Below are 71733 nucleotides of genomic sequence, written 5' to 3' on the forward strand. Positions count from 1 at the left end.
TGTGGACGACACAAACGCCACAGATGACAGGGATTCCTCCTATTACACACACACACACACACACACACACACACACACACACACACACACACACACACACACAGACTGTCTCCCTTCATTGCGTCTGATGGATAATCCTCCGCTACATGAAGCCGTTTTCTGCTGATCAAAACAACGCTGAAAAAGTGTCGGCGTGCACAGGAAACAGCCTTTTAGCAAGGCACAGTAATATTAGGAATACTAATAATAATAATAATAATCTACATAAAGCTGCTGGTGCGTCTGAGTCCAACTCCCACTATGAAAGACAAAACGTTCAGTGCATTCGTCTTGTCCTTGGCCAATGATTCACCATGTAACTGGATATATATATATATATATATATATATATATATATATATATATATATATATATATATATATATCAAATAGGAATACCAAGTTCAACTCTCAGGAGATCAGCTCTACTCTGTCAGACATGGCAAGACTGCATTAGGCTCAACATATTAGCATTTTAGCATATGAGCATATTAGCATGTTTAAAAAACCCTCCCCCCACACACACACACACACACACACTGTCCTCAGCTGACCAGTAACAGCTAATGTACGAGTCAGTGTCCCGTGGAGGTGGGGGTGTGGTCGGGGCCGTCAGATCCTGTCCCGTGGGCCAAAACAAACGCACCCATCACCGGCGGGCTGCAGTTGGCCCGACGAGAGCAAACAAGCCGCCGGCCTGCGGCTTCCCGCCGCTCTGGGAGTCCCTGCTGTATATTTCCTCTCCGGTTGGCGGCACCTCATCGGGCTCGCTCTGGGTGCAGATCAGAGTAAAAACATCCAGTTGCTCTCACACTACACTTTGACTTTAAGGCTGATTGCGTGCATTGATGTGTAGATGCAACGCAACTCGACCGAGGCGTACCGGCAACCTGTTTGTGCATTGCATGTCTTCTTTATTTGCAAAAAGAAAAAACAATCTTTCCCACTCACTATGTGCTTCAACTGCTGCACATAAATGTCCCTTTGATGAGGTTTTATTCCATCTTATCGTATCTTAATGTGAAGTATGTGTTTGAGAAGGAGACGATGAGATTAAAAGTTGATAGCGTTGCTCTTTGTGGTGCCAGGAAACAAATCTGATAGATGGATAACATTTCTTTTGAATGCTCTGATGAAAAAAACAAGCAGAGCTGAAGCTCATTGACACCAGAAAAACACTTTTGTTGAATGAAAATCAAAGGGGAAACCTTCAGTATGTCCTGAACAGGCTCTCAAGCGTCAACAAAAACCACAGCGGAACAAAAAAGATACCACTGATTCCTGTAAAATGGAGTAATGTAGGTGGGTCATGTGGCGGACAACAAGTTGCCAAAGCCGTTGTCGGTCCAACACGGGCAAATTCTTCTGCAGTCTTCCTCAAGGGGTAATACTTTTAGTTGCTTTAGCCTAGCTAACGTAGCTCTGATCGCTCACGAGCTAGCTAGCTAACGTTAGACAGAGTGCAGTCGGTGAATCTTCAATCGCTCATATCATGACAACCAATATATTAGTTGAGACTACAGTTGACTGAGGGGTTTAATGTTTGGATTAAGTCTCTTCTCACATGTGACATGCTAGTTTTGTTTTAGTTCTTACAGAAAAAAAAGCCAAGACTCAGAAGTTATGCTTTTCCAAAGCCAAAGCATTATTTAGTCCAGTTTCTCTCCGTCTGTCGTCATGTTTTATTTTTCCTCCAGGGACTGAAGTGACCGCTTGTGTTTTTAAAGTAGAGTAAATTATTGAAATTATGTCGTAGCAACAACCATGCATATGTTTTTCCAGAGTGGTAAATGTTAGATTTTTAGAATCAAATCTGTCTCAAAATCTCTGTTGAACCCTTTTTTAAATTTTTTTTTAGCTAATCAGCTCAATAAAAGAGAGACAACTGTGTAAACTGTGAATTTGATGCCGAAAATTGTTTGTTTGCCGACCACATTGCTGAACATTAACAAGCGGCAGGTCAGATTGACTCCTTCCCACTGCAGCCGGACGGAAAACGCATCGACGTCCAGACACATTCCTGAAAAAAACAACAACACCATGTTGTGTTGGTTGCTTTCTTGTTTTGGCGAGTGCGAGTGCGATTCCAGTTTCTGATTTGCATTCCCAAAAAATGCAAGAGTGCCTCGATCTGGACCGGATCACTCACAACAAGATCGGAACGGGATTACGGATTATCTGGGAATTCCTGGCCATCGATTGCGATCTCGTCTTCGTTGGCCGTCTGCAAAGAGATGCATGTAATGTACACAAAGAGACACATGAAGCCTGCGGGAGAGAATAAATACATACGTACAGCCCCCCGGTCATAATTACACATGTACACACATGCACCTGAACGTGAACACGTGCACTGTGTGTGGTTTTAATCCGAATTAAGAGATCTCAGCCGAGATGACGGCGTAACAAGGCTGTAACGGCTAAAGACACCGCGAGGAAGGACCTTTAAGTCGAGGCCTTTAGCGCCCCGCTTCGCCCCGCGAGCCGATAATGCTCTTGATTGATGAACGCCGCGTCAGCAACGCCTGAGCTAAACGATGTCAATGAGAGTTCCCTTCAGTTCTCTGTGCACGCTGGACTCCAATGATGTGTTGGCATTCAGCGGCGTTCCTTCTGCTGACGGAGATTAAAAGCTCAGATTGCTATTTAGTGATTTTTTTCTTCTTCTTCTTCTTGCTGAATAAGCAGGGAAGCATGTATGAGCATGGGAGGATCACAAGTGAAAGCTGGAGGAACTCCTTCAGATATCTGTGACTGTCGGCTCTCACTGACACGTTAAAGCTGTGTCCAACATCATGGACCCGGATGTAGCAAAGCTACGAGCAGAAGATGAAGTGGAGTGACAGCTGAGAATGCCGTCCTGACACTCGCTGTAGTTAGCACCGTTAGCACCGTTAGCACAGTGTGTACCGTTAGCGCTGTTGGGACAGTTAGCACCGTTAGCGCTGTTGGGACAGTTAGCACCGTTAGCGCTGCAAGAATAGATAGCACTGTTTGCACTGTTAGCACTGTTAGGACAGTTTGCACCGTTAGCGCGGTTAGTGCTGTTAGCATAGTTAGCACGGTTAGCTCTGAGCCGCTCTACATGTTGCGATCAAAATGCTCCCAATCTTGGATTCAGCGCCTGTAATTCAAACAAAATCTCAAGTGTCGTTCTCTTCTTTGAACGTCTTTTTTTTCCTCGTTTTTTCCTGCAGTTAATGTATTTATGGTCCCTCTGGTGCCACCTTACGGGCAAACTTTGTGTTTCTTGTCTCTCCGGTGGTAAAAACTCATCTCTTCAGTTCCTCCCTCTTGTTTAAAGAACATGTAAAAGTACAACACTCTGAACCCTGAACGTTAACAAAAGCTTAAATTTACCAGAATAACAGAATGAATCTCTCACTTTTCACTTAATTGTGCAATGAATGTCATGTACTGGACCTAAACCTTTGTCTCTTCTGCTGACTGAAGAGCATTTGAGGGCTTTTAATGTGACGTAACATCAAATGAAGACCCTCAGTGTGATAAATGTGAAGCGACGCTGCTTCTGCCAACTCGCTCTGCTCTGCAGGACGGGACTGCGTTCTCCAGGAGAGACAAAGAGGAAATAAAAGGGAAAGCACTTTTTACTGCACCGCCTGCAGTCCCAGCCCCTGTGTGTGTGTGTGTGTGTGTGTGTGTGTGTGTGTGTGTGTGTCAGAACACTGTGTCCGAGCTGCAGTTTACACGTCACCAAACTGTCTGCAGCTGCTGCTTTGAGCTTCAGAGTTTCTTCCTGTTTTCAACTGCACGCTGTCTGACGGCATCGTTCATATTTTCCATCATTCTTGCAGCTCTTCATTGAACCGGTGTGATGTTTAAACTCACTGAGACACACAGACTGACGGTCTGTTATGGCCGCACCTTTCTTTCAGACGTCTCGTGCATCATTTAAAACACTTTTTCAGTGTCTTTGGAGACTTTAAGTTGAATAGAGAGTTCATATTCTTAACTAACTGTCAGACAGGTCACTAATAGACTTCTATACAACCAGAGGAGTCACCATCTGGTGGTCAGGAGAGAGAATGAAGCTTTAACACATGACGCATAGACTTCTATACAACCAGAGGAGTCGCCCCTTCGTGGTCAGCAGAGAGAATGCAGCTTTCCACATGAAGCATATACTTCTATACAACCAGAGGAGTCATTGCCCTTGTTGTCAGGAGAGAGAATGCAGCTTTCCACATGAAGCATAGACTTCTATACAACCAGAGGAGTCGCCCCCTGGTGGTCAGGAGAGAGAATGCAGCTTCATCACATGAAGCAAAGACTTCTATACAACCAGAAGAGTCGCCCTTCAATGAACGCTCCTCCAAAATCAGATTAAAAACACATTTAAAGGATTATTTCAATAGATGTTTTGCTTGTTTTACTGTCACAGAACTGTGTGGGTCTGTTGACCGTCAAACATCAGATACCAGATGCTGTGTATCGAGGAGGAGGAAGAGGAGGAGGAGGAGGAAGAGGAGGAGGAGGAGAAGGCCCAGTTTACTGAAGGCAAAACATCTATCAAAGTGAAGAGCCGTCCCGCTGCGTACAGTAATAATCATTTCAGGAGCCGCTGGGACTTTATAGAGGAAATAGTGGTTAAAAAAGTGTCTTTGATGTTTGTTATGGGTTTAATTAATCCGTCTCTCCTGAAGGTTTACTGCTCGTTACACAAGCAGGCGACAGGAAGGGAAGTAAAACATGACAGAATAAACTGTTTTAGATCATCAAAATATATCATCCTGCTGCAGCTCGAACCTCCAGCTAACGAGAGCAGAGGCACGTTTAACTTGATATCTATCGACCTACTCTGGTTGTATAGAAGCCTACGCCTCATGTGTTAAAGCTGCATTCTCTGGTTGTATAGAAGTCTATGCTTAAAGCTGAATCCTCTGGTTGTATAGAAGTCTATGTTTCATGTGTTAAAGCTGTATCCTGTGGTTGTACAGAATATTATGCTTAATGTGTTAAAGCTGCACCTTCTGGTTGTATAGAAGTCCATGCTTTGTGTTAAAGCTGCATTCTCTGGTTGTATAGAAGTCTATGCTTCATGTGTTAAAGCTGCATTCTCTCTCCTGACCACCAGGGCAACGACTCCTCTGGTTGTATAGAAGTCTATGCTTCATGTGTTAAAGCTGCATTCTCTCTCCTGACCACCAGGGGGCGACTCCTCTGGTTGTATAGAAGTCTATGCTTCATGTGTTAAAGCTGCATTCTCTCTCCTGACCACCATGGGGCGACTCCTCTGGTTGTATAGAAGTCCATGCTTCATGTCTTGAAGCTGTCGGCCTCCAGTCTGCTGTCTATGTGCATCACCAACATCCCGTAGCTGGAAGAAACGTTCATTTCAAGGTTTTCCTTCTGTCTCTTCTCTTCTTGAGTCTGTGATGTGGCAAAGAGAACGTTTAAAACATTTGTTTTATTATTTTTTACAGCATTTACTTTAATGACGCTGCTTTAAGTGTTGGAGACGTTTTGGCATTTCAGTCGTTCACGTCTCAACACGGCGAGAAGTCGAAGAAACATAATTGCAGCTCAGGAGACACGTTAAGTCAAACACAGAGAGACTACTGCCACGTATACAGAGAGGGAGAGAGGGAGGGAGAGAGAGAGAGAGAGAGAGGGAGAGAGAGAGAGAGAGAGAGAGAGAGAGAGAGAGAGAGGTGGAGAGGGATGTGTGTGAGAGGAGAGCGAGAGGGGAAATTAAAGAAGGGAGGCAGGAAAAAGTAAAGAAAGAAAGGGTGAATGTGGGAGGAGGAGAAGAAAGAGAGTCTCACGCTATAACAGCACCTCCTCCCCCCTCTCCTCCTCTTCCTCCCCTTCCTCCTTTCTCCTCGTCGTCGGCTGGACCGTGGCCGCTGGCAGAATGGAAAATGCCACGTTGCATCGCACCTCTCTCTCTCTCTCTCTCTCTCTCTCTCTCTCTCGCTCTCTCTCTCTCTCGCTCTCTTTCTCTCTCTTTTTCCCTCCCTCCCATCCAGCTGTTCCTCACATCAGCGCTGTGGGAACAGAGCGGGTTGGAGCTCCCGTCTCCCGGCGGACGGCAGGTGTTTGGATCATGACCCTGCAGCGATGAGCTGAATGTTCCACTGGCTGGAGGACTGAAGGGTTCTCTAGAGAACCCCTCAGTCCTCTAGAGAACCCTCAGTCCTCTGGAGAACCCTCAGTCCTTATGAGAACCCTCAGTCCTCCTGTCATGAGAACCCTCTGTCCTCTGGAGAACCCTCAGTTCTTATGAGAACCCTCAGTCCTCCTGTCGTGAGAACCCTCAGTCCTTATGAGAACCCTCAGTCCTTATGAGAACCCTCAGTCCTCCTGTCATGAGAACCCTCAGTCCTTATGAGAACCCTCAGTCCTCATGAGAACCCTCAGTCCTCCTGTCATGAGAACCCTCAGTCCTCCTGTCATGAGAACCCTCAGTCCTTATGAGAACCCTCAGTCCTCATGAGAACCCTCAGTCCTCCTGTCATGAGAACCCTCAGTCCTCTGGAGAACCCTCGGCCCTTGAGAGAACCCTCAGTCCTCCTGAGTTCTCACGAGTTCTACAATAAATACTCCAGACGTCCTGCCCCGTGTGCGGGGAACATGGATCTGCGCTCACGTTCGACATTCCACTTGAACATGAGGAATACCTGAAGAACCTCCCGCTGCGTCACAGAGACGTTCCTGTGAGGATCTTTGTTTCGGGGTCATGAACCCGTCTCCGTTCTGTTTGGTTCTCTGTGTGACCTTCACCAGCGGACCAGAACACCAGAGACCAGCGTTGGGTAGTTTAGACGCTCGTCATCGGATTCACAGCAGAAACCTGATGATGTCATCTGACCTCTGACCTCTCGGAGGAGGACGAGGGCAAAGTGTGTCGGAGCGTGCAGAACGCGAGCGTCAAAGGTTCCTTCAATCAGACCTTGAGAAACGAGGGAAAGAGGAAGGAGGGAAAGAAAAAGGAGGGAAAGAGGAAGGAGGGAAAGAAAAAGGAGGGAAAGAGGAAGGAGGGAAAGAAAAAGGAGGGAAAGAGGAAGGAGGGAAAGAAAAAGGAGGGAAAGAGGAAGGAGGGAAAGAAAAAGGAGGGAAAGGGGAAGGAGGGCGCTGAGCGGCGGGCGGAGTGTCGCAGTCAGCGTTGATCCATCCAGTATTTAACCCGGACCGCGGCCCTCCATAACATCCATAAAAATAGTTCGGCCGCTTCAAGGAAAACCATAAATACCCCGTTCATGTTTTATTTGGCTCAAAGAGCGTCGGAAAGAAACCTAAATATGTTTCATTAATATTCCACACGTGTGTTTGACCCCTGTGTGAGTGTTTAGTAGTTACTGGTGTTACTGGTGAGGGACGGCCTGAACCAGACTAAATACTGAGTATTTAATGGAGACCCTTTTATATCAGGTCACGAATCAAGAAGAAAACATGTTAAGTATCAAATTAAACATAAACATCTGGCTACAATAATATATAATCTGCATGTACAACCTCCGAACACAACAACAATAAACAGGATTAGTGTTTGGTTTTCATTCAGATAAAGAGCCTGTAAACAAAATCTAATTTAACGTACGTAATTTAAAATGTTGCAATGTATTGAAAAGTCCTCCATCAGTCATTTAAAAAAACAAAGCGTCATTTATTTTTAAAAGCCAATTTTTTTTTTAAATTGCTTCATTTAAGAAAAAAAGATTTTTTTAAGTCCTGCGTTATTTTTTAAATCCACCATTTTTTAAAAAGTCAGTCATTTTTTAAAACAAAGCGGCATTTAAAAAAAAAAAAAAAACGCCTTTTTTTTAAAAAGTTTTTAATTTTTTTAAGTCCGACATTTTAAAAAAGTCGGCAATTTTTTAAAAAAGTTTTTTTTTAAGTCCGCCATTTTTTTAAAAAGTCTGCATTTTTTTAAAAAGATTGTCATTTTTAAAAAAAAGTCCGTAATTTTTTTTTTAAAGTCATTTGATTTGAAAGTTCACCATTTTTTTAAAAAAAGTCCGGCATGACGGTTCGTCAGACGAAAGGCCTTTGATTAAAACTGATTTAAAGTTAATAAATTATAGTGTAAGACTTCTCTGCGGGTCTTTTAACATCAACATGAAATTATATAATGAACCGTATGCAGTTAAAACATTAAACTATTTAAAGTAGATGAGTTAGATGTTGAATCAACACTTTTAATGAGCAGACGTTTCTTCTCAGGGGTCTTTTATGAGACAGAACTCACTCAAAACACATTTTCTCTTCACATTCATCCAGTTTATAAGATTAAAAGTTGTTCATGAACAAATCAGAAGGTTTTCACCTGAAAGATCTTTTGTGTTTTCTGTATTTTCCACAGTGCAGCTCCTGAGTTTTGCCACAGAAGCAGCAGAAGGGGAGCGATGGGAGGTTGTTGAGAGAATGGGAGGCGGGGCCTAAGCGAACGGGAGGCGGGGCCTGTGAGAACGGGAGGCGGGGCCTGTGGGTCCGGACTGGGACGTCCCACTGGAAACGTCTCCCGTGTGAACCTCTGCTGGGCTGTTAGATCGTCGCGGTCCCGCTCACAGCTGACTGCTCTCCTCTTGGTGTCTCTGCTCTGCAAAAGCTCATAAAAAGGTAAGAGCGCTCACTCTGACTCTTTATCGTGTGTGAGAAGTTAGAGGCAGACTTTTGTTTTAGGTATTTTTTGGGGGGTAATCCTGCTGGAAAAAGTTCATTTTTGTGTTCTCTGCTGAAGTTTACCTTTTAAAATAGTTTTTTTTTGGCACATTTATTTGTCAGTAAAATCTTTTTTTTTCTGCAAAAGTGAACCTTGAAGTTCTTGCAAACTACAAAACAATGCACTATGGGAGAAAACAGAAACGACCTCACACAACAGATCGTCCTGCAGCTTCACAGGATTTAAACCAGAGAACAAGTCGGCAGGTAGACGCTGTGATTGTGAGGAGCTGAGCTTCAGGTATTGTGTGCCACATCGGCAACAGGAGGAAGAGGAGGAGGAGGAGGGGGAGGAAGAGGAGGAGGAGAAAGAGGGTTAAAGCTTGGGGGAGGAAGGAGACGTTACAGTTACATTTTTAAAACTTTCTTTTCTTCTGAAGGTAACGAACGTTTTGACAAAAGTGAAGTCTTTTGTCTCCCAATTCTGTTTGACTGAGCACAGAAGTGAAGAAAGAAGGAAAAGAGGAGGAAGACGAGGAGGAGGAGGAAGAGGAGGAGGAGGAGGAGGAGGAGGAGGAAGGGTGGATGGGATTACAACAAAGCCCTCATGATAGAGCAAAGGGAGTCTTTCTCCGACAAATCTCTCTACTTCCCCTCCCTTCATCCCCTCTCTCTCTCTCTCTCTCTCTCTCTCTCTCTCTCTCTCTCTCTCTCTCTCTCTCCCGTGTAAAGGAATGCGGGTTGCCATGGTGAACGGTCACCAGCTGTTTAAACGTTCTGACGCCTTCAAGTGTCGAGACGCTCAGAGAGGAGCTTCAATCTCTTCTTCTTCTTCTTCTTCTTCTTCTTCTTCTTCTTCTTCTTCTTCTTCTTCTTCTTCTTCTTCTTCTTCCTCGGTTCCTGTCGGTACATCGTGTTCCTGCTGAAGGAACACGATGTTTGTGTCTTTACGTCAAAGAGCAGATCCATCCAGAGCCGAGGTGCAACATCTGGAGGAGAGTCTCTCTCTCCATCAGAGGGAGCCGGGGCGAGTTTCTCCCTCCAGATGAACGACAAAAGATGCACGAAAAGAGGAATGAAAAGAGGAAACAACACATTTAAAGTCCCCTAAAGAACACACATCGTACATGATGTTCCCTCAGTGGAGTTTGAACATCGAGCGCCAACAAGAGCGACGAGCTCAGCGGCCAATCACAGCCCTCGATACAAACGACACAAGTTTAGTTGCCGTATTTTCTCTCTATATTTATATATTTGAGAGCAAACATCCTGCATCTGTGGTCGTCTCAGACCTCAGACCTCGTGATCTTCTTCTTCTTCTTCTTCTTCTTCTTCTTCTTCTTCTTCTTCTTCTTCTTCTTCTTCTTCTTCTTCTTCTTCTTCTTCTTCGTGGCGTTCGTTGTGTCTCAGTCTGCGTCAGCGTGAGACGGGAGCAGACAGAGCGACTCCGGCCGCTTGATTGTTGAGGTGGCAGGTCTGGGGGAGGAGGAGGAGGAGGGGGAGGAGAAGTGAGGGATGCTGGGAAAATAGCAGGCCAGCTCGGCAGTGAAGCTGTAATCCAGACAGGAAGTGAGGGCTGCGCTTCAGTCTGAGGGAAATAATCTGGAGTTTGACATCAGCGGAGAGGAAGAAAGAGATGGAGGAGAGAGAGAAACACGAGATACGAGAGAGGCGTGAGCCGACAGAAAAGGTGAAAAGAGAGAGGGAGAGAGAGAGAGAGAGAGAGAGAGAGAGAGAGAGAGAGAGAGAGAAACAAATCTACATTTCTACATTTATTCATTTATTTTACACACTGACTTGCTGATTGTCCACAGAGCGATGACCTCCGACCTCTGACCTCTGACCTCTCACGATGTGCTTGCAACAAAAAAGAAGAGAGAGCAAAGTGCAATTTAAACGATCAGTTTAGGCTTTTATTTTGAAAAGACAATGTAATATTTCTGCAAAGCAGAGGGAAACGGTTTCTTGACCTAAAGTGAAAATTCTGCGACAGCAAACGAGTCCTGGAGGGGAAGGAGAGAGGTCAAGAGGTCAAGTGACTCAGGTTGCAGATATCCTGACGCTCCTCCTCTCAGAAAACTGCTCTTTGTCCGGCCAGCGTAAACGGGGTTTCCCCCCGAACTCTCCAGGGGGATTAAACATGTCAGGTGTCTCGGCTCGGATTCGTAGATTAAACTTTCCCCCCGAGCTCGAGGAGGACGACGGCGTCGTAGTGAGGACGCCTCGTCTCCTTTAGGGTCTTTTTTTAAGCTCCTGAACTCACCAGAGGGGCGTTCAGGGACACATGAATCTTAAACGTTAAATCTCTTAAACACACACCTGATTTCACACATTACAAATAGTATTTGTGTATTTCACACAAAACAAAAAGTGTAAAACAAATAATATATTTCAGGGTTTTAGGATTTATTCATGCAACTCTCTATTGTAAGTTTTTGCAAAATAAATCGCTAAATGGATGTTTTTTTTAAAGTTTTGACCCTTTTTTACTTCAGTTTTCTGAGTCAAAAGTTTGTTTTCTCCTCCGGTATTGGAGGTGAACACAAGCTGAGTCGTTAGTTTACTCAACACGCGACAAGTATGTGAAGTATTCTGGAGCCGATAAGCTTCTTGGGTCATAACTTCACGTCTTCACGTCTCTTCCTGGACGTTCTTCATCGCTTCAAATGATGAAGAATTCAAGTTTTCCATCAGATTTTGGACGAGTTGCATTCAGATGGAGATAAAAGGTTAAAGTCATCTCCAACTGTTTCTAAAAACACTTCATACAGCAAAGAGAGGAAGGCTTATGCAAATGTAAAGACCCAGCATGCTCCAATGAGACAATGTTTTCCCATAATTCTTCTTTTTTTAACCGAATGAAACAGTTTTTTGACTAAAAATCTTTTATAACAGGACAATATTTTCCATTTTATTGTGATTTTTGTTGTAGATTTTGATTCTTTACGTCCTAATCTTTCCAAAAAAGTGCAGATAAAGTAATAAAACTCATTTGGGGAACTTTTTCTCTTTTTTTGCATAAGCAGCTTTCCGAAAAGTTACGGTTAAAATATGCAGATGAGGTCGTGATATCCTCCAACATAATAAATAGCACAGCTGTGTTATGTTTATGGAGGTGAAGCCCCGCCCCCTTCCTGTGTGTTTCATTGGAAGTTATTTGGAGAAAAACGTTCCTTTTTTAAATGTAACATGAATTACACACATGATGTGTGTCAATTTAAACATTTTTTGCATTTTTAACATGAAGAAAGTCTCAGTTTTCGTCATGCAATGTTTTTTTTTTTTTGCACATCAATATGTTATATTCACGTTTTCATATTGTTTCATCGCCGCTGTGTGAAAGATTCATACTGGAACTTAATTCACGTGCAAAAATGATCTTTTCAAATGAAAAAAACTCTATTTTATGGTCCAATTCTCTGCAGATTTTGACTCTTTAGGTCCTAATCTTTCAAAAAAAGGCCGCTCCAAAAGACAGATTGGGGAAATCTTGCTTGGATCGTGCTGGATATGATTAAAATATGTTCTAAAAAGTGCTTTTATTTTGAAAATATATATATTTTTCACAAAGAAAGTTTGAAATTCATATAAAATCACACATGTAGTCGCACGACTACTTGAACACGGTGACCTTTGAGAACCGCGCCTCACATCTGGAGGGTGTTTCAATAACTTCAAGCATCCTCTCATAATAATAATAATAATAATAATAATAATATCATGAAAACATCTGAGTGCAGACAGAGGAAATCACTGTTTCTTCTCCTGCATAAAATCGCGTGCCGGTGTTGTTTGTCTGTTTGCTGGCAGGCGGCCGGCTGCAGGTTGTTGTTCCAGCTTTTCAAACCCGCCGTTATGTCACCGAGGAGCAGGAGGAAGAATTCCTCTAACCCCTCCTCCTCCTCCTCCTCCTCGTCCTCCTCTTCCTCCTCCTTCCCTACACCCCTCTTTAAAGGGCATCAGCGAGAGGCAGCAGCCGCTTGTTGTTCCTCCTTCCACCGAACTCACCTCCCAGATTAAATACGCGTCAGAGGAGGAAAAAAGGAGCTCCTTCATGAGCGCGAAGTTTCCCTTTTAGCCTCGGCGTCCATGTTTGATTACGAGAGCAGCGTTCCAAGTCAAATAATGAGTTGTTTTTTTCGCCGTCCGGCCTCAAACAGGAACACGGTGGACGTGACACGCTACTCACACGCGTGTGCGTCAGACGTTTTTCTCACCAAACGTCCCGCCGGCAGAACACCTCGTTCCCCTTTTTTCTTTCTGGAGTACAGAGCCGGGTCCTTGTGCCGCACAGGCTGTTTGTCTGGAGACGTCAGCGTCAGACGTCAGCGTCCTCTTGCCAGCGGTTTCTGTGATTTTCCATATCTCTTCTCCGGAGACCTTTCGGAGGAGAACAGTGGTCACCTTTGTGAAAGTCCTCTCGCTCTGTGGGACAAAACGAAGCGACAGGAACTCCTGTTGTGCGTCCGAACTCTGCCGATCCGGGACGGGATTCATTGTCGAGATCGTCAACAGAAATACGTAAAAAAACATAATGAAATCAAATAAAATACAAATGAGAAAGGTGGAAGTGTGACAACAGAACCTGTGCCCTTCAAAATAAAAGGCATTGACGGGAATGCGTCTATTGTGTCTTTGTTGGGAATCTTGACACAAAAGAGCAAATTGTGATTTTGACATGAAGAAGAATTCTATGATCCAAAGTTATTATACAATATTATTGTTTAACACAATCTGACATTAGAAATATTATCTTTAAAAGGTGAAATAGTAAAGTAGAGTCTAAAAGAAAAGTTTTTAAAATTTGCAACGGGGTCCTCAGAGGGTTCCCTGAGGAACTCCCAGGTGCTAAATAAAGGTTGTTTTTTTAATCTGTGTGGGATTGTAAGTGTATCTGACCTCTGATTTACTTGCTTTTAAATTTGTACTTTACAACGTAACCTTTTTGAAACCGTGCGCGAAAATCCTCTCTTTTTAAGTCCCAGCATGCCCCATTCAGACAATCCTTTGTCTTAAAATACGTAATTTTTCATTTTTGCACCGAACAACATAGTTTTTTGACTGAAACTCCTTCCTAACAGACCAAGACTTTGTTTTATTGTGATTTTTGTTGCAGATTCTGATTCCTTAGGTCCTAATCTTTCCAAAAAAGTGTCTTATTGACGCTCCAGGAGGCATTTTGGGGGAATCTGTCTCATATCTCGCTGGATGTTCATAGTTACGATTAACATATCTTTTAAACGTGATTTTATTTTGCAGATATACATTTTTTTTCCCAAGACAGTGCTGAACAAATACATACAATAAAATTAATTTGGCGTTCCTACAACGACTCAAACGCAGGGAAAAAGACTCAAAAACAGAAAAAGAAACAGTAAAACATAAAGATGGAAACAGGAATACTCCACATGAGCTTCAAGCGTTCATAAAACCCATCTCAGAGACATAAGAGAAGTCTGGATTCAAAAACAATGAAACTCATATTCATGTAAAGACACGTGCATGAAGGATTCAAAGCTGCCGCGTCAGGCGTCTCGCTGTGTGAGGACGAGATGATGACAAACCACACCTGTCGCTCTGTTTTCTGTGGTTGTTTTGTCACATTTTCATTCACGACGTCGGATGAAGACGTGCGGCAACTCGCTCATCTGTTCTTGTTATCAAGACGCACTTTCCCTGTTTGGAGGTCGACAGCAGGAGAAGAAAACTTCGCCCGCGGGTTTTAAAATCGGTCGACGGCACGTCAAGAACGTGTCGACACTCGTGGGCCGAATGCAAACGTTTTACCCTTTTTACTCCGCATCTGTCCGAACACGCCGCTCGTTCAGGCGCCTCTCCGACGTCTTCAAGGACGCCGAGCGACACGCCCAACCTCAAAAACCCCCAAAAGGTTCCCTTAAGGCGTGAAACTCTTCTTCCTCCTGCGTCTGAGCGTCTAACGGCTGCGCAGGTTGCCAGACGCTTCGCGTTCATCGAGAAGACGCGTCGATTCTTTGTCGCCGTCATCCGAGGTGCAACAATTCCAACTATTCCCGGCTCTGTTTTTATGAATCGTGCTTTCCCCCGCTGGTCCTCCTCGCCGGAGGAGAAGCTCGACATCAACAAGAAGATGCAGACTTCTTGATATCGAATGCAAAACAGCGTGAAGGAAAGGAAGTGAACGCCGCGCCGGTTGGACCTTTTGATGTTCTCGATGGAGACACTTTGACTTCAACCTCCGATCAGACAAAACGTGCTTTGATGTCGGGGAGGACGGAGATCCTCCTCTGGATGTCTGGGGGTTCAAAGAAGCTGACTTTCATGGAGATAAAGCGATGGAGGAAGAGCGAGCGACGTCATGCTCCATTATGGAACAAAGAAGCCCTCATTTAGTCCTGCAGACGAGACGAGATGGAGGAGGACGAGACCCGAGATGGACGAGCAGACTATGTGACGATGAGATGGAGAGGCCGATACAGGACTCGTCTCTTTTATCATGAAACCAAAGGAGTGTTTCCCGTGTGACAAGATGAAGAAGTGTGTAAACTTAACAAAAGATGAGCTTTTGTGTGAAACAGGACGATTACATTGTTTAAAACTTCCCATTTCTACCTTTTTGGTGAAAGGTGTAAAAGACCATGTTTCCACAAAAGGAAGCCATCATAATAAATTTAGTTTTAGACATTTATTTACATGTATCTCATATTTTATTCATATATTTCACTGGTTTTGCGAACCTAAGACTTTTGGTAAACCAATTTCCATCACCCAAACCTCGATACCACATGAGTAAAGTTCAGTTTTCACCAGAAATATGAAGAATTATATAACAAAAATTAAGATTCAAATTTTCAGCATTAAAGTCTTATTTTCTCTTCACACTTCTGCTTTATGACAATGTTGCCTCGTTTCATAGAGAGCTAAGATTGCTCTGCAATTCATGATGTAACACACAGATATGTATCTTATATGAAAGTGAATTTAAGAAATTATGTCAAATCAAGATAATCGACTGAAAAGGTAAAAGTTGGGAGAGTTAAGACTGTGTTTGCTGCATTGTCTCATAAAACCTCCCAAACTGAGGCTGAATCATATAAAAACATAGATTATGAAGAACATTTGTTCTTGTACACAAACAATCTTGGTCATGAGACATAAACGACCATATTTATATTGGTTTCACAAACACACTGCTTCCCTATTGATCCCAATATGATCAATTAACATATTTTGTGTGCTTGTTTTCATGAATGACACAAAGGAAAGGACAATACAGCAGCAGGTAGAGGCCCTACATCACTATAAGTACCATCCAGACAGGCCTTAGTGCGAGTTGTGCCTGGCTCCGCCCCTTTTCCACCGCCCATATTCACACATCAGGTTGCATAACTGTGAACATGTGTGTTTGTTGAAGCGTGTGCGGTCGGCTCCTGTGCTCTCGCTCTGGTTTACACTCCAGAAAATATGTAGGATGAGATTTTTTTTTCTCCTTCCAAACCCACAAACAGCCGGAGGGGAGACGTTCAACCCGAGCCGCCGGAAACAAAGAGGACAGAGAGGCTTTTTGTTTTCAGAGACCTGGAAAGAGTCCACGAGTCTGAGAGAGGATTGTGTTACCCGTTGTGTTACACGTTGTGTGCAGACGCTTCGCTCGTCTACGGAAAGATTGAAAGGATTCATGAGCGGGAAGCTGGTTGTTACTGCAGATTCTGATTAGCTGTTATTATCAATAAGGGATTATTCTCTTTTAATCAGAGTACATAAAGAGGTATTGTGATATTGTATTTTCAGCAGATTGGCGTAGACAGAGATTGTTGTTTGAGGTTTTTTTGTGTTCTTTGTTGGTGCCAAAACTTTAAATTAAATGCTTTTTTTTTATTTTTGTCAAAACTTCATGCACTCTTATGCCATGTAAATAAAACTACTTTGACCAATTCAGTTTGTTTCTACGTTTAAGTTGCACAGAACAAATGTAAAAGCAAGAAAATCAGAAGTTAGATACACTTACAATCTCACAAAGTTAACAAAAAATAAAATATTTCGCATCTCGGAGTTCCTCAGGGAACCCTCTGAGGACCCCGGTGCAAATTCAAACTTTTTTTTTCATTGCCGTTTTTAGACTAAACTCAACTATTTCACCTTTTAAAGATAAAATATTTATCATTTCAGATTGTGTGAAACGTGCCGCACACAAAGAATATTGTGTAGTTGAATAAAAAGTTTGTAATAGTTTGTATGAACGAGACAAAATTTAAATAACGAGACACTTTGTCCGTCTGGTCGTCCCCACAGACTTTGAAGATGAGGATGTGGATCGTCTTCCTCCTGTGCCTGGCTGGCCACGCCATGGCTGCTCCTGTGAGTAACTCTGTGTGTGTGTGTGTGTGTGTGTGTGTGTGTGTCTTTATGAGCTTGTTCCTCTCTTTGTTGACTTTCCTGAGCGTCGTCTCCTTTCTCCGTTCCCTCTGTGATTATCAGTTCACGTGTGAGTTTCCCTGCGTGTTTTCCTTTCCACATGCACTTCCTGTGTGTGTGTGTGTGTGTGTGTGTGTGTGTGTGTGTGCTGGCTTCCCTGAGTGTTTATGTGGACGACCATTCAAAGTGTGTTTGTGTGGGTGAGGTCATTGTCTGCTTTTGACTCTTTGCATCATCCGAGTGTTTTATTTTTTGCTCACGTGCAAAAGTAATAATGTTTAACGTGTGTGTGTGTGTGTGTGTGTGTGTGTGTGTGTGTGTCCTCCAGACTGAGGAGGTGCCCATCGAGGAAGAGCTGGTAACCGAGGAGATGGTTGTTGAGGTCAGTCCAGATGTTTTTAACTTTCTCCTCAGAAGCTGAAATTATACAAACTATATGTTGTACGTTATGTTCATGGAGGTGAAGCCCCGCCCCCTTCCGGTGTGTCTCATCTGAAGTTATTTGAAGAAAATAAATACGTTCCCTTTTGAAATATGCCATGAATTGCAGACAAGATGTGTGTCAATTTAAACATTTTTGGCATTTTTGCATGTGAAGAAAGTCTCAGTTTTCGTCGTGCAATGTATTTTTTTGTGCACATCAATATGTTATATTTACATGTTCATATTGTTTTATCCTCAAAGTGTGAAAGATTCAGACAAAAATTGCAAAAAAAAAACAACTTTTGAAATGAAAAGAAACTCTAATTTATGGCACAAAAAGTCCCATGTCGTTGCACCAGAAAAGGGGCGGGGCTCCGCCTGTTTTGAGGAAACTCGACCCAAATACTTTGGCTCCCGTCTGAGTCGGACTTGGCAGCTGAGACGCGACTTCCTGAGCAGCTGCTGGGAGAGACGATCGCATGGAGCTCTGCTGGTTTCTGGTCTTTCGTCGGCCTGAGAGACGACTAGTGGAAAGAAAACAATAAAATGGAATCAAAGATGATGCATTGTTTGTTAGAGGCGTTTCGTTAGCCATCATTCCAGGAGACGCGACGCCTCCATGTTTGATGGGTTGAAAAGTAACTTCTTTAGTAACTTGTAAAGTAGACAAGTCAAGAAACTCGTCTTGTTTCATTCAAAGAATATTCACGGGCCTGAAGAAGTGAAAATACCGTAAAAGTTGGGTTATAAGCCGCTACTACCTCCGGTGGCTGTCCCTGCTGTAGCCAGCTAGCGCCGCTATTAGCTCCCCGCTGCTGTTGCTAGCTCCCCGCTCCCCACATCGGACGTATAGCCGGGGATGGTCCCGCTACGTTTGGTGGTTGTCTGGAAGCTAGTGGGGACCTAGCCGCTGCGCTAGCTGGCTAAAGCAGGAAGCTAGCAGCAGTGCTAGCTGGATACAGCGGGGGAGCTACCGGAGATCTATTAGTAGTGCTAGCAGCAGCTGTAGCAACAGCAGTAGCAGCAGCGCTAGCTGAGGTAGTAATCGTTTTAAAAGAAAAACACACTTTTTATTGATTATTCATATTGTGACCTTTCATATTTCTATTAGGACTCTTTTTTTGGGTTCCCACGTCGAGATTGAAACAATCTGAACAGTTCTAAAGTTGAACAAAGATCTTGTTTGGACTAAATCTGTGACTGCTGGAAGCCTTTTCCCTAAACTCTCAACACTAAACTCATCAGTTACACCTCTGGAGGCTTCTGACAAATCTTTCCCAACAAACAAAGATGGAGGAAAACACAAAATCCCTCCTGGATGTTTTTTTTTCCTTATAAACAGGAGAAGCAAAACCAATGCATTTTAAAAAGAGACCCAACGCAACACTAAACCTCGAAAATGTTCCAAACCGTCTGCGTGTGAATGTTTTATCCGCTCCCTGCTCCAGATGTCCAGCGCTCCCACAGCTCCCACAGCTCCCACAGCTCCCACAGCTGGTAATTTTAGTGACAGGAAGCCGTTACGTTCCCCATGTGGACCCAGCTGCTTGTTGTTGTTGGACGTAGACTCTGTTTGGCCTTCGGGAGGAGGAGGAGGAACCTCCCTTCAGCGGTGACGTTTGAGGAACTTTGAGGAAAACCAGGCTGGTTTTGACTTTAAGTGGTCGCCGTGCAGAAAGAAACCCGCAGAGCGAACGCCCTGAAATCACGCGAAAGAACGAATTCAGGGAATTCTCGCGTCAGGAAGCCGCTCCGCGTTAGAATTCCTCTGCATGTGACTCGTAAAGCTTTAAGCGGCTCACGGCTCGACCTTTGACCTGCGCCGTTCCCCCAGGAGGCCGAGGTGGGGGCCAACCCGGTGCAGATCGAGATCGGAGAGTTCGACGAGGCCATCGACATCGTCGAGGAGGAAGAGGAAGTTTTCACTGAGAGTAAGTTCCCAAAAAAAAGCACACAGGGATACTTTGCGTGACGCTCCATTGACTTCCATTAAATCTGAGCAGTTGACATATGTTGATTTTAAAGTCACGTGACCAACGGATCCCTGAGACTGAGACGCTCTCCGTGTCCGGCTGCGTTTAGCGAAGACCTCAGGATGGCAAATCAAACATCCCATAATAACAGAGCGGCTGTAATTACAGGTTCCAGCTGCTTTAAGTAGCAGGAAGCCGCCGAGGTTTAGCCCCGCCTCCTTCACTGCTTTAAATACCACAGTGTAAACGTATCGCATTTATACAGTGGAAGGGGATGGAAATAAATGTATGATGCAAACATTGTGAAATACATATTTATTAACAAATAAAGTCCTTAAATCTGCTAACTTTTAAAAAAAAAAAAAGCTTTTGTTTTTGTAAAACTGAGCTAACTAACAGCCCAACATGTTACAAAATACAAAAAAGTCAGAGAAATGCAATAAGATAAAACGGATATGACAAAGTATTTAGTATTTTCTTTCTGTGAACAAGGTACAAATATACAAAATACATTAGTTTTTAACTAATTAAGGCTCAAATACTGTAACTTCAAGCTTGTTGCTTAATCAATTATTATAATTATTGTTAATAAATGTCATATTTTGGGACTAAGATGCCCACTTTTGAAGAGGTTTAGGGTTGAGGTCTGTGGGCCCAACAATATAATATGTTAGGTCAAATGTAAAATGTATTTAAATACAATATAAAGTACCGCAGTGGCTTTACTCAACGTGTTGGTACAGAAACTAAACCACTAAACACTTTCATTTGCATTTTTTGAGCATTTCCAGGGTTGTAATTATCTTTTTATCCCCCCAAAAAAGGCACAAACTTACTTTTAATAATCCTCCCACACATGAACGACCTCATCGAAGCGTTCTTCTGGCAGAAGCGCCGTCCAGAAGGACCAGACAGTGAAGTCACTTCCTGAGAAACGAGCATCTGTGACGTTTGGTTTCCCCTCCAGGTCCCTGCCTGAACCACCACTGCAAGAAGGGCAAAGTGTGCGAGGTGGACGAGGACAACACCCCCATGTGTGTGTGCCAGGACCCGTCCACCTGCCCGGCCGCCGAGGGAGAGTTCGAGCACGTGAGTTTATTCTTTAAATTGTGAAATCGGCCTCCACGTTAACGTCTCGCAGAACCTCGAGTTCGACTCACCCGTCTGCGTTTCCTCCCCCTCCTCCCTCCTTTCAGGTTTGCGGCACCGACAACAAGACCTTCGACACCTCCTGCCACTTCTTCGCCACCAAGTGCGCCCTGGAGGGAACCAAGAAGGGCCACAAGCTGCACCTGGACTACATCGGACCCTGCAAACGTGAGCGCCCCCCCTCTCTGATCCAAAGAAGTCACAGCCAGAGCGGAATGTGTTGAAGCTGCATTCTCTCTGCTCACCAGCAGGGGGCGACTGCTCCGGTTGTATAGAAGTCTATGCTTCATGTGTTAAAGCTGCATTGTCTCTCCTGACCACCAGGGGGCGACTCCTCTGGTTGTATAGAAGTATATGCTTAATGTGGTAAATTAGCATTCTCTCAACTTACCAGCAGGGACTGACTCGTCTGGTTGTATAGAAGTCTATGCTTCATGTGTTAAAGCTGCATTCTCTCTCCTAACCACCATGTCGTGACTCCTCTGGTTGTATAGAAGTCTATACTTCATGTGTTAAAGCTTAAGTCTCTCTACTCACCAGCAGAGACTGACTCCTCTGGTTGTGTAGAAGTCTATGCTTCATGTGTTAAAGCTGTATTTTCTTTACTGACCACCATGTCGTGACTCCTCTGGTTGTATAGAAGTCTATACTTCATGTGTTAAAGCTTAAGTCTCTCTACTCACCAGCAGAGACTGACTCCTCTGGTTGTATAGAAGTCTATGCTTCATGTGTTAAAGCTGTATTTTCTCTACTGACCACCATGAGGTGACTCCTCTGGTTGTATAGAAGTATAAGCTTCATGTGCTAAAGCTGCATTCTCTCTTATTACCACCAGAGGGCAACTCCTCTGGTTGTATAGAAGTCTATATAAATGACTCTCCTTCTCTCTTGATGTATTCCCTGAGTAAACATTTCACCTTCAACACAGCATGATGTTGAAGAGTCTGCTCCACCTTTTCGTGCCACGATTGCAAAAAGAAAATTGAGGACATTTCTGGCTGTTATGAGTCATTGAGTAAATTACTGCTCGGAGACACACCCGACTCACAGCTGTGGGGGAAAAATACCTCTTTAAATCCACTGAGACAGAAAAATATGCTTCTCAGATTTAAACAAGTTTGGGTTTGTTGGAGAATGTGACCGCCACAAAAATTAAACAACGATTAAAATAAATATAAGGACAGACCCTCTGCTACTCAAAGCTTCACAATACAGATTAAGTGCTACTCCACCAATATACAAATAAAGTTGTTCAAGAAGAAAGACGTTTTTGAAGGTGGAAACTTGCAAAAAAATAACATAAAAGCTATCATTCGTTACCAGTATTGAGGATAAAAATATGTCAACCTTTCATTGCTCTATTTCAACCCCCTTAGCTGAAAGTTTATCTCATTATCTCCAGTTGCAGTTCATGGATGTTTATGTCCTGTTTGATTTTCTTTGACTTCATGCGGTCGCGGTCGTTTCTCTGCATCTGTTTGTTCACCTTCAAGGCTTCAGGTGTGTTTGGCTTGTTTATGTCGTCTGTGTGCTAAGCTAAAAGGCTTCGGGTCAGCGCTCAGCGCTCTGAAGGCTCAGATTGTGTCATGTCTGGGCCTGAAGGCTGCATTTCTTCCACTGTTTAAACACACACATGCACACACTCCTACACAGACACACAAACACACACACAAGCTCAGTTTGAGGAAATGAGTCACGGCTGAAAGGCTCAAATGGAGTTCAAGGTGCTGTTCAGTACACCAGAATAACAATATATTGTACATATTATTGTATTTAATAATATATACAATATATTGTATATATTATTCTATTTAATAATATCATCATTCAGTCACAGTCGCCCTCTGGCAGTCAGAAGAGAGAATGAAGCTTTAACACATGAAGAGTAGACTTCTATACCACCGGAGAAGTCGCCCCCTGGTGGTTAGTAGAGAGAATGCAGCTTCAACACATGAAGTATATACTTCTATACAACCGGAGAAGTCGCCACTGGTGGTTAGTAGAGAGAATTAAACTTTAACACATGAAGCAGAGACTTCTATACAACCAGAGAAGTCGCCCCTGGTGGTCAGTAGAGAGAATGCAGCTTCAACACATGAAGCATCGGCTTCACTCGGCCTCCAATGACCTTTTCAAAGTGAACCTCGGTTATTAACCACGCGTCGTGTTTCCTGCCCGCAGACATCGAGGCCTGCCTGGACAGCGAGCTGATCGAGTTCCCTCTCCGCATGAGGGACTGGCTGAAGAACGTCCTGGTGACGCTGTACGAGCGCGACGAGGACAACAACCTGCTGAACGAGAAGCAGAAGCTCAGGGTGAGAAGTCAAATCGTTGTTTCATTTGTTTTCTTCTTCCTTCACGAGCTCAAAGTGCAGCAACAATGTAAAATGTGCTTTTTAAACATCAAATGCGAGTTTACAAACAAGCAGAAAAGACAATACAATCCAGAGAAAAACATCTTCTAAACTATCTAATGCAGAAAACTTGACATTTTCTAGTCCTTGTGGCACTTTAAATGGACCTTAATGTACATTATTTTCTGCTGTCAGAGGATATTTTGGGTGAAAGGCTCGCCATCAACCGGTCGTGTCTGTCTGTGGCGTTTCAGGTGAAGAAGATCTTTGAGAACGAGAAGAGGCTGCAGGCCGGCGAGCACTCTCTGGACCTGCTGGCTCACGACTTCGAGAAGAACTACAACATGTACATCTTCCCCGTGCACTGGCAGTTCGGCCAGCTGGACCAGCACCCCGTCGACGGGTACGTATACTGGGGGGCGGGGCTATCAATCAGATCTCTTCAGTTGCGAATAGCTTATTTATAAGGAATTTATGAACATATTTCTGGAAAAAACAAACGATTCTGCAAGTCAGCGCACTGTGGAAAGTGTAATATTGGAGTTTGAGGCCGGCTGGGAGCCGCAGACTGGGAGCCGCTTGGTTTTCCTGTCATCTCCCACCACAGCTGCACTGATGGATCCCACAGCCGGCGGCCGCTCGCTCTGAAGGACGACAATGCCGCCGCAGGACACTTAATGCAGCAACAGGAAAAGAGGGTTTTAGGGAGAGCGACGCCCGGCTGGCCATTGAAACATATTGTATGTGAAAAGCAGACAGTTTGTGGATGATGGTGACCTTTTTGCACACAAATAAAAGTACCTTCCCGCTCCTCCTGCGATCTTGTCGAAGCATTTTTTATTGTGCGGTTGGAGAAAGTTTGACTTTTTTTTTGTGCGGACAGAGAACTCCCAACGGCCAATCAGGAATCAGTCCTGTAAATGTAAATTGTAAAAGTGGATTTCTATTAAATCCATGACACATCTTTTGCTTGTTATATCATGATTAGGTACCTGACCCACACGGAGATCTCCCCCCTGCGCGCCCCCCTCATTCCCATGGAGCATTGCACCAACCGCTTCTTCGAGCAGTGCGACGCCGACAACGACAAATACATCGCCCTGGACGAGTGGGCCAACTGCTTCGGCATCAAGGAGCGTAAGTATCCACCTGAGTATCCACCTAGGTATCCACCTAAGTATGTACCTGAGTATCCACCTAAGAATAAACCTGAGTATGTACCTGAGTATCCACCTGAGTATATACCTGAGTAGCATACAACATTATTGTTAATGTCATCTACTTTATCCAACTTCTGCACTTCTTTGAAGCTTTTCTGCTCCTGACTTCATCCCTAAATATTGTTCACCGCATGCTTTAGTTAAAAGGCTGAAACACGAGTGAGCTTTAAACGTGCTAATGTGTGTGTGTGTGTGTGTGTGTGTGTGTGTGTGTGTGTGTGTGTGTGTTCTGTGTTTGCAGAGGACGTGGACAACGACCTCATCATCTAAGCCGCCCGGCGTCCGACTCCTGGTCGCTTCTAACGGGACGAGGTGCTGATCCCTAAGTTAATGAAATTAAAAAAAAGAAATCACAGTAACGGTGCTAATTGCAAATTATTTTTTATTTTGAATTAATAACCTTTTTCCTGCCTATACCACTAAAAAAAAAACTATATATTAGAAAAGAGAAATGTACACAGTCTGTACTAACATCTCTGAATTCTCTTGTTTGTTGAACAAAACCCAGTAAAGAAAACTAAAGACCTCTGATGTAAATGTATGTTGTTGACAATATTATATGATGTGTTGTGGATTTGTTCAGGGCTTCAATTAAAATTGGAGATCCCCAAAAAAATTTGAGACAAAACTGTAACGTGGAAAATAAAGTTTCTAAATAAATGCTCCCTCTGCTTGCTTTCTACAAAACAAACTACTCGTTTGTGCACTCTTATTGGTGGCGGACCCTTTTTATGCTTTTATTTTGTGTGTGTTGTTTTTTTTTGTTGCTTTAAAGAGTTGTTCATTTTTATTTTCCATACAGATCCCGTGTCCCAGACGAGGACACGCGTGTACTGACATTTGAACCAATAAAGAGGATATATTGTGGGGATCTTTTGCCCAGGGGAAAGTCTCGCAGGCTGAGAGTTTTTTTCCTCCTCGTCGACATGTTTCAGCGCCTCAACTCTTTCCATGAATAAAAGACTCTGAAAAGATCTCTGCATGCATTCATATCTTTCTCTCGTTGACCGCTTCTCACTCGAGTGTCGCCTTCTTATCTCTTCTGGAGAAGCTAATCTTCTCCCGGTCACATGATGGGCTTCATTTGTCAGGATTCCAACTTAATCTCAAGTCTAAATTCTTGTTCAGTGTTGTGCTTTGAGTTTAAATAGGTTTATATATAAATATGGGAAATGCACAACGGCCTCCATACGTAGGCGTCGAAATCGTGCTGAGATCTCGCTAATTTGGATTACAGCTGGAGACGCCTTGAGTAGAGACCTGTCAATCACCTTGTAGCCCCGCCTCTAAAGCGTCTGTCTGACTCTAAATGACCATAATTTACTAAATGAACATCATGCTGTATAGAAGAAGACTTGAAACTAGAAATTGAGACATAAACTCGTGTTCACAATGTTTACTGAGGGAATACATCAAGAGAGAAGTAGTCACTTATATAGACTTCTATACAACCAGAGGAGTCGCCCCCTGGTGGTCAGGAGAGAGAATGCAGCTTTAACACATGAAGCATAGACTTCTATACAACCAGAGGAGTCACCCCCTGGTGGTTAGTAGAGAGAATGTCGCTTAAACACATGAAGTTATACTTCTATACAACCATAGGAGTTGCTAACTGGCGGTCAGTAGAGAGATTGCAGCTTTTAACACATGAAGCATATACTTCTATACAACCAGAGAAGTCGCCCCCTGGTGGTCAGGAGAGAAAATGGAGCTTCAACACATGAAGCATGTACTTCTATACAACCAGAGAAGTCGCCCCAGGTGGTCAGGAGATAAAATGGAGCTTCAACGCATGAAGCATGTACTTCTATACAACCAGAGCAATCTTCAAAACAACCATACAAACTTAACTCACCAAATTAAATTATTTTAAGGCTTGAATATAGACCTTGTTTTGGGGGCGTGGCCTTTTTGATTGACAGGCGGGTGTGGTCTCAAAATCACTCGCTGTCTCCAACATTAATCCCCGCTTGTTATTGACAAATCATTAGTGAGCTTTTGTGTTTCTTTCCTGTGAGGAAAGTGTGTAATCAGTCAGTAGGTGAAAGCGTGTGTGTAAGACGTACACGGGTCATTTCAACACAATAAAACTCCCTCTGTGGAGTTAAACCTAAAGTTCACACATGTATTTATTTTTACTTTGTGGCTTTAAATCAGTGAAAAGCTGGAAATCAAACATGTTGAAAAACGAGTTTTCCTCTGCAACAAACAACAATATGAATGTTTTTCTTCTTAATCTAAAGAAAGCCACGTCTTAAAGCCCAAACAACGAGGCCATAAGACAACATTTGGTTCAAAGAAGCACTGAAGAGTAGATTTCACTACAAGCCCTCATGGCCGATCAGAGTGTTACATAAAGTGTGGAGACGCCGAGCTGCTCGCGGTCCCCTGGGAGACGAGCGAGACGGAGCACCCTGTTACCATCCCCACCCGCTCATCCAGACTCCGGTGTCAGGAATGTGAAACAACAGGCGGGGCCCTCGTCCACAGAGGCTCCTCCCCCCCCACAGAGGCCCCGCCTCCTCTCGGTCCCTCCCACCCACCCTGAGGCTCAGAGGGCTTTGAGGCCGGTGCCGAGTCTTTTTTCTGCTTCTTTTCTGTGTAACGTCTGTTAACACACACACACACACACACACACACACACACACTCTGGGACTTTACTACAGCTTGTAACACCTGCGCATCTAAAAAAAAAGTGCATAAATAGTGCGTTAAATATATATTCATGTATATATATATTTTTAAAAAAAAATTTCCTGAGTGGAAAAAGCCGCAAGATATTTCACACCTCTTGAAAAAGCAAACATCATACAAACTTGAATACGTTTTATTGTTTTGCATTTGTGCTGCATTAAAAACACAATTTAGCATCTTTGGCATCTATAAATAGTGTTTATTCACAAGTCTCATGGCCGTATCAGAACAATGGCTTTTAAGAAGACGTGAGCAGTGAACATGTTGTAAACAAAGTACCGATTATTGTAATACGTGTTCAGTGTACAGTCCCTCAGAAGTTGGCCTTCATTGTTGTACACATCAGCAAACCTGAATCCTATTTAAAGGAGTTCACATTTACTAGAAGGTTGCAGGTGTTTTTACAGGTGCATTCTGGGTGCAGGTGATTGCTAATGGAGTGTGGCATTTCAATGCACACACAACCTTTTAGTTGTCTGTGTATCAACTGCGTGCATGTATTTGCAAAAAGTATATTTTAGGATTTAGGATCCAAACACTATTCATGCATCAGATGCTCTCGGGTCATGTATTCATTTTTTGGAAACATGCAATATAAAAAGCTCCATATTGGGTAACATATATTTTGAGGATTGAGGTTTTGAGAACGTGCAGGTGTGTGTAATGCATGACTAATCAGGGAAATGGGGAGCAGGTGAGCAGGTGGTCATGTGATTTGAATGGCAGGAAAAAGGGTAACAGCAAGTAGGACCTGCAATGACGTGGAGAGAGGAAAACAAAGCAGGTAACTGAATGCATGTTTAGGAGCTGTTTGAGGTGAATTGTGACCAAAACAACCCCTGAGATGCGGAGTTTGACCTCTTTCATACGTCACACCAGTAAAACAGCACGATATTTGATGAGTCATCCGCTGTAATTAAATAATAAAGTTGTGTCGCCCCTACGCGGAGAAGAGACTCCGGTGCACCGCCTTAGCTGCTCGCAATGCTCCAGCAGAAATCGGTACGCCCAGGTCGACTAAACCATCGCACCTCCCGGCCGCTACTGTGACGCGATTGGCCCTGTGGAGAAACGCAAGGCGCCGACAAAGTGTATCGGGATTGGCCGAGATTTTAAGAAGCCCCTCCCCTGTCCCTTCGTAGCGCTAAAATGATTGGCGGAAGGGTCGCGCGGCTTCGATCTGATTGGTCGGACGTCTCGTAAGAGGCGGGATATCACGTTCGGTTGCGGAGCTGAAACCGGTAACCGAGCACTCAAGCACGTTGCGAAGCCGCCGAGGTGATTCAAAGAAATCACTCCGTTTTCTAAATCGACGATTTTATTTTTGATAGTCGACCCACAGGTAAGTTGATACTTATTTCACAAACAGTCACGTGTTTCGATTTAAAAAGAACAACAATTCGCAAACGGGGTTTCCCTGTGTCGTGGTCGGTAGATTAACTGGGGGTCGCGTTTTTTTTCACGGCTCCGTCTACATCCTGGCGAGGACGTGATGGCCGGTTAGCGCGGCGGTTATGTTGTAAATTAAACGATACGTGTGTTGGCGGTGATGCACTTTTAAAGTGCCGGCAGGGGATGAAGCAGTCGCTGCTGTGTTAAAAATGTCCGGGTATAACGATCGACATCCCGGCTCGGGTTTTCACTTTGGGCCTTTCCAGGATGTACCCACCGCCCATGTGGAGCCCACTCCAAGCTCCCATCCAGTCGTGACTCCCTCCCTTCCGTGTCCCCTCTCTCCTTCACAATCTTACTTATTTTGTTTCTTTGTTCTCCACAATCTTTCCAACGGTTCCCCGATAGGCATCCCCCCGTGATATGAGTCCATTAACCGGGTTAACTTGCCCATCACCAGCTGCTCAGAGTAGCCGGTAAGACACGTGTTGGGGCCTTTTGTCTGCCATGCTTTGCACTTTTCTACACAAGCTGCTCCCTGCGGATGCAGCCATGCCCTTATATGCACTTCATATCTTCAAATAAACTTGGATGCATTCTGGCTCCTAACCCCACCCACCCACCGACCACCACTCCTTCCTATCTCTATCTCTATCTCTGACCTGAGGAGCCCAGCACACCTGCAGCTCTTTGGGGCTACTCCTCACAGGTGATTGGCTTAATCCTGGTGGATCAGTGTGCGTGTGTGTGTGTGTGTGTGTGTGTGTGTGCTGCTGGGGCCGTTTGCCAAAACAGATGGCTTGGTTGTGTGGACAGGTGTGGCAGACAGTCTGGTGGCTGTTTTTTTTCGCCTCCTTATCATTGATTGCGCTCTACTTTTAGACCATTTACTGTTTGTTCTGCGGTGTTTTTGGCGCTAAATCTGGTGCCATTTGATCACTAAAGCCCTAAAATCTACTGCGTGTGACACTTATTCACATGGTGAAGTTCTCCAGGTTGCAGAATACAACATCCATGTTGCACCCATTATTCACAAAGCGAGATTTTAGCTTTCATCTTATCGTTGACGTAGATCATCACCATCCTTTTATGTTTTTAGTTGTACGTCTCAGTAGTACGACGATCAGCTAGCAGGGACTTAAAAACTTGCTTTTTAAATGTGCAATCCATCAAACCCGACAGGCGCACCGGCCCCATGTGCAAACACTCACGAAGGTGGAGGTTCGCCTTTTAATGCCACAGTCGCCTTATCACAAACAAATGCAAAATGTACAGGAAACGGAAGAATGTGGGCGTGTAGAAGGAGGCTTCAATGTGAAAATCGCCCTAAACCGTCCGTCTCCGATCGAGGCATTGCAACTGAAAAACAGATATATTCATAGTGTTTTTAGATGAGTCCTCATAGGAGGGTGGGGGTCAGTGGGAGGAACAAAATGTCCTCATAAGGATGCGTCTTCTAGGACACTTTGAGGTCAGGAACGTGCGTGTCCAGTGCGCGGTTGTCTGCAAAAATGATTAATCGTGCGGTCGTCTACCGGCTCGCGTCGCCATCTTTAGTGTGAGGACTCTCTGCAGTGACTGACTCTGGATCAGCAAACTGCCCCTGCAATGAAACCGCATCCTGAGTCCATGTTCGAAGGTCAAAAAGTTATTTTTGTCTTCAATTTTAAACAGACCAAAAAAATCACTTTTTTAATCACCGTGTGTGACGTCTGGCAGCAAAGACAACATGGCCGCCCTCCCTGAGCCTCTGGACGTCCAGACTAATGTTGACAAATAAGCGATCGGTTAAATATTTTGGTCTAATATCAGAAAATAGTAAATGCGAATTTACAATATACCACAACGTTAACATTTCAGTAGCTGGAAGCTGATTTCTTCCTTTTATAAATGACTCAAACTATCAAGTTTTTCTGTTTTTAAGAAGCCACATCTAACTCTTCCTCGTCTTTTTCCTCTTCCTCCTCGCAGAGACTTCCAGCTGACCAAAGAAATGGTGATGGAGAAGCCAAGTGCCCAGCTGGTCGGGCGAGAGTTTGTCCGACAGTATTACACGCTGCTGAACCAGGCGCCCGACTACCTGCACAGGTCAGAGCCTCGCCGGCAGACGTTTTTATGAATGGAAAGGTGTGTAAAAAAAACTCCTGCGTGGAACTAACATACCTCCTCCTCCTCTTCCTCTTCTTCTTCTCTTCAGGTTCTATGGAAAGAACTCGTCCTACGTGCACGGCGGCCTGGACAACAACGGCAAGCCGGTGGAGGCCGTCTACGGACAATCTGTGAGTGGGATAAAAAGCTCTCGTCTCGCTTCCACGCGCGACCTCTGAGAGGAAGGTCGAGGTCGTCGGTCTGCGAGCAGCAGCCTTAAAAATGAAAAACCCGTTATGAATGAGAATATTTATTAATTTACAAAGCTGTCGCATTTCTGTTGCGGTTTCCTCTTTGAAACTTTAAATGAGAAACACTTTGAGTGAGAATGTAGAACTGAAAGTGTGCGTACTGTCTATTTATACAACATAATATGTTTATATAATATCCTCGATGTGGGACTAGAGAGGTTTTTAATATTATTAAAGCACATCAGTGTCCTCTGTCTGCATTACAGCGATGACCTCATCAGATTGCTCTAATATTAGTCATTAAATCCACATTACGGATGGTTGTTTGGTCCAATATGTTGTGTTTTTTTATGTTTTCGCCACATCGCCCAGCCCATAAATATATTAAACTGTTTTTGTAACGATATAAATCTACAAAAAGTACATTTTTTAAACAAATTAAAAACCAATCCCTGCCTCTAGGGTTGTGCAGACTGAAAGATTGTTGTATAAAACTGTAAATTATAGCTTGTTTTATGAAATAAAAAGCCCCAAACTGCTGTATTAAACACCATAAGTAAAATATACGGTTTGGTACATAAGAAAATATTAAAGTCCTCGCCTGAATGTTCTCTGTACCAAACCCTTTTTTAGTCAGAAACTTAAAAAACTTTAATTATTACGTGTTGGGAAGAAAAACACTCGTATGAATTTAATCCCAGCAGCTAGAAGAAGAAAAAAGCCACAATTTCATATTCCAACATCACGCTGTGCAGAACAAAGTCTGGACTGCAGTTATGTTACTAAAATATAAAATATTTATTTCTTAGAGGTCAAAGCAGCAAGTTTCCTTAAAGTCTGGAGACAAAAGAGTCCCAAACACTCAGAATGAAGGCAGATTAAACTGAGCAGAAACATTAAAGTTAATAATTGATCAATAATCTCTTGCAGGAGATCCATAAGCGCGTGATGGCGTTGAGTTTCCGCGACTGTCACACGAAGATCCGGCACGTGGACGCGCACGCCACCCTGACGGAGGGCGTGGTGGTGCAGGTGATGGGCGAGCTGTCCAACAACATGCAGCCCATGAGGAAGTTCATGCAGACCTTCGTGCTGGCGCCCGAGGTCCGTAGCCCCGCCCCCTTTCTTCTGCAGCCCCTCCCCCTCCCGTCTCCGATGGCGTTTTTGTGATGATTCGTGTCTTTCCTCCTTCAGGGCACCGTCGCAAACAAATTCTACGTCCACAACGACGTCTTCCGCTACCAGGACGAGGTGTTCGGGGACTCCGACTCGGAGCCTCCAGAAGGTGAGGCCCGGCGCCGGCGCACGACTCTGAACCCTCTGACATCGTGTTTCTAAACAGCCGCGGGATTCTCCTTCATTCTTTAGAGCAGCGGCACATTTTCTAACTTCATGTCGCTTTTCCTCCTCTGGAAGGGGAACAAAGTGGGATCTTTTTTAATTTAGTTTTTGTTGTTTTTCCAGAGTCCGAGGACGAGGTGGAGGAGATCGAGGAGAGGATCCCGTCCCCTGACGTCGCCCCGGAAGAGTCGGCCTCCTTCTACGACCCGACGCCCTGGTACGCTGCCACCGCTTCCACTGCTTTCATGTGCTCTTCTGCCTCGTGTCTGTGACTCTGAAGCACAAAAACATCCACGTCCGGTCCTCTGTGGAAAAAACACCACGATGACGAGAAGTAGAGGGAACTCAAACAAGTCTGTGTGCAAAGTGGCGGTTCAAATGCCGTGAAATCATCTGGAAGTTGACTTTGTTTCAAAATGAATTGGAAAACACTGAACTTTAAATATTTAAATATGTTTTCATGGTCCTAAAAATGACTTCATCGCTGCGAAAAATTATTTATTTTTCCTTTTATAATGTGGTTATTAAACTATTTGTGGTGATTTTAAACGCGGCCGTCCGAGGTTTAACGTCTCGTACCGCCTTTTTTTATTTTTAGTTCAGAGCCGACGGTTCCTGGTGACGATGATGACGAAGAGGAGGAGGAAGAGGTGGCGAGTCCGGAGGCGGAGTCTGAGAAGGAGCTCGACGTCGTGGAGCTGAAGCCGGAGACGACGCCGACGCCGACTGCAGCGGCATCGACGCCGACGGAGGCGGACACAAACGCCTCCGACGACCAGAAAGAGAAGAGCGCCGCCGCCGCCCCCACCGCCGCTGAGCCCGCCTCCTCCACCGCCACGCCCGCAGAGCCCACGCCCGCCGCCCCAGAAGAAAACAGGGTAGGTCTTCGCCGCCGCCTCGGCCTCGCCGCCGTGTTTTTAAAGACGGGATCTTTGTCCGTCCGCCGGCACTAAACGTCTCCTCCCCGCAGCCGTTCTCCTGGGCGTCCGTCACCAGTAAGAACCTCCCCCCCAGCGGCGCCGTCCCGGTGTCAGGAATCCCCCCCCACGTCGTCAAAGCCGCTCCCGCGGCACCGGTAAGCGTTGAGCAACAGACGAGCGGAAGCTGCGTGAAGCCGCTCGGTCGCTGACGTGTGCGTCGCCTCTTTCAGCCCAGAGCCGACGTGAAGGCAGAGTCTCAGACGGCGACGCAGAGACCGCAGAGAGACCAGAGGCCGAGGGAGCCGAGGCCTGGAGGCCCGCCCCCTGTGCACCGAGGACCCAGACCAGGTACACACACACACACACACACACACACACACACACACACACACACACACACACACTACCATATACACTCTAACACACATAACATACACACACTCGCGCAAACTCTCTAACACGCAAACTCTAACGCATACGCACTCTTACACACATTCTAACACACAATAACACACACTCTCTTACACACAATAACACACTTTATTACACACAATAACATACACTCTCTAACACACAGTAACACACTTTATTACACACTTTATTACACACAATAACATGGACTCTCTAACACACAATAACACACGCATTGTTACACACAATAACACACGCATTGTTACACACAATAACACACGCATTGTTACACACAATAACACACGCATTGTTACACACAATAACACACGCATTGTTACACACAATAACACACGCATTGTTACACACAATAACACACGCATTGTTACACACAATAACACACGCATTGTTACACACAATCACACACACATTGTTACACACAATAACACACACATTGTTACACACAATAACACACACATTGTTACACACAATAACACACACATTGTTACACACAATAACACACACATTCTTACACACAATAACACACACATTCTTACACACAATAACACACACATTCTTACACACAATAACACACACATTCTTACACATATCGACACACTCTAACACACAATAACACACTTTATTACACACAATAACACACCATAACATACACTCTCTAACACAATAACATACACATTCTAACATACAATAACACACACTCTAACAGACACACTCTCTAACACACACTCTAACACACAGTAACATACATTCTCTTACACACAATAACATACATTCTCTTACACACAATAACACACTTTATTACACACAATAACACACACGATGATGATCATAATTAACATGCTTTTAAAGAAAGAGGCTCAACATATCAGCAGCATACAAACAGGCATCTTTATTAATGTTTATTCTTTTAATAAACTATTGTCTCTCATTCATTTGAGTCCTTTAAGGTTTACTGTATGCTTTGAATCCTCATTGTTAGTTTAAATACTACATTTTATCACTTTGTACTGTTCACACACACATTTCACACAATGTTTGCTCATGGGAAGTTGGTCAAAATGTTTGAACTCTGGCGTTAATAAAAGCCAAATGAGTTGTGAGGTTTTCTGACTCATGAACTCAAAATCCAAACATCAAAGAGTTCAGAGCCTCTAAACATGACGTCACTCGTAGATTTTAAGACTCTTCTTCGTCTTCTCCTCCTCCTCGTTGTCCTTCAGTCCGTGAGGGCGAGCAGGGCGAGACCGAGGGTCGCCGGGTGGTCCGGTACCCCGACGCCCAGCAGCTCTTCGTGGGGAACGTCCCGCACGACGTGGACAAGACGGAGCTCAAGGAGTTCTTTGAGCGTGAGTAGACTTTTAAAAAAATGTAATCTAATTATTATTTGGCGCTTCCCTCATGGCTCCGTCTCGTCCTCAGAGTACGGCACCGTCCTGGAGCTCAGGATCAACAGCGGGGGGAAGCTGCCCAACTTCGGCTTCGTGGTGTTCGACGACTCCGAGCCGGTGCAGAAGATCCTCAGCAACCGGGTGAGCCGCCGCCGCCGCCGCTTTTTACACTGGAGAAGAAGAAATGAAACGCGTTTTGGCAAACTAAAAAGACTTTTCTCTCGTCTCTTCAGCCCATCAAGTTCCGAGGCGACGTCCGGCTGAACGTGGAGGAGAAGAAGACCCGGTCGGCCCGCGAGGGCGACAGGCGGGACATCAGGCCCCGCGGCCCGGGAGGACCCGGAGGGCCCCGAGAGAGAATAGGAGGAGGAAGTGGAGGAGGAGGAGGAGGACCCAGAGGCCCCCCCACCCGCGGAGGCATGGCACAGAAGCCCAGCTTCGGCTCCGGGCGCGGCACCGGGCCCAGCGAGGGCCGCTACGCCACCCAGCAGCGCCAGTGAGGAAGACGAAAAAACCCCAACACACACACACACACACACAAACACACACAAACACCAACACACACACACACACCAGTTAGATTATCGATTTGGATTCAACAGTTTCTTTTGTTAGTTCTTTTCCTTTTTGTTTTTTACCTCCAGCAGCAATTAGACCCAAACATAAAATGTAACAAACTCTATCTTTACACTGCAGAACAAGCAGGAATTAATACACACACACACTCTCACACACACACACACACATTCTCACACACACTCGTCCTGATTCTGACCCGGTTCCTCCTCGTTCTCTCTCCTAAAACGTGAGCGTTCAAGTATTTCTGTGAGTAACTGACGCAGGTTTTCGGTTGAGAGCTCACCACCATGCATCTCATCAAGATGGCCGCCTCCTCTTCCTCCTCCTCTTCCTCCACCTGCTGCTTTTTGTTTCCCTCTGAGGAATCCAGAATGTCACTCCTCCTCCTCTTTTTTTATTTGTTTTTTAAACCCATCTTTCTCCACCACCACATGTATTATTTTTGATTATTTTTCACGCTGAACTTTGAATTTATTAAAGAAACAAAAGTCAAAAACACGCAAACACACGAAAAAGAAAAAAGGGGTAAATACTACTTGAATTGGGGACTGAAAAACCCAGAGGTTTGGTTATTTTTTTCGCGTTCTCTCTCCCTGTTTCTTAAAGGAACGTGTACTTTACTGCTTGGGCAATCCTGTGTATTGCTGCCACCGTTGTGTCCGGCGATGGTCTGTCTTATCTTTTTATTCTACCAGGTCAAGAGCTGAACCGTAGAGGTTTTTATTTGTGAAGGTGTGGGTCCACGGACGCGTCTGAACGGAGCATGTTTCAAATCCTGTCGGGCTTCTGCTGCCAGCGCACTTCATTCGTCATCATGTTTAAAGAAATGAGCTCACCTGCCGACGAGAGAACTAAATTAAAAAGTGATTTACTGTTTTAAAGCTGCTGTGTGTGTTTGCTCTTGTTTTACTGACCTTGTGAGGACCACGACGCACACGCGTTGAGGGGAGTTGATTTCTAACTTTAAACACTTAAAATATAATTAACTTTGATTTAGATTAGCTTTCCTGCCTTATTGATTTCATATGGATTTTTAATTTTTAAAAAAAATTGACATTTTTTAGGATATTTACACTTTTCCCCATTTTGTACATTTTTAAATATATATATTTTTTTTTTATTTAAAAAAGATATTTTGGCAAATGACATTCATAAAAATTTTAAGCAGTCGTTCAAATTTTCTGGATTTAATTTATTTTTTTTGCATTTGACAGTTTAGTCAGTTTTTAACCATTAACATAAAAGCATGATTATTATTTTTTTAGGCAGTGGGAGACTGGAAACCGAGTTTTAATGTTTCCTACAAATAAATACTTTTTGCTTGTGACGTTACAGGTAAACTACTCATAAATCATTTAACAGGTAATGTTTTACATGGATTTCTAGTTTATTTGTATTTATGTGCCGCTCTTTCTTTACTGAAGTCACCTGACCCTCGGCGCTGCTGATCTCTACAGGTTTGTTGCTGCAGAGAACAGAAGAATCATGTAAATGCTGCAAAAAATGACCCTTAAACTTGTAAAATACACTTTAAAAAAATGCAGAAAATGAAGATTAGCAAGAAAAACAACCATATAAAACATTGTAGCTCTTTAGCACAACCGTAAATATAAGTTTATGGTCTCAATCTGGACTTTAATATATTCAATACGCCATGATGAATAAAACCTTTTAACTCAAGTGCAAAACAGGAAACCAGTGGAGGTGAAGACGTTAAAGTTAAAAGCTCGACAGCGGCGCTCGTATCAAATACATATCAAGTGCACTACAGGAGATAAAAACATTAATCTCTCTCTCTCTCTCTCTCTCTCTCTCTCTCTCTCTCTCTCTCTCTCTCTCTCTCTGAGAAGTTTCATCTGACCTCGACTTCTTAAATTTCACACAAAGTCATCGGATGATTTGTAGAAACCTGAAGCTAGAGTCAGAGGTCATGTGACCGGTGAACATGAGAGGACCCAGTATGGACCCCTGGGGGACGCCGCGGAAAGACAGGAGCAGAGGAAGAGGAGAACGTACACCTTCATCCTCAAGTCTTCAAACCCACAAACCGTTTCATCTGAGCTCGACCTCTTTTTTTTTATTTCACACAATATTTATTTCACATCGGATGATTTATAGAAACACTGAAGCTGGAGTCTCCTGTTTTTTCTTCTCTTTTCCTGTTGTTGTTCCATTATTAAGTTTGCAGCTGTGAGCTTGACGTGTGCATTCAGGTGTGTGTGTGTGTGTGTGTGTGTGTGTGTGTGTGTGTGTGTGTGTGTGTGTGTGTGTGTGTGTGTGTGTGTGTGTGACAGGAGTCTTTTGACTTCTTCCACTCCGCTGGTTTCACTTGAACTCAGGATGAACTGAGGAGTGTGTCTTAAAGGAACAGTACGCGTCCTCCGGCCACACGAGAGGTTCGGGGACACCCGGGCCCTTCAGGGCCTCGTCAACGCCGCCGGGCTCGGGTCGGTCACGGCGCCGTATGGCTCGTCGGTGCTGGAGCATCAGCATGCAGCGAGAGCGCCGGCCCTCCTGCTGCAGACACACACACACACACACACACACACACACACACACACACACACGCTGTTATTGTACGCAGCTTCCAGCTTGTTCTGGTGTTCTGATCCAGCTGGCGGGCAGAGCCCGAGAGCACACACACACACACACACACACACAGACACACACACACACACACAGACACACACACACACACACACAGACACACACAGACTATGTTCACACACACAAACAGACTGTCTTCACACAAACACAGACACACACAGACTGTGTTCACACTCGTGCGTACACACTCGCACGCGCACACACTCGCCCACTCACACGCACACACACACACTCACGCACAGACACTCACACACTCACACGCAGACACACACACGCAGACGCATACACACACTCTCAGACACACACACACACTCGTAAAGAGCCTCATTAAATATGTCATTTCTTACTCGCTAACCTTGAACACGAAGAGAATCTCCACACGTCTGTTACCCCGAGGCCTTGAACCCAGAACCTAAGGCCTTGAACCCAGAACCTAAAACCTTGAACCCAGAACATGAGGCCTTGAACCCAGGACCTTAGGCCTTGAACCCAGAACCTAAGGCCTTGAACCCAGAACCTTGAACCCAGAACCTAAGGCCTTGAACCCAGAACCTAAAGCCTTGAACCCAGAACATGAGGCCTTGAACCCAGAACCTGAGGCCTTGAACCCAGAACCTGACACCTTGAACCCAGAACCTGAGGCCTTGAACCCAGAACCTGACACCTTGAACCCAGAACCTGACACCTTAAACCCAGAACCTGAGGCCTTGAACCCAGAACCTAAAGTCTTGAACCCAGAACCTGAGGCCTTGAACCCAGAACCTAAAGCCTTGAACCCAGAACCTGAGGCCTTGAACCCAGAACCTAAAGCCTTGAACCCAGAACCTGAGGCCTTGAACCCAGAACCTAAAGCCTTGAACCCAGAACCTAAAGCCTTGAACCCAGAACCTAAGGCCTTGAACCCAGAACCTAAAGCCTTAAACCCAGAACCTGAGGCCTTGAACCCAGAACCTGAGGCCTTGAACCCAGAACCTTAGGTCTTGAACCCAGAACCTGAGGCCTTGAACCCAGAACCTAAAGCCTTGAACCCAGAACCTGAGGCCTTGAACCCAGAACCTAAGACCTTGAACCCAGAACCTGACACCTTGAACCCAGAACCTAAAGCCTTGAACCCAGAACCTGAGGCCTTGAACTCAGAACCTGAGGCCTTGAACCCAGAACCTAAAGCTTGAACCCAGAACCTGAAGCCTTGAACCCAGAACCTGACACCTTGAACCCAGAACCTAAAGCCTTGAACCCAGAACCTAAGACCTTGAACCCAGAACCTGAGGCCTTGAACCCAGAACCTAAAGCCTTGAACCCAGAACCTAAAGCCTTGAACCCAGAACCTGAAGCCTTGAACCCAGAACCTAAAGCCTTGAACCCAGAACCTGACACCTTGAACCTAGAACCTGAGGCCTTGAACCCAGAACCTGAGGCCTTGAACCCGCAGCAGCGGCGTCCATCTTGTTTGCTGCTCATCAGGCAATAAAGACTCCCGACAGCGAGGATATATTTGCAATTTTTAATACGTTTTTCTTGAATGATTACACAGATCCTTGAGTCGAGTAACAGAAAGCAGAAGATTCCAACTCCAACAACCTTGACAATGTTCAAAAACAGGTAAAGAGATTTTTGTTCAGAAAACCTTTAATCGTTAATAGAATTAGTAGTATGACATATTTCAATAAATATTTAGATATATACAGATACAGCAGAAACGGTACATTCTTTTTTTTATCTCTTCAAATTGCTTCACTTTTTTTTTTTTTGTACAAGCCAAAATATCTGCCATTTGTATTTATATTCATGCAAAATATTGTTTCTCAGATTAATGAAAAATAAAAAGGATTTGCTGAACTTTTTTTTTTTTGTAATTTTTTTTTTTTTTTTTTTGTAGTTTCATCCTGCTTTGATGTGCACTCTCAGATTATAAAGCATCGCAATGAGCTCCGTAAAAGTTTCCCGCAAAAAATTAACCAGGGGTGCACTTTGTGCCGATACACAATAGAAGCGAGTAAAGCAAAAAAAAAATTAAGGCCATTCCAACTTGTGCAAAGGAAAATAAATAAATATAATAATCATATTAATAATAACAATGTTTTCCTTTAGTTCACAGCAGTTCAGAAGTCACTGTATTCCTCCTTCTCCCTCAGGGCATCGGATTGTACAATACCTACAATAAAATACGAGAGAATCGAATCGAAAAAAAGAGTCATTATTAATCATCGAACAAATCAAACCATGCTACTTTAAAATCCAGTTTCGGAAACCTAAGGATTTATAAACGTCTTCTTTCTTTGTTCAGTCCCGTCTGCATCGCGTCGCTCCGTGACGCAATATAAACCCGGTTATATATCGCTCGCGCTAAGAACCCCTCCCTCCCCCAACCCGCACAGTATAACAATGTTTAATACAATGGTGTGAGGCCTATGACGAAGCTCTAAAAATGACTATGACGCACACACACACACACACACACGCACACACACACACACGACACCCACGCCTGAGGAAAAAGGGGTACGAATCATGTAAAAATGGCAGTTGGATGGATGCATGATATGCTTGTTAGGTCCTCGTTTTTTGTTTTTTTTTCTGTCTTTTTTTTTTTTCCAGTTGCATATTCAACCCCCAAATATGGCACGAGAAGATATATCTAGAAAAATGGACGTTGGCAAAGAGGCTGATGGACAGAAGTGATTTGATCCAGCGGGTCTGTGGACGTTTGGGCCGCGATCAGAGAGGCTTTCAGTCACCGCGAAGGGACTCGACGCGCCGCCCGCTCTACGTCTGCAACTCCAAATGTCAACTGAATCGATATTTGCGTCTTGTTCAGCAGCCATTTATTTTGGCATTTCAATTTGACATTTTACATTTTTTCTTACTCTTGTTGTTTTTTAACGGAGTCCGTAAACACATAAAATAAGGATCTCAAGGGGAAAAAAAACAACCTTTTGGGATTTTGTTGGCTTTTGTAGGTTCAAGCATCATGAATTCTGCATGAAGAACACGTTTGGTGCTCCATAAAGTAAATTAATCGTCTTTGCTTTTCAACAAAGTGCAGCAGAATAAATAAATAAATAAATAAAGATGAAGCGGATGCTGCTTTCCGGACACGACGTGTCCCAGAGGTCACGTGTGTCTGGAAAACAGGAGGGGATCCAGTATAGAGCCCTGGGGGACGCCACAAAAAAATAAAGACAAAGCAAATGCTGCTTTCCAGACATGACGTGTCCCAGAGGTCACATGTGTCTGGAAAACAGGAGGGGACCCAGTATAGCGCCCTGGGGGACGCCAGAGAAGATAAAGAGAAAGCGAATGCTGCTTTCCGGACAACTCGGAGGACTAAATTTAAAACTTCCGGCGTGTTCGGGTCCAATAACTACAAAATAAAGCATTCTGGGTCATCATGACCTTGAAAGCTTTTCCATCACAATAACCTGTTGAATGACTGACTGAATCAAATGCATATTTTTTGCATTGTTCTGTACGTGCGCGGCATAGCCCTTCGGATCCGTCTAACACACTCCGGAATAACTCAATTCATGAAAAGTTGATATTAAACGTTGGATTTCATTTTGTCCCATCAGATCCAAGAAGTCTCAATGTGCAAGTTTTACTTGTAAAAAAAAGTAAAAACTTTGGAAGTAGAAATGGGATATGGATGAATTATGAAATGAAAATAACTTTCTTGAGGAAAAAAAAGGGAAATACAAGGATGTAGAGGGGAAAAGTATGGATGTTTCATTATTAAAATATGCCTTTATATATATATTATAATTGTATTTATATATCTGAAGTTAATCTGGCAAACCTGCATCTGGCAATCATTTTAAAATAGACAAACTGAATACATCACATCCTGCAACAAATCTTGAACTTTTGCCCCAAAACAGCAGAAGGCAACGATAATAACAACAAACACAAGGAATATTGAAAAAATAAATAAAAATAAATAAAAAAACATCTTTGGTTTTGCCTTAAAAACCAAGTTGGACCGGGGCTTAAATATTTTGACAAAAGGAGGAATTCTCCGCGTTGTTTCTGCGTGACGTACCTTTATTGTGAAATTCGATTTTAATTTCACAATAAAAGTCCAGCAGATTGGTATACTTTGACCTCTGGACTCGCCCGGTTGCAGTGAAGTGGCTCATTACACACTGATGGGTGAAGGAAAAAGGTCCACGGCTTTGTGAAAAATACAATGACTCGCTTGCTTTCAGGAGGTCAGTCCAGCGCGTTGATGACGATGGGGACGATCGACAAAACACACATTGAAACTCTGGTCATTTGGAGTGTTTTTGCCACAAAATGCATCTTTCTGCCCCCTTTTTTTTTAGTAAAAATAATAATAAATAAATTAAAACGATGCAAGAGTGTCAACATGAACCAGGAAACCAACCGTTGGTGCAGAAAAATGACTTTTATCCACTTTCTGTCCCCGTTCTGAGCGGCTCAATCTGTCCGCTACTGATTTAATAAGCAGATTTATGAAGCAGATTTAATTAACAGTAATCTGCACGCATTGGGTTCCAGTCCCCGCTCAAGTTGCCACTTCACCACCGTGTTTTCATCACTTCATCTTCATCCATTCTGTCCATGTTCACGAGGACTGTTTAGCGGTTAGCGGTGGGCTGAACGGTCTGGATGGCGTGGCTTCAAAAGGAAAGGTGGAAAAAAAACAAAACATAATTGCATATACTAATTATTGCATAGAAAAGCCTGGCGCAAAGAAAAAAAACAACAACCCCAAAATGATCAAATCCCGTCCAACATGGCTACCGGCAAAAATTAAATCCAGTTCAACACTCGATGTGGATGCAACTTTTACACAAACGATGATGCTCAGCGACAGTTGGTGCGCGTGTGAATGAGATGGAAATACAGTTAATTAAGGTATAACAGGTGCTATAATCTGTATAATTTACTACATATGTCCTCTCAGCTGGGGGGGGGGTGAGGGTGAGGGGGGGGGGGGGGGTGTCACATTAAGGCGGGGTCAAAGCAAGGAAGCACTAATAAGATGTAAACGTATATATCTGTGGTCCAGCCGCTCCAGCAAACTGACCCGGGGTTACAAAAAAATAACCCCCCGGTGTGAGGAGACGCCGCTCGACTGCGGCGAGAAACCGGGTCCGGAGGTCGCGGAGAGCCGCACAGCCACAAGCGACATGTTTACTTGGCACGTATTTAAAGATCCGAAAGCAAAAAAAAACAACAACAAAAAACGCAAACATGAAGTAAAAGAAAAGGACAGGAAGAGGAACACGACGACCACAAGTAAACGACATGTTCTGTCTCCAAAAAATCTTCAGCACTGTTCGCTCAGTGTTCTTCTTCTTCTTTTTTTTGTTATTCGTATTTTCTTTTGTATTCTTAGTCCAGCGGCAGCAGCGAAGCCCTCGAGTGTCTCCGCAGGTCGAGGGGCTCGTGGCGTTGTCGGCGGCGGCGGCGGCGGTGGCGGCATCGGCGTCGGCGGGGGAGGAAAAGCGTCGAGGAGTGCTCGCGATACACGTTTGAAGCAAATCTAGATATATAGAATGCATGATCCTTGCATCGCTTTATTTAATGGAAGCACCAATCCGCCTTCCTTCCTTTTTTTTGGTGGGTGGGCGGGGTTTGGGGGGAGGGAGGGAGGGGTGTGGGCGGGGCCCGGGGGGAGGAAACCCCTCATTCCAAGATGGCCGCCTTTCAAACAAAGTTCTTTTCTCCCCTCCGTTTGTGATAAATATATGAATATAATACAACGCCGTATGCTTCTCGCGCATCCCCCACCACCCCGTCCCGTCACTTATTTTTTTCTCGTATATATATAATTATATATCTGTCTCCACGCAAAAATAAATAAATAATCAAACCCTAAAATCAAACGCCCCTTTGCGAGACTCTCTTCTTCTTCTTCTTCTTGCAGTCCGTCCACAAAGTTGTTTTTTTTGTCCGGGGGCGTCTGCAAAAAGTCTGCGTTTACTTTTGGCGTTTTTTTCATCTTTTTCATTAATATATTGCCACATTCATATATCATGCATTTTACTGCATCGCTATTGCACTGGTCCGGATTATTCAGGGGGGTGTCAAGAGCCAGAATGATTTTTTTGGGGGAGTGGGGTGGGTTAGGAAAGGAGAATAAAGGGGACAAGGAAGCAATAAATATCTCAAATACTGTCTAGTGGGTGTCAAGTAGGGAGGTGAGGGAGCAACTTAACCTCCAGAAGAGGAAGAAGACCAAGGAAAGGAGGCGTGGTTAGCGTGAAAAAAGGAGGGCGGGGGGGCAATGATATCTCTGGTTTCCTTCTTTCGTTCTGTTATCTGCATTCTCCTCCTCCTCCTCCTCCTCCTCCGCTCCTCTCGACTACTGCTTGTGGATGTCCTCGCTGCGGATGATCTTGTAAGTGATCCAGTAGAAAATGTTAAAAAAGAGGAAGACGAGCGGGAAGGCCACGCGGGACACCGTGTCGATGCGCTTGGCCCGGCCGATGAACAGCTTCTTCATCTCGTCGATGGTCCTCTCGGGCGCGGCCGACGAGGCCGGGGCGTTGTTGTTGTTGCCCTTGATGGCCATGCCGTCCTTGGCCTGCAGGCAGGCCGGGCCCATGCCGTAGCCGGGGAAGCTGAAGCGGCCCTCGCCTGTCTCGTCCTCCTGCAACACAGGACACGAGGACGGGCTGTTAGGAACCAGCTAATAACAGTTACCAACATCTAAACTACTAGTTAGGTTCAGACAACTAAACTACTAGTTAGGTTAAGACAACTAAACTACTTAGTTAGGTTTATACAACTAAACTACTCAGTTAGGTTAAGACAACTAAACTACTAGTTAGATTAAGACAAATAAACTACTTAGTTAGGTTTACACAACTAAACTACTAGTTAGGTTAAGACAACTAAACTATTTAGTTAGGTTTAAACAACTAAACTATTTAGTTAGGTTAAGACAACTAAAGTACTTAGTTAGATTAAGACAAATAAACTACTTAGTTAGGTTTACACAACTAAACTACTTAGTTAGGTTAAGACAACTAAACTACTAGTTAGGTTTATACAACTAAATTATTAGTTAGGTTTATACAACTAAACTACTTAGTTAAATTTAAACAACTCAACTATTTAGTTAGGTTAAGACAACTAAACTACTTAGTTAGATTAAGACAAATAAACTACTAGTTAGGTTTAAACAACTCAACTATTTAGTTATGTTAAGACAACTAAACTACTTAGTTAGTTTAAGACAAATAAACTACTTAGTTAGATTTAAACAACTAAACTATTTAGTTTAGTTCCCCCCCAAAAAGAGACAAGATACACAAACATTTCTAACGTTGCATAGTCGTGAGGTTTCATATCTTTATCGTTCAGTTCTTCAGACAGAATCTCACAGCCCTGATTTAGATAATTCTGTCCTGTGATCGTATATCTTCGTCCAGAAAAACAAACACACACATCATGTGACATTTACAGTGTGTCACACCACCAGGACATGAATATTAACATCCTGACATTTATGATGCAGAACCAGAGCACGGCTTTCCAACGGCCCGGTGATTGATTTGTGTTTGGAGGGTTTGGCTCAAAGCAGCGATGATGAAGCTCACATGCAGCTGTTTGTTTAGTGTTAGCATAAGTAACCCCGCCATAGAAGAAGAAGAAGAAGAAGAAGAAGAAGAAGAAGAAGAAGAAGAAGAAGAAGAAGTGAAATCGAATCTGTAGCTCTCACAGCTAACGGCGCTAACAGCGCCGCTAGCTAGCGCCGCTAGCACCGTACAAGGGGCGCAGTTCGGATAGAGCTAACGGCGTTTCGGTTGATGCTCGCCGTGGTGAAGCAGCGTGACGGTCTGACATCTTGTTGCAACGTTCGGAGCTCACGGCGCCATTTTGGAGAAACTTTACATTCAGAAAACATTCAGAATATTAATGTACGTATCACCCAAGGATGAACGGATATCAATGTCATCGAAGAAAAGAGAACAAATGAGTAAAAACATCCTATAAATCAATGAGAAATAACCAAATAGAAAACAAGTTGTGCAAATGAACAAAACAAAGTAACTTTGTTCTGATCTCGTTTTAATGGATGAGACCCGTTGAACTGATGTGCTTCTTTCATGGTTGATTTGAGAAAAATCCATTCATTCTTAATCTGATCCTGCTCATGACATCCATTTACATCCACCGGCAGTTTAAAGTCACCAACTCGACTCCACCCAGGAAGCGTGTTCATGAATCACGAGCTGCACATTGATCACGCGGCTCGCCGCCGTAAGAAGTCATCAATACGAGACGACGGCGAACACAGAGCGTGTTTATCTCACCCGTCATGGAGACCGAGAGGAGAGGGGACGGGATTGATTGGCATGCGCTGCACTGAAGGTTATGGTGTGTGTGTGTGTGTGTGTGTGTGTGTGTGGTTCATTTGTGCCCGTGCACGGTGAGATATTGAAAGTCCTATCTGCACTGTCACCCTGCCTTTTCATTACGGGAGACACAATGACTTCCTTATCTGCTTCAGAGACTCCAACACAAACACTGTGATGGGCTGAGAGACACTGACGGTGTGTGTGTGTGTGTGTGTGTGTGTGTGTCTGTGCGTGTGTGTGAAACTAAACGAGGAAAATAACCAGCGCTCCAAAGTGCCCTTCAAAGTCAAAAACAACACCCATGAAATTAAAATATTTGCAGACTGGAAAAGGTTTCCGATGAACCGTCTTTGTGTGAGATTTTGATAAAAGACGATGTCGAGAAATTCATGCATGAATGCGGCTCGTGTCCCCCGTGGGGGAAGTCTATCAGCGGGGAATCTTTCCAGTGCATTGTGGGTAAAGGTTTTTTTTTTATGATAACGAAAGAAGGAGAAAAAAGAGAGAGAAGTGAGCAGGAAGCGCCGCCCCGAGCGGGAGGAACTGTTGGCAGCAGGAGAACTTAACGACTGACGCAAAGCCTCTGCAGCGGCAACAAATCAAGCAGCCGGCTCAACTCTGCTCCGTTTCACCAGCCTCCGGTTTGCAGCGGGCAGAACAAACGCACTAAAATGACAAAAAGACACACATATGTGAGTGTGCGTGTGTCTCGATGCATCTCTACATGTGTGTGTCTGTGCTGGACCACCAGCGAAGCATCCACTTATAGCGCCCCGCGTCCCCGTTCTGTCCTTGTGTCCTCACCAAGCCATCTATTACCGTTAACACACACACACATGCACACACGCACACACACACACCGGGTGTCTGACACGTTAGCCGCGATGCTAGCCGACCTCTGCCCGTCCTTCAGTGACGCTGCTAAACTATTACAGATGCTCCGCTTTATTCCCTCTGCCATGTGATTAATGTGGAGGGGAGGAGGAGACGTGAGGAGGAGGCGCAATGAGGAGAGGGGGAGGGGGGGGGGGCCGTGAGGAGGGAAAGAAAGAGAGGAGGAGGAGGAGGAGGAAGAGGAGGCCCTGCAGCCAGTCAGAAGAACCCTGACTGAAACCAAAACCTCCGCCCTCGGAGGATCGATTCATTATATTCACGACTAATTAGACATCGAGTCCATTAACGACTGAGCTGTTCGGTCAGAAGATGGATGGATGAATGGATGGATGGATGATAGATGGATGATGGATGGATTGATAGAGAAATGGAGGAATGGATGGATGGTGAATGAATAGATGGATAATGAATGGAGGGAGGAATAGATGGATGGCTGACGCATGGATAAATGGAGGAATGAATGAATGGATGGATGGATGGATGAATGGAGGAACGAATCGATGGATGTATGGATGATGGACGGAGGACATTTTCTTGAAGACATCACACACCTGAAGATTTAAAGTGAAGGAGCTTTTTGAAGGAGCAACATACTGCGACACTTTAACAAACTCATTTCAATAAATAACGAAATTATCCACAATTATTTGCATTAAATTCAATAAAGAACAATTATTACAGAGCTTTCCCCACACGAACACAATCTCACGTAAAAGCGCTCTCGAGTGGGCGGAGCCGGCCGTGACCTCCGCGCCGCTCGCATCGCGGCTGACAGCGGGTCGGCGGGTCGCCGCCCCGTCACGGACACGTCGTTCATCTTCCTGCCACAACGGGCAGAAGATGACATCAGAGGAGCTCCTCGTCACTTTTCATCTCGTGTGCGACGCATCCCGATCAAGTGAAGGACGCGTGTGTTAAACGTTGCATCGGGTGAATATTAATGCTGACGATGACGACTGCAGCTGCACGAACTGTTTGCACCTTCACTGTGCTTCATGTCGCTGATTCAGGGAAATAAAAGAAAAAAACTGAAAGTAGGAAGCAGAGAAAAAGTAGAGAATGAAAAAGACAGAGGGGAATAACTAAAAACCACAGAAGAAGAACAAGAAAAACGTCGAGAGGCCGAGAAAAGTCTTCTGTTAAAAGGCGTCCGAGTGATGGAGGGATGGAAAGAGAGCGAAAGAGAGCAAGAGGACCTCTTAGCTCGCTCATCCATCATGCTTTCCTCTCCCGATTGAAGCACTTATACGTCTGCCGCTGATTAATCGAGCAGATTAGCAGCGAGCAGAGAAGCAAACTGCGTCAGGCGGCGGCGGCGGCGGCGGCGGCGCTATCCTCCACCATCTCCTCTGCAAACATTACCCTTGGATCCTTGTTTTAAGGGACCCGCATTTACATAAAACACGATTTCGGGAAGGTGTCAGGCCCAACTAGCGCCGGCATCAGTCTCTCCCGAACGAGGCCGGAGGAGGAATTCCTCGCTTTATGATCCCCCCTCCTCCCTTCCCTTCCTCCTCCCCTTCTCCCAGAAGCAATTCCAGCCGAATGAAGGGGAAGGAAATAAATGATAAATTCGCCTTTGCTGATCCATTTTGCGGTGGATTCATTTCAGAAGCGTCCCCCAAGCCTGTTCCCCCTCGATTAGGGTCGGTCGAGGCTTTTTTTTTTTTCACGGCGTTTCGGTATCGATGTGTCGGCGGCGGCGAAGTGGATTCTGTGGAGCTGAGAGGAACGTCTGAGTGGATGCTCCACGGGTCGACCTATCATCCAAACAGATTCCTATGTTGGTTTTTTAGCTGGAGCTTCTCTCGGTGTCGTGTGGTGACGTTTCATTTAATTCAGGCGACTCATTTTTGAGATTTTTTTTCAATTTTTCTTCCTTAACATGTCTTCTCTTTAGACTCGTGAAAAGAAAACACCCTACATATACATTTCTATTGTTTGTTTTTACTTATTTGTCTGTTTGCGTCTGTATATTTTGTCTAAATTCACCAAAAGTTACTACCTCATTTGCATATTTAAACATAGCATTTCATAAAACTTGCAATACAATAAATCCTCCTCTCAATATCAATGATGAAGTGGTGAAGTTTCATGGCGACATCTATGAGTTAATGTTTTTACCCTCTTCACCTGTACTGTGACTTAACGGATTTTATTTGCCATATCTTCCAGTGCAAACTGTAACATTTGCCTCATTTGCATATTTAAACATAACATTTCATAAAACTTGCAATACAATAAATTCTCCTCTTAATATCAATGATGAAGTGGTGAAGTTTCATGGCGATATCTATGAGTTAAGGTTTTGACCCTAATCACCTGTACTGTAAATAACCAGGTTTAATTTGCCATATCTTCCAGTGCAAACTGTAACATTTGCCTCATTTGCATATTTAAACATAACAGTTCCTAAAACTTGCAATACAATAAATTCTCCCCTTAATATCAATGATGAAGTGGTGAAGTTTCATAGCAATATCTATGAGTTAAAGTTTTGACCCTAATCACCTGTACTGTGACTTAACTGGTTTAATTTGCCATATCTTCCAGTGCAAACTGTAACATGTAACTTTTGATTCATGAGCTCGGACTGACGTTACATCAAACCACAGAACGGGGCCAAAGGATCCGTCCCTCGGGGATCACTCGTGATCGGATTCAGCATCCTGGCGTCCAGTTGGCCTTCGACTGAGAGATACCAGTGTGTGTGTGTGTGTGTGTGTGTGTGACCAGTGATCCAGCGAAGAGGAGTTTAAAACCAAATCAAGCGTAGCTGCACAATTAAAAATGAGGTGGTTGATAGAAAGAAAAAAAAAGTCTTCAAAGGTCAACGTGAATCACCCTCCTCGGTCTGAGGAACGTTTCATGTGTTAGTTGGAACGTCTTCAAAGTAAAATCACAGCAAAAGACTTTGCTGTGAAACAACATTGTGTTAATTGTGTGTGTTCTCTTTCTGAGGCCGGCTGGTCTCCAGCAATCGTAGCAATACCAAAACATTTAAGAAAGTAATTCGCCGATAGAGCGACCTTGGTTCCCTCGTTGGTGACGGCACCTCTGTGGTTATTTCAACCCAAACCGACATTTCTTTTTCAACCCAACTACTTTGCTAGTTAGCCTTTTGTAGCATTTGTGTCAACGAGTCACAGCTTTGGGTTTTCGAGCTAACAAACGGCAACAACTCTGCACAAACAGACGTATTTTACATGAAAAGGTAAGACTATCGGCTCGTCATCTTTGCATACAGTAATGTTTCTGATTCTCTGTCATCCAACCCTGATTCTCTCTCTCTCTCTCTCTCTCTCTCTCTCTCTCTCTCTCTCTCTCTCTCTCTCTCTCTCTCTCCCTCTGGAGTCCCTGGTTACATTATAACATGGTGTGTTAATGTCTCTCGCTCATCAAGCCGCTGACCTGGAATGATTATTCACATGATCTGCTTCAGCGTTTCCTCTCTCTCTCTCTCTCTCTCTCTCTCTCTCTCTCTCTCTCTCTCTCTCTCTCTCTCTGAATAACATTTCAGGAAATACACGACACCTTTAGCTTCATGCATTAAACGTGATATTTAAATCGGGTCACTTCTGGTTCACTGGGGCCTAACGACGGGTTAGACGTGGCCTTTAGTGTCAGGCGGACGTAATGAAAACAGTTTTCATGCTGAAGCGCCACATCAACACGCTTCAATCAAGAAGTTTGTCATTTCACAAATTATTTAAAACACTAGAGTTCAGCCTGGTGATATTTTCATGTGTTTATTACTGACGCCCACATCATTTAAAACCTTTTATTAATTTACTTTACTCTTTTTAATATTCTATTCTATTTTGCAAAAGTGCCAGTGTGACTTTTTTACACTTCATAATTTATTACATTGTTTAAATGTGTTTATATATTTGTGTTTTTGTTATTCTTTGATCAAATTCACAAGAATTTCTTTTGGGTTTATGAAAGTTTTATCTTATCTTTCATATCTTATAGTCACAGTTTGAACAAAGGTTCAGTCATTTCCAAAAAAACAGCCCTATGGTACATCCGTTTGGGACTATTTTCAGCGGCGGATTAATCCACATTTGGACCTCCGGTGAGTGTTTGTGGCAGCAGGACGATGTTTGTGTGGGATTGAGTCAGAATAAAGAGAAGAGACATCGGATTTTTGAGTTATTAATCTGATGGTTTCAATGCGCGGGGTCCAAAAGGTCAGATCATCTCAGTCTGAGAACACGAGAAAGAACGTTTGAACTAATCCAGCTGACTTCTAACAGTCACGAGGGCAAGAGGTCGACGCAGCAGTTATATATATATATACATACACCAGTAAAAATATATAAATATGCAGGTATAATACATGTGCATATGAGGCTTCAGTGACTTGTATTCCAGAGGAAACGTCAGTGAAACTTCTTCTTCTCTACATTCATCAGCGGGGCGTGTGTTCACTTCTCAGCCGTCAATTCGGGAGGTTGAGTTCAGCCGTGGGGAGCGATCGCTGATCGCCTCTTAATCCCGGCGCTCTCTTATCTCCTTTGTTCTCAAAGCTGCCGAACAGCCTGCGAGATCAAGGCTTTTAGAGCACCGGCATGTAGACTGCCCCCCCCCCCCCCTTCACCTACACACACACACACACACACACACACGCAATGAAAAACCACCTAATCACAGCTTAACGAGCTGATCATAGCCGATCAATCAGCGAGCCGGTTTGACCTAATAAGGCGCCGTCATGCCGACACAGTGGGAGGTCCCTCGAGGCCAAAAAACAAAATGTACATCCTCTTTTCTTTTTTTTTTCCCAGAAGGCCGAGTGTGCAAAAAAACAGAGCCAGCTGCACGGGGAGGGAGCCTTTTAAAAATATATATACGTATATATTTCCTCCTCGTGTTGCTGAGGTGAAGGAGAAGAGGAAGAGGACGGTCTCTTCCTACATGCAGGATAAATGTAATGTGTTTTTTTTGCCTTCACCATGATACCGGATGGGATTAGTCGCGTCGGCCGGTTTATTCCTGACGCGTCCGACGGAAGCGATCGCGCTCCAGAACACACACACTTCCTCACAAATAATTAATTTCAATGAAAGCCTTTTTTCCCTCCGCCACTAAACACTGATTTGCATTCTGCGCCCCCGAACTTCAGTCGCTTCTTGATTCAAGTGGAGGCGAGAGGCACTAATGTTCCACTTTGACTTTGATTTCTCTCTCCCTCTCTCTCTCTCTCTCTCTCTCTCCCTCTCTCTCTCTCTCTCCATCCATCCCTCTCTCGCTCTCTCAGTCTGGAGAGCTCGTCTGTGTTAAACAAGCGAGCCGCTGCCAGGCGGGCCTATCCTTCAAGGATGAGTGGCGCTATTGATCTGATCCCCCTGCAGTTGCTCGCCTGGCCCAGCAGGGGGGGCTGTCACTCCGCCTTCCTCCCTCTCTCTTCCTCTCTCTTCCTCCCTCTTCCTCCCTCTTCCTCCCTCTCTCAGGTCTGCGGCATCCGTCCGTTCCAGCCGCTCCGTCTTTCTAATTAGACAGCCTTCTGGAGCGGGCAGCCTCGGCCCGATCGCTCTCGTCGTTTCTCTCTCTCTCTCTCTCCGGACCGTCGGTGTCAGCGGCCGAATCGATAAAACGCTGCAAACCACAGAAATCAGCACAACGAGGGACTCAAACCAATCTGCTCTCCGACTCTCGCGGCCTCGAAAAAAGCTCCGCCGCGTCGCTCTCTCTCTCTCCGGGAAAGCGCAGAACTCGTCGGACCGTCCTCGTGTAGTTTCCTCTCCCCGGTTTCGTTCACGCGTGAGCGCCGCTCGGCCGCTTCGAAAGAAGTCTTTGAAGGCGGCACGCGAGCGTCTAACGGTTGCACTAACGCCCTCGAGGACATTCCCGCGCTTTCGGATATCAGAGACTTCCGACCGCACTCGTATAAGCCGCTGGACGGATCCCTGCGGGAGGAAGCGGCTCCCTAATCCAACGCATGCTAACGCAATTAGCATGCGGGAGTGAAGATGTGCGCTAAGCATGCTGGTTAATTCCCTGCCGGGCGCGACTAACTGAGCTGCACGCCGCGATCGGTTCTCCATGTTTGCGTTCCACGACGGCATTCAGCGTGTTATTGCTGGAAAAAAAATAATGAAATGCATTCATGCATCTGATTAATGCTAGCAGGAAGAGGCCGAGCTCAAAGTTTTTAAAGAAAAACACGGAGGTGCGTAGTTTCAATAATTATACAATATTTTTTAGCATGAGCGCATGTAGCGCCACGTTTCGCCGCTTGACTTTTAAATGACAATTTTGGGGGGGAAATGACAACGCAGTGCTTACACAGCACTAACTGTTATTGACAGATGTGTTGGGTCAAAAACTCACCCAAAAAAAATACTTAAAATTATACAATAGCAACGCCAGATGGTGCATTATTGTTTTTATTGTACTCAGCCTTTTTTTTTTTTAATTTAAGCAGGATACGTCCCATTAAAATTATATTCCTGGACAAAACAGGCAGCAACACAACATAACTAGTGACTGTAACACACAATCAGACAATCAGACGAGTTCCCGCCTCCAAAAATATCAGTTTTGTACCCAAAGATTTTGTCTTCAGGTCTTTGAAGATGGATTTAAAAGTCAGTCTGGACCCACATGTGGGTCACACCACAGTCCTGTGTGAACATTAATAATGATACATGATAATATAGCACATTACTCTTCACCCTAATATGCTCTCTCTCTTTATTTCTGGTGAGTTTTGGACAGCTGGAACTCTTGCTTCAGGTTCAGCTAAAGATTTACAGTAAAGAACAAAACATCTGAAAGATTTGATGCGACGCAAACTCCCGCTTCCTGCGTTGACGTCGCCACCGGATGTAAACGGTGCAAATACGAGTCGTAATTTAAATTGGGATTCGTTTGTTTCAATAAGCTGCAATACAGCTGGAACCCGACTGATAGCCTCTAAGAGCCGTAATGGAGGTCCGTGGATCACATTAGAGTAAAATTAGAAGGACCGGACAGAGAGGTTAATTAAGAACGTGAGGCGCCTAAAGGCTCTCTCTCTCTCTCTCTCTCTCTCTCTCTCTCTCTCTCTCTCTCTCTCTCTCTCTCTCTCTCTCTCTCTCTCTCTCTGTGTCAGTGGGGTTTCATCACAGCTGGATTTATTTCGCAGCCGAGCCGTTGGGATTAGCGGTGACGTTCTCATCGAGGGGGGTTTGGAATTTTTATTCTCCAGGTTTATTCATCGTGCTTGAATTAAAGTGTAAAAAAAAAAAAAAAAAAAAAGAAAAGAAAAAGAGACCCGAGGAGCTGAATTTAAAACTCTTTTTTTCTTTTTCACACTTTTGAATAATTCCTACATTTGGAGCACATTATACGAAAACCTCTCGGCGAAATCCTGTTTCAAATGCAAATACCCTCAATTCCTCTGTTTCCTCGCCGTCCTCAGAAGTTCGTTTGTCGCTTTCAAGGATCCTGATGAGTGGAGGTGCTGCACTCATTGCGCGTACATGCAGGATACGACTGAAGCACCAGGTTTGAGGTACTTGTACTTTGTTCAAGTACCTCCATTTAATGCCACTTCGTACTTCTTTCATCCGCGACTCTCCAGAGGGAAATATTTTGACTTTTGAGTCTTTGATTTGACGGCTGAAGTTTCAACACGTTCTCACTTCTGACTGTCTGAAAGTGACTCTTCAGACGACACATTAAATAGATTTTTATTATCAAGGGGACATTTTGCACGTGTTATAACATGCATTCACGTGCTGTATGATGTTGCGCTACGTTGTCGCGCTAGGATGTCGCGCTACAATGCACGTTGTCGCGCTACAATGCCACGCTACAATGCCACGCTACAATGTTGCATTACAATTTTGCGCTACAATGTTACTACATTGTGTTACTATATTGCATTACTATGTTGCATTACTATGTTGCATTACTATGTTGCATTACTACTTTGCGTTACTACGTTGCGATACTACGTTGCGATACTACGTTGCGACACGACGTTGCGACACGACGTTGCGACACGACGTTGCGACACGACGTTGCGACACTACGTTGCGACACTACGTTGCGACACTACGTTGCGATACGACGTTGCGATACTACGTTGCATTTGCACGAGCTGTTAGCATAGGGCATTAGTCACTTTACTACATTGCGTTAGCACTTTGCGACGATAGCAAGACAATTGACCACATTGCGTTAGCATGTTGTGTTACGTTACACAACCTTCTTCATACTTATTTGATCGTCTCAAGTACTTTCCTGTACATTTTTAAAGGCGGTGTTGAAGTAACTGCCGCCTAAGTCGAACATAAAGCGTCATAGTTTGAGGCGTAGGGCCCATTATTTAAAAAATATTGATATATTTGTCCTCTCTGTGTTCTTCTCATTCTGTGGAGCGTCATCTGTTTTCATCAAATTTTCATCTAATATTAATTCCCATTCGGTTGCTGCTCTCATCAGAATCGCCTGCCAGTCGCCACAAAACCGCATTCATTTTTCAACACGTGTGTGAAAAGGCGGAAGTAACGGCTTAAGTGTGAACTCACATACAATCGCCTGCTGCTACATGCGAAGGGTAAAGACGCCCTCATGAATTAACCACCGCCGGGGGAAAACAGCCCTGAGTCACCTGAACTCACCTCGAGACAGGGAAAGCCCGTCAGTCACATGTCGAGAGCGACAGTAAACATGAAGCTCAGCTTCAGCAACGCGACATGACAGACAAACAACAGAATAAACGGTAAGAAGAAGAAGAAAAAAGAAGAAGAAGAACGTCTCAGCTGTGAAAATGTCGACGTCAGCTGAGCAGACGAGCTCCTTTTAACCAAAACTGGAATGACGTAACCGACCGCCGGCCTAATTTCACCTCCTGCTTTTCCTCGTGTGGAGCAAAAAAAGAGAAAAAGAAAATATGCAAAAGGTTTCGGCGTGCCGGATGTGGGTCAACGCTGAGCCCACGACCGGAGTCTGATTCACCTGGAAGTGCAGCGGCAGCCGGACCGCTAATCTACCTTCTTCACCCGCCTTCACCGCTCGGAGGGGATTACAACAATAGGATTTAGGGTTTATACTTTTCCATATATCTTTTTTTTTCCCGCTCCGTGACTCCGTTTCCCTCCTGCGCTTTTATCAACCTCATGTGGAACAAACGGCAGGCTGCGATTTGTTTCGTTCCAAACTCTCCCGTCTCCTCCTTTTAATTCGGATTTGACCAAGTGGGCAAATTTAATTTGGTCCCATACAATCGCAGGTTCCCAACATGAGGGGCGGGATCCTCCAAAATGGTCGCGAGATTAGTTTCAGGGGGACGAAGATGAAGAAAGTTATAAAAAAAGCCACACAAAAAATCCACCATTTAAAATTATTTCGTTAGAGTTAGCTTTAGTTAGCTTATAAGAAGATGTTAAGTAAAAAAAGTCAACTATAATCAGCTTAAGCTATAGTAAGCATTTCATTTAATACCTTATTGCTATTTATTCTTATTATTAAGTGGACAGTTTTTAGGATGTAAGGAAGGAAATACATTACTAATACTTGTTTTTATTTCTTCTCTGCAATATTACATTTCTTCTCAAAAACCATCTTAGCTACGAGTTCTGTTTAGTTCCGGAGTTTCTGGTCATAAAATATTATCTTCACGAGCATTAATATTTGATAGTTTTCGTGCGTAATTGAGCATCTTTGCTTTAGGATTGCCCTAAAAGATTTGAGGACATCCCCTTCACTGTTTTCAGACGTTTTACAGACGAGAAAGAATCAGTTGAAAGTGAAAATAACTCAAAAGAAAACAGGGCATTGACCCCATAACTCCATCCAATCCCGAGCTGGACCCTCTGGCACCGGGTCCTCACTTCACCGGATCCCCGTCACCTCACCGCGTCCCCGAGAGGACACACGGTCCTCATAAAGATGGTAACACGGGAATGGTTCACACAGACACACACACACACACACACACACACACACACACACACACACACACACTAAAAAACGTGTCAAACTCAATCAAGCAGCTCCGGACGCGGCAGGCACGAACACATGCCCGACAACGGCGAAATGCACGACAGCACTCGCGGATGCACTCATGCATGACCACCGGCTGTATGGATACGATCTCTTCATTTCTCACACACGCACACACACACCTTCACTTACACACACCACACACACACACACACACACACACACACACACACACACACACACACACACCCAGGACTGTATGTATTGTTTACTGCAAGCTTCATTGTTGCGTTGTTGTGGGTGTTTTCTTGCCCTCTACCTAGCGACACACACACACACACACACGTACACACACACACACACACACACACACACACACACACACACACACACACACACACACACACACACACACACACAACTGTACGGATTGTTTACTGCAGGCTCATTGTTGCATTGTTGTGGGTGTTTTCTTGCCCTCTACCAAGCTACACACACACACACACACACACACACACACACACACACATGTACACGCGCAGCACCAGTTTCACAATCAAACAGCTCTTCAACATTCCCCGCAGGCCCGACAGCTTTACTCCTTATTCAACGCAGCAGCCTCGGGCTGATGAATCCGAGCGGACGCGTAGAATTGATTGATTAAACGCTTCAAAGGCAAAAGCAGTGAAAGAAAGTCGAGGGAGGAAAAAATAAATAAAAAGAAGCGCTGATACATCTCAACACTCTTGACGTTGCGCTTTGTCACTTTTACTAAATATACCCAAATTAGATAAAGTGACAGGTTTCCAGGTCTCCACTTCATCGTCGTCGCATCAAAAGAAGATGAATGTGTTTCATGACTTCCCGCCGACGTCGAAACAAAGAGACAAAGGTCGTTGAAGTCGTCATCGTGTGTAAATGTTTCCCATCAACAGTGGATGAAGCAGCACAAACACACCTGTGCACACAATAAAATGTTCGTTTTTAGACATTCGCTGCCACTCGGCTCAACTAAAACTCCCCCAACACGGTCCAGATGGAGCTTCAGTCATGTGATCCGCATCAGCGGGACTTCCTGTCCGCGTGGACTTAGAACCGAACATTTAAACATCTACGTTTTCATAATTATTAGACAAGTTTTCATCGTGATGAGACTCTGAGGTTCATGTCTGTTCTCACTGGCTCAACAACACCGGCTGCTCGCAAACAGCAAACATAAAAAGCAAAATACTGCGTTGCGTTACTGCTTTGTGTTATTGCGTTGTGTTACAACGTAGCAACATTCCGTTCCGATATTGCGTTACTATGTTGTGTTACTGTGTTGCGTTACTATTTTGCATTGCGAAGTTGCGTTTACGAAGTTGCGTTTACGATGTTGCGTTTACGAAGTTGCGTTTACGATGTTGCGTTTACAATATTGCGTTACTATGTTGCGTTACTATGTTGCGTTACTATGTTGCGTTACTATGTTGCGTTACAATGTTGCGTTACTATGTTGCGTTACTATGTTGCGTTACTATGTTGCGTTACGATGTTGAGTTACGATGTTGAGTTACGATGTTGCGTTACTATGTTGCGTTACTATGTCGCATTACAAAGTTGCGTTTACGAAGTCGCGTTTACGAAGTCGCGTTTACGAAGTCGCGTTTACGAAGTCGCGTTTACGAAGTCGCGTTTACGAAGTTGCGTTTACGACGTTGCGTTACGATGTCGCGTTACGATGTCGCATTACGACGTTGCGCTACAACGTTGCGTTAATACATTGCGTTAAAACGAAGCGTTCCCTTATTGCGTTAGTCGCGTCATAAACAAAAACCAAACCGACCACGATACGACGTTGTGTTAATACGTTGCGTTAAAACAAAGCGTAATCATGTTGCGTTACAATGTTGCGTTACTATGTTGCGTTACTATGTTGCGTTACCATGTTGCGTTAGTTGCGTCAAAAACAAAGGACAAACCGACCACGTTACGAGGACTAAAGACCCGGAGACTCTGACGGACTCGGGTCACAACAAAAATCACGGCAGCGCTCCCGTCTCGCTCTCTCGTAAATGATGCATCTCCATAAACAAAAGTTTTGGCGCTGAGGGGAAGAGTTCAATTCTTCTTTTTTCCTTCTCTTCTACATCGTGAATCCATTATGAGCCTCGTCTCTGTTTGCCGCACGGCTCGGCTCTTTCTCGTGCTCCACGCCACCGCCATGAAACATTGATGCGCCGTCTTTCTGCCCGGTGACGAGCCGTGAATCTTTCAGGAGCCGAGCCGGGATTTTCAAAACCCGAACGGCATCCTTCGTGTTTACACCGCCGGCGACCACCTGACAGACTCAAAATGTTTTACTTTCCGATAAAAGCACGAGGAGTTCCACCTTTTCATGCCTTAAAAACACAACCCGTTTGGGGTTTTTTTTAAACAATTTGTCTGGTGTGTTGTTTGGGTGTTTAGAGACAAAGAAAAAACAAGTGTGGGCCCGATGAGGCTCCAGGGGGGACTACACGCTGCTCGTGTTCGACTGTTGGAAAATAGAGCTTCTTTTTCTTAAAGATCTGTCCTGTTTGGATGCTTTCCTCGAATGCAACTAAAGGTTGAAGGATTCAACATTTAGGGCAGATACGCAGGATCAGCCAAATTGAAGAATTCGACTCATAAACCATCTTTGTCGAATCCCCAAGCCGCATATTATTCTTCTGAAAGCAGTACAAGCTTAAGTCATTTAGTGTCGCCTCATTCATACATATATATCTTCAATTCAGCTGATATCTCTGTCGAGGAACCAGGACACGGGGAAAAAAAAACCTCAAATGTGAATGTTTGACGGTATCTCGGCTGTGACGGATGTGCTCACCTTCTCGTGTCGTCGCCTCCGTCTGAAGCGCAGCAGCTCCTTGTGTTGGCGGGCGATGAAGTTGACGGCGGCGTACTCCAGCAGGGCCGAGAACACGAACAGCAGACACACGGCCATCCAGATGTCGATGGCTTTTACGTAGGACACCTGTGGAGAGGGCGGGAGGGGAGGAGTTAGAGGCGTGGGGAAACAGGAAGTAGTGCCAGAACCAGGAAGTAGTGGCAGAACCAGGAAGTAGTGGCAGAACCAGGAAGTAGTGGCAAAACCAGGAAGTAGTGGCATAACCAGGAAGTAGTGCCAAAATGAAAAGCAGCGCTGCCTTCGAGTTTTCAAAAGTTCCTCTTGTGGTCTTTCTCCACTTTATAAGAGCACAGTTCAGTACGCTGAATATCATATTTTTACTCAAATGAATAATTTGCGCTCTGATCATGAAACTTGAAAAGTATAATGCATCTTTTTAGTCCTTGATTAAGATCAAATCGAATTAGATCAAAGTGCTCCAAAGTGAGCGTGCTGGAAAAATATTTTTAGTCTAAAAATTACATTTGAGGAAACTTTTATATTGAGCGTGCGCATTAGTCATTATCGTATAAATATATATTTGTGGATGGCTCTACCGTCTCGTCTGTCAGGACGGTATTTCTGCCGTCGCCATCTTGTTTTTGTTTAACCAGAAGTCACCCGAGGGGGCGGAGTTAATAAGTACAACCAAACACTGAATCTTCAGGCGACCAAAAAGAGCAAGAAATGAAAACATGGTGCCGTGGTGGTGACCTGTCAATCACCTTGTAGCCCCGCCCCTAAAGCGTCCCCTGCTTTATGGTCTGTTTGACTCTAACAGACCATAATTTACTAAATGAACATCATGCTGTATAGAAGAAGACTTGAAACTAGAGATTGAGACATAAACTCATGTTTACTATGTTTACCGAGGGAATACATCAAGAGAGAAGTAGAGTCATTTATATAGACTTCTATACAACCAGAGGAGTCACCCCCTGGTGGTCATGAGAGAGAATGCAGCTTTAACACATGAAGCATAGACTTCTATACAACCAGAGGAGTCACCCCCTGGTGGCCAGGAGAGAGAATGCAGCTTTAACACATGAAGCATAGACTTCTATACAACCAGAGGAGTCGCCCCCTGGTGGTCAGGAGAGAGAATGCAGTTTTAACACATGAAGCATAGACTTCTATACAACCAGAGGAGTCGCCCCCTGGTGGTCAGGACAGAGAAAGCAGGTTTAAGACCTGAAGCATAGACTTCTATACAACCAGAGGAGTCGCCCCCTGGTGGTCAGGACAGAGAATGCAGCTTTAAGGCATATTAAGGCCTTGAGTCAGACATTAAACTCCTGTTGGAGTGAGAGACCTTGTGGCCTGTAAGAGCTACTACATGAACACATGGAGGTGAGCTGGTTGCATCTAGTTAAAGTCGACTAAACAGACAAAATCTACACGACAGCGATACAATCGGCACATGAAACCCGTCGAGTGTCAGCAGCCTCCCCGTACCAAGACGGACCGGGTAATGGCCGTCCAGATAATAAGTGCTAAATGGAGTCTGGTTGGATCATTGTCTGATCGCTATCTGCCCGCCAAGTGCCATTATTCAAGTGCATTCACCCCGGGAACTGTCATAACAGCTCCGAGAGGGAGATCCCCCCGGCTCCGACTCGCCGAGAGAGAGAGAGAGAGAGAGAGAGAGAGAGAGAGAGAGAGAGAGAGAGAGAGAGAGAGAGAGAGAGAGAGAGAGAGCGGAGAAAACCCACAATCAGCCGTTTAAGATCCAATTAAACTCTGACTCTGGGATCACTTTCACAAACACACAGCGGCGGTGCTTATCTTCACCGCCGCTGTGTGATTCATGCCCGTTCACGCCGAGGCTGATGCGCGGTTTATCTTCCAAAGCTCGACGGATCCCACCACCACCAACACCACCACCACCACCACCACCAACACCACCACCACCACCACCACTACCACCACCACCACTACCACTACTACCAACACCACCACCACCAACACCACCACCACCACCAACACCACTACCACTACTACCAACACCACCACCACCAACACCACCACCACCACCACCACCACCACCACCACTACCACTACTACCATCACCACCAACACCAACACCACCACCACCACTACCACCAACACCACCAACACCACCACCACCACCACCATCACCACCACCACTACCACCACCACCACCACCATCACCACCACCACCACCACCACCACCATCACCACCACCACCACCACCACCACCACTACCACCACTCCCACCACTACCAACACCACCACCACTACCAACACCACCAACACCACCACCATCACCACCAACACCACCACCACCACCACCACTACCACCACTCCCACCACTACCAACACCAGCACCACTACCAACACCACCCCCACCACCACCAGCACCACCACCACTACCACCACCACCACCACCAACACCACTACCACCAACACCACCACCATCACTACCACCACTACCACCACCACTACCACCACCACCACCACCACCACTACCACCGCCACCACCAACACCCCCATCAGAGCCGTTGAGGCCTAAACGGTCCACTGGTTGACTCGGGTTGACGCTCATCCAGGCGGAGGAAGAGAGAGAGGAGAACGATTTCTTACACTGCCCCCAATTTAAGGATTTAAAAATAATGACAAAAATACATATTTAACCCTCTGACCTCAAGCCCTGTTTTCTGAAAATCTGAATGGTTAATGCACCCGTACGAAATTGTGATTATCTCCTCAACCACAAGGCTTATTTGAATAATTTTAAAATATATAATATACAGAAAACCCCTGGTAACATGGGTAATAAGTTCCTATATGTGTTAATGGTATATTGGTTTATCATAGTGCACAGAAAAGGAACTAAACTAATATTTTGCAAGAAAATTATAATTAAAAGTTTTCTTATCGTAACTATATTTGCTATATTTTAATTTAATACATAACATAGCTATATATGTTAATAGTATATGTCCAAGACTTGCTTTTGATCGAGTGAAGTTAAGTATTTTTAAATAATCATAACACATTTTAAAGGTATTTCGATAACAACTTCTTCCTTTGTGTTAAAAACAAAATGTTTTTTATTTGATTTATTTTTACAATTAAAAGTGAATTTATTTCCTGCAACTTAAATGGAATTATTTGTATACATTTTTGTTTTTAGATCTTTTATATTATTCTGGACTTGTTTGGATGGAAATCAATGAATTAGGATTAAACCCTGATCAGAAAAAACAACCCATTAAATGTCCCTTTTCCAGCCCAAAACCCCTTCACTTCGTAAACAAATTGATTCCTTCTCTGAAAGCTGGTTGAAAGGCATTCTGGGAAAGTAAAACCACTGAGTGGAGTAATTGAAGCAGATGGAGGAAGAGTGCGTCCAACAACAAGTCTCTAATCAGTTTACTTCCTGGTGTCCATTTAGCTTTACTGACGGCGAGAGAACTCCAAATGTCAGAAAATAAGCTGAAAGAAGCTTTTTACCTCATTTTGACTCTTAAACTTGTACTTTATATTTTATTTAGCGCTTAAAACATATTTAAAGTAAAAAAATTAGGACGACAAACACCTCAGACATTTTTTACGCCTCTAATTGTGTTTTTAACAAAGTCACATCCCCTTTAATTAACTATAGTCTTATAATTAGTCCATAAATGAGCCTCGATGGAGGAACACATTCTGATGTATATTATTATTATTATTATTGTTATTATTATTATTATTATTATTATTATTATTATTATTGTTATTATTATTATTATTATTATTAACACGTCTCAGTATCTCTATTTCACTTAAGAGTGATTCAATATTAGTTTAATATAAACTGTCAACATTTTGTTCAGTCATTTAATTGAAGACTAGAACCCTTTAAGACTAGAACCCTTTAAGACTAGAACCCTTTAAGACCAGAACCCTTTAGACCAGAACCCTTTAAGACCATAACCCCTTAAGACCAGAACCCTTTAGACCAGAACCCTTTAAGACCAGAACCCTTTAGACCAGAACCCTTTAAGACCAGAACCCCTTTAGACCAGAACCCTTTAAGACCAGAACCCTTTAGACCAGAACCCCTTAAAACCAGAACCCTTTAAGACCAGAACCTCTTAAGACCAGAACCCTTTAGACCAGAACCCTTTAAGACCAGAACCCCTTAAGACCAGAACCCTTTAGACCAGAACCCTTTAAGACCAGAACTCTTTAGACCAGAACCCTTTAAGACCAGAACCTTTCCACATTTCAGACTCACGTTGTGTCGTTTTGTTGCTTTCAACCCTTGAAGGTTTATTGTGTTGCAGCGAGGTGATGACATTTACATCATCTGCTTGAAATCTCTCAAACTGTGACCTTTCCTCTCCTCTCCTTCCTTACCTCCTTTCCTCTCCTTCCTCTTTGACCCTCCTTCCTTACCTTCTTCCCTAATCACCTTCATAATCGCTCCTCCTTCCTCCCTTAACTCATTTCCTCATCATTCCTCCTTCTCCCTTACCTCCTTTCCTCATCTCATTCCTCCTTCCTTTCCTTATCCCCTTCCTCACTTCTCCTCCTCCTCCTCCTTCCTTACCTCCTTTCCTCATACCCTCCTCCTGACACGGTGCATCCCTCCTCTGCGACGCGTGAGGCAAGCCGAGTGTTTATAAGTGTGCGACTACTATCAATCACACACACCGTCAGATGTACTACGCGTGTGTGTGTGTGTGTGTGTGTGTGTGTGTGTGTGTGTGTGTGTGTGTGTGAGCAGTATGCCCACCTAAGCTCAGCTGTGCTGTGTGATCATTATTGTGACAGCTGAACTGCAGAGGAATCACGGTTCACTTGTTCAATTTTTAGAGCGCATGAAGCACCTAATGTCAACAAACACTGTGTGTGTGTGTGTGTGTGTGTGTGTGTGTGTGTGTGTGTGTGTGTGTGTGTGTGTGTGTGTGTGTGTGTGCTGGGGATTACAGCTTCCCTGGACATAATTATACAATCCTAGCTCACGCAAAGTCTGGCCGTTTCTCCTCTTCTCTTCCTCCTCCCTTTAATCTGAAAATCCCTCGCAGGAGAAGATTCCTCTCGGTGTTTCAAAAAAGTTATTTTTCTGATCTTTGATTTCAACTTCTGTTGATCGCCATTTCTCTCATTTCTCCATCTGTGTCCCTCTTTGTTCCGCTTCCCCTCCACCTTCATCGAAACGTTTTCTATTCCCTCGCCCTTCTTCCTCCTCTCTCTCCTCTCTCACCTTTCCCTCTTTAAAGCTTTGATTTCATCTCTAAATGTCTGCGTATGAAGCTCTCTCTTCCTCTTCCTCTTCTTCCATTTTCTGGTTTCAGAAAACCAAGATGGCGACGGACAAAGTGTCGAACTCGAAGCTTCAAAACATCCACAAAACAATTCCTATGAAATAATTGTTCGAAACTGGATAAATATCAAAGTTCGCTTGAGATTTATTCTTAATGAAAAGATGTTTTCATCACTCGGCTGATTTTCACAAAAGTCTGTTTTTTACTTTTGATTTCTTATCGGATCGCTGGTCTCACTGTAATATCTTTGTATTGTTGTATTTTGGTAAACACTATTAATATTAATTGTGCAATTAGCCTAGCTTAGCATAAAGACTGGAAGCAGGGGGTAACAGCTAGCTACCAGCTAACACCGTTAAAGCTCACTAGTCAACAACATTTAGTATTAGACATTTATTTACATGTATATATCATTTTATTCATATATTTAACTGCTTTTGGGAACATAAGACCTTTGCTAAACTAATGTCCATCACCAAAACAGTTCGTCCACATAAGTAAAGTTTTGTTTTCACAAGAGATATGAAGAATTTTTAAAAATCAAACTTAAATTTTTCAGAGATATGTTCAGCTATACTATCACTTTACACGTATGACAATGGTGCCTCATTATATAGAGAGCTGAGATTGTTCTGGAAGTTTTTTAATGTAAAACATGGTTATGTATCTCATTTTTTCAAGTGCCTTTAAAAAGTGAATTTAAGAAATTATGTAAAATCAAGAAAAAGGCTTTAGGGTTTAAACTGGAAATGCAATAAACCATTTTTAGGATTTCCTGGGAAAGAGCGCGGCAGTGAAAGGTGCGTTGGATTCGTCTCACCTTGGGCAGCGAGGCTCTGGACCCGGAGCTCTGCGTGGTCATGGTCAGCACGGTGGTGATGCCCAGACCCACGCGGGCGGGCGCGGCGTCCATGTTGATCCAGAAGGAGACCCAGGACAGGATGACGATGAGCAGCGAGGGGATGTACATCTGGATCAGGTAGTAGCCCATCTGACGCTCCAGGTGGAAGCGAGCCTCGATGCAGGTGAATTTACCTGGACGGTGGGGTGGCGGGGGGGGGGGGGGGGGCAAGGAGGAAGAGGTTTCATTAAAAGAGAGGAAGCAAAGATGGAGGCTGAAGCATTTGGAGAGAGAAAGAAGGAATCCAGGCGATAGAAAAACCAATACTGTAAAAGCCGCTACGACCATTGGTGGGTGTCTTCACTAGCTCCGTGCTAGTTCTCCATTAGCTTTCTGCTAGCGCTCAGCTAGCTCTTCAATAGCTCTCCGCAAGCTAGCGCTAGTTCCCTGACAACCATCAAAGTTAGCGGGACCAGCCCCGGCTACATGCGGGCAGTAGCAGCAGCGGCTAGCGGGGAGCTAGCAGCAGCACTAGCTTGCTACAGCGGGGAGCTAGCAGCAGCGCTAGCTTTCTACAGCAAGGACACCCACTGAAGGTAGGAGCAGCTTGTAACCCGACTTTTACAACGTCTCCTAAAACAACGGTTTGTTTGATATTTAAATAATAATAATAATCTCCTCATTTCATGTGTTTTTAATCCAAAAGTATAAATTTCCACAAGTTACAAACAGTCGAAATTGGACATAAACTGCGACAAAGTGAGCAACCAAACCGAAATGTGCCGTTACTGAAGTCTGAAAGTTACGTGACAAATACCCCAAAATTCTCATTCCACAGGGGGAACAAGCTGAAATATCCCTGCTGTTTTATTGGACACACACACACACACACACGCACACACACACACACGCAGACACACACACGGCTAGTCGCACTAGCTCTGGACGCCCGCTTCATTGAATCCATCATCACTGTCAACATCGTCCTCGATCCTCCCTGTGGACCGAGAACAAACATCAGCAGACGACTCAAATGAAAGGACCGCGAATAACCTCTGTTCACACACACACACACACACACACACACACACACACACACACACACACACACACACGCCGAGCTTTACTCCAACATCTATCAGACTCATTAATGTCCGAGTTAACTCGGGCGTTTGACCCTTTTTTATTATTTATTCTTGGACATTTTTAAGCACACACACACACACACACACACTCACACACACACACACACAAGGAAAAAACCCATTGGTGGAAATCTTCCGCTTTAAGCCGCAGTGTGTGTTTGTCGTTTGTACAGAAGGAAGTCAGGAGGAATAGTTGTTTGAATCGTGGGATTCATCTCTGAGCAGGAAATGGTGAGCTCATGAAACAGAAGCTCTTTGCTCTTTATATAAAAGACTCAACACGCCAATTAATTTAATGATGACTACGCAGATTTCATAATGAGGAACTAATGCTGGTCGGCAATTACATTTTTTTGTATTATAAAAAGTAAACTTCTGCCAAACAAAATAACAAGAGGGTATATGAGGTTGTGTAAATTCGGAGCATTAAAGATTTATTTTTAAAGAAAATCAGGGTTCAAAATGAAAGTAAAAAAAAACCCTTTATTATTATTTACAACTTCCGACTGGTTAATATACCCAAATTAAATTCTTATTATCTCCTCAACCACAAGAAATATTTGGATAATTTAAAAAGGTATAACATACAGAAAACCTTGGGAATATATATGTAATAAGTTCATATATGTGTTACTGGTATATTTGTTTGTGATGCACAGAAAAGGCAAAAAATATATATATTTTGCAAAACTTTTTGAATTAAGTTGTATTTTCTTATTGTAACTATCAGAATTTTATACATAACATAGATCCATATGTTAAGAGTATATGTGCAAAGTTTTTAAACAATTAAAAAGGAAAAGAAAGAGGTTTCCGCTTCATAACGAGAGCCAATCCTGTCGTCTCACGAGGTTTCTCTTTGGGAAATTAACTGAATTTGCAACTTTGCTCTGAAGAAAAATCTTCTTTTCATTGTCCTTTTGTCTATTATCTTCCTCTGAACAGCGACAGTCTCGTCACTTGGAAACAAACAAACAGGTGGAGCTGATGAGACAGAGGTTTACATTAAAAGGAGTGATCCAGAAAGAGAGAGAGAGAAGGGGATTAGAGCACTGGCAGTAAAAAGGAGGATGAGCCGGAGGGGGAGAGAAGCGGCGCCCGACCGGCGACGGAAGATGACAGCTTTCTGAGACAAAATGTCATCTCGTCTTCGGCGCTCACGCTAAGCCAAAGTGTAAATCACCGGCGGGAAATCAGAGCGACACAAATGCTCGGCTTTGCAGAATATCAAATGGAACCCAACAAGATAAATACTGGAACACAAACACAGCAGGTGGCTTATTTTGGGGGGTTCACACTGCCGGATACAGTCAGAGAGAGAGAGAGAGAATAATATGTCTGTGATGTGGAGCTGAAAGTTGTTGAACCCACGATGAGCAAAAGTTGTGAAATCATACATTTGTCGGATTTAATTCAGTGCCAAATTCACAAAGAATGCATCACGGTGGTCTCTCTCTCTAGTTTCAAGTCTTCTTCTATACAGCATGATGCTCATTTAGTACATTATGGTCATTTAGAGTCAAACAGACCATAAAGCAGGGGACGCTTTAGGGGCGGGGCTACGAGGTGATTGGCAGGTTTTGTGTTTTTGTGTTATAACTTTAACTATTTTTACTTCATGGACGTTAATCTTTACACTTTAGTGACCCCTAAACATATCTTGGTTGTTCTTAGCTCTGTCCTTCCTGTGTCACCAAAAACCAAGATGGCGACGGCTAAAAAGCAAGATGGCGACAGTCAAAAACCAAGATGGTGACGGCTGAAAACCAAGATGGCAACAGTCAAAAACCAAGATGGTGACGGCTAAAAACCAAGATGGTGACAGTCAAAAACCAAGATGGCGACGGCTAAAAAGCAAGATGGCGACAGTCAAAAACCAAGATGGTGACAGCTAAAAACCAAGATGGCGACAGTCAAAAACCAAGATGGCGACGGCCAAAAACCAAGATGGTGACAGTCAAAAACCAAGATGGCGACGGCTAAAAAGCAAGATGGCGACCGCAAAAAAGCAAGATGTCGACAGTCAAAAACCAAGATGGCGACCGCAAAAAAGCAAGATGGCGACAGCCAAGAAACAAGATGGCGACATCCAAGAAACAAGATGGCGACAGCCAAAAAGCAAGATGGCGACATCCAAAAACCAAGATAGCGACGGCTAAAGTGAAACTAAACTGAAGACTTCTAAATTTCACGATGACGGCACCGTGAAAAGCAGAATTTGCCTTTTTTGTTGTTGTTGTACGATTGAAAATATCCGCGAGTCAAATTATAAATATTGCCAAGAACGCAGTGGGCGGAACGACGGCGGAGAGAAAAAGACAAAAGAAGCGTTCAGCCTGGACGAGGCCGCCCTCACAATCTGGAAGGAAATGAAACAGTCTGTCGCTTTGGCTGTAAATGTCCTCCGGTTCTCCAACAACTCTCTGAAGACGGGAATCGTTTCACTGCGGCTCTGCGTGACCTTCAGCATAGAAAAGGGGCTCGTTCTGGCCCAGAAGATGTCTGCTCATTACCTCGTTTCAATACGCAGCTCGGGAGCAATTCCCCCTTTGAGGCGCTTCGTTCCTTTGTGTCTCGTAATCGCGGGTTTAGCGACCGCCAAAGCCGCGGAAACCTTCTGTGGATTCGGCCACACGGCGTGTTTCAACATCGCGGCGTGACGGCGACCGAGCAGATTAAAACCAGGAGGAGAGATTCCACCAGGAGCTGAGGGCTGATGTCAAGAAGACTTCAAATAAGTCTGAAGAAACTAAAGGGTGCACTGTAAAAAACAAATCCTAATTTCACGAAAAATTACTCAAAATTTTTACATTTTTTTTTCAGATTTTTTAAAATTATTATTATATAGAAAACTCTGTAAAATTACAAAAATTCAAATAAACGGTAAAAAAATTCACGGAAGTTTTCATTCAAGGTTTTGCAGCGAAATAATTGTTTTATATGAATTTGTATGTAATTTAAGAAAGCAGTAAAAAATACTGTATAAATAATAGTTTAGTCGTTTTTCTGTACAAACATTTAAAAAAATGTCATTATTAGCATAATACTTAAATGTTAATTTACAGATAATCTCGAAATTTCACCTTAATTTTACGTTTTTTTATTTGACTTTTTTTTTTACAGTGTAGGTACTATAGAGTTCATTTATACTCGTATCTGAAGCACTTTTCAATGTCCTCTCACACACACTTACACACACACTCTCACACACACCCTCACTCACACACACACTCTCTCACTCACACACACACACACACACACTCACACACTCTCACAGCGAGCCACCGTGCGGCGTGCTGGCCGCACCATCTGGACGACACGTGTTCACGCTGCTGCGTCGCCTTCACGCGGCGTGTTGAGGGGCTTCTTCTGAACGCAGGAGGGCCGGGTTGTAATCCGTGAACCTCGACGCCACGCGGACACCGATCCGGGATCGCGTGTCCACGTGCACACGTGTGCACGACGTCTCTGAAGAACCCTGAACTCCAGCGTCCGGCAAACGGATCCTCACACTCGGGAGTCAGACTCATTTCAAAAAAAGCTCCTTTAACGACATCTGTTTAAGTCGCCACTCGTTTTTGAGGAGATGACTCACATTCATCCCCATTTTCTGATGGAAGTTTGTCGCACATGTACAAACACACACAAAGTCGTACTGAACAAAACCAACGAGGACAATCTGCGACACATTTCCACACCGCAGACGAGTCTGTGATGAAATGAGCCAGAGAGCAAGATGGCCGACCGTCCATTTAATCAAAGGAGATCAATGGACGGCAGCCTCATCAATTAGAGTTAACCCCGGACGACTGGAGAGGAGAGGAAGAGGAGGAGGAGGAGGAAGAGGAGGGGCAGAAAGGCGAGTGAAGGAGAGAGGAGGAAATGTGACGTTGAAGAGAGGAGAGAGGAGGAGAAGATGTGAGAGGACGGGAGGAATGATGGAAGAAATGCAGGAGGAGAAGGAAGAGGAAGAGGAGGAGGAGGGAGAGGAGGAAGAGGAGGAAGAGGAGGAGGAGAGTCGATGTGTTGGACTTGATTTATAGCTGTGATACACTTCAGGGCGTTTAAGTGCTGTCCATTTTTTCCATCTGATAAGAAGATTGAAATTATTCAGCCGGGCCTCTCACTGTGTGTGTGTGTGTGTGTGTAGGTGTGTGAGAGTGTGTGTGTGTGCAGTTGTGTGTCTCCCTCTGGCGTGTACAGAATCCTCTCCAGTTGTGTGTGTGTGTGTGTGTGTGTGTGTTCAGTGCTAGTTAACAGATGTTAGTTGACCACAAACACTTCCTGCTAGCCGTCCCTATGACATCATCGTTAGCGGTTAGCTCACAGAGCTACGACTCAAACAACAGATTTTACGTCTTTTGTTCAAATCAAAACTTTGTGTTTTCATAAAAACACAAAGCAGAAAGTCCAGTCAGAGTTTAAAGATGTTTAAGTTTAAAGACAAGTCTAGAGACAATTATTTAGTTTTTCATAACCATAATATTCCTTTTATTCATTATTATTTGTTAAGATTTAAAGAGTTCACCGTAGA

General features: G+C 44.2%; 3 protein-coding genes across 5 annotated transcripts in view; 2 read left to right on the plus strand and 1 right to left on the minus strand.

The window, feature by feature from the left end:
- Positions 1 to 8523: 8523 nt before the first annotated feature.
- Positions 8524 to 25150, plus strand: sparc (secreted protein, acidic, cysteine-rich (osteonectin)). 2 transcript variants are annotated; one of them, XM_068572098.1, is made up of 11 exons: positions 8524 to 8619; positions 16933 to 16998; positions 17384 to 17437; positions 19313 to 19409; positions 20419 to 20540; positions 20648 to 20768; positions 22782 to 22915; positions 23209 to 23357; positions 23943 to 24091; positions 24416 to 24486; positions 24977 to 25150. In XM_068572098.1, the coding sequence occupies exons 2-10, from the start codon at positions 16942 to 16944 to the stop codon at positions 24442 to 24444; spliced, it is 912 nt and encodes a 303-aa protein (XP_068428199.1). In that variant the 5' UTR covers positions 8524 to 8619; positions 16933 to 16941; the 3' UTR covers positions 24445 to 24486; positions 24977 to 25150. The 2 variants fall into 2 exon arrangements, with proteins under 2 accessions (XP_068428199.1, XP_068428190.1); XM_068572089.1 differs by having other exon boundaries at positions 24416 to 25150.
- A 2888-nt stretch (positions 25151 to 28038) lies between these two features.
- g3bp1 (GTPase activating protein (SH3 domain) binding protein 1) lies at positions 28039 to 36137 on the plus strand. Its single transcript, XM_068572114.1, has 12 exons — positions 28039 to 28210; positions 30232 to 30348; positions 30458 to 30539; positions 31530 to 31703; positions 31794 to 31884; positions 32064 to 32157; positions 32539 to 32818; positions 32911 to 33015; positions 33091 to 33208; positions 34510 to 34635; positions 34709 to 34818; positions 34911 to 36137. Exons 2-12 carry the CDS (start codon positions 30254 to 30256, stop codon positions 35175 to 35177), a joined length of 1542 nt encoding a protein of 513 aa, XP_068428215.1. The 5' UTR covers positions 28039 to 28210; positions 30232 to 30253; the 3' UTR covers positions 35178 to 36137.
- A 4946-nt stretch (positions 36138 to 41083) lies between these two features.
- The window catches only part of glra1 (glycine receptor, alpha 1), a 97472-nt gene continuing 66822 nt past the window's right edge, over positions 41084 to 71733 (minus strand). For both annotated transcript variants that reach the window (XM_068572127.1, XM_068572136.1), the window contains 3 exons: positions 66034 to 66248; positions 59878 to 60024; positions 41084 to 44482 (listed from right to left, as the gene is read on the minus strand). In XM_068572127.1, the coding sequence (XP_068428228.1) occupies positions 44195 to 44482; positions 59878 to 60024; positions 66034 to 66248 (650 nt within the window). In that variant the 3' untranslated portion in view covers positions 41084 to 44194. The remainder of the gene's footprint in view (positions 44483 to 59877; positions 60025 to 66033; positions 66249 to 71733) is intronic.

The sequence above is a fragment of the Clinocottus analis genome, unplaced genomic scaffold (assembly GCF_023055335.1).
Source record: "Clinocottus analis isolate CAN_PGR_092001 unplaced genomic scaffold, fCliAna1.0.p SCAF_1, whole genome shotgun sequence".
NCBI lineage: Eukaryota > Metazoa > Chordata > Actinopteri > Perciformes > Cottidae > Clinocottus > Clinocottus analis.

Excerpts from the sequence above, each read along its gene's own strand:
- sparc (XM_068572089.1), top strand. The coding sequence starts at position 16,942 with ATGAGGATGTGGATCGTCTTCCTCCTGTGCCTGGCTGGCCACGCCATG. Across the intron at positions 16,999-17,383 it reads GCCACGCCATGGCTGCTCCT|ACTGAGGAGGTGCCCATCGA; the intron begins GTGAGTAACTCT and ends TGTGTCCTCCAG. Across the intron at positions 22,916-23,208 it reads ACGAGAAGCAGAAGCTCAGG|GTGAAGAAGATCTTTGAGAA; the intron begins GTGAGAAGTCAA and ends GTGGCGTTTCAG.
- g3bp1 (XM_068572114.1), top strand. The coding sequence starts at position 30,254 with ATGGTGATGGAGAAGCCAAGTGCCCAGCTGGTCGGGCGAGAGTTTGTC. Across the intron at positions 30,349-30,457 it reads GCGCCCGACTACCTGCACAG|GTTCTATGGAAAGAACTCGT; the intron begins GTCAGAGCCTCG and ends TCTTCTCTTCAG. Across the intron at positions 30,540-31,529 it reads AGGCCGTCTACGGACAATCT|GAGATCCATAAGCGCGTGAT; the intron begins GTGAGTGGGATA and ends AATCTCTTGCAG.